This window comes from Arachis hypogaea, chromosome 4 (assembly GCF_003086295.3).
Source record: "Arachis hypogaea cultivar Tifrunner chromosome 4, arahy.Tifrunner.gnm2.J5K5, whole genome shotgun sequence".
NCBI lineage: Eukaryota > Viridiplantae > Streptophyta > Magnoliopsida > Fabales > Fabaceae > Arachis > Arachis hypogaea.
This window is the reverse complement of record NC_092039.1, coordinates 38,353,504-38,425,592: the sequence shown is the minus strand read 5'-3', so window position 1 is coordinate 38,425,592 and position 72,089 is coordinate 38,353,504. Positions and strand designations below refer to the sequence as shown.

Sequence of the window (72,089 nt, the reverse complement as noted above, 5' to 3'; positions counted from 1 at the left end):
CTATTCTTCAGCCTATTGCGTCCACCATTGTTAAAGCCTTGTTGAGGCTTTTGTTGATCCTTCCATGAGAAATTTGGATGATTTCTCCATGATGAGTTATAGGTGTTTCCATAAGGTTCACCCATGTAATTAACCTCTGCCATGGCAGGGTTCTCAGGATCATAAGCTTCTTCAGAAGCTGCCTCTTTAGTACTGTTGGATGCATGTTGCCATCCATTCAGACTTTGAGAGATCATGTTGACTTGCTGAGTCAACACTTTGTTCTGAGCCAATATGGCATTCAGAGCATCAATTTCAAGAACTCCTTTCTTCTGAGGTATCCCATTATTCACAGAATTCCTCTCAGAGGTGTACATGAATTGGTTGTTTGCAACCATGTCAATGAGTTCTTGAGCTTCTGTAGGTGTTTTCTTTAGGTGAATGGATCCACCTGCAGAATGGTCCAATGACATTTTCGAAAATTCAGATAGACCATAATAGAAGATATCTAATATGGTCCATCTGAAAACATGTCAGATGGACATCTTTTGGTCAGCTGCTTGTATCTTTCCCAAGCTTCATAGAGGGATTCACCATCTTTTTGTTTGAAGGTTTAAACATCCACTCTTAGCTTGCTCAGCTTTTGAGGAGGAAAGAATTTATCCAAGAAGGCAGTGACCAGCTTATCCCAGGAGTCCAGGCTATCTTTGGGTTGTGAATCCAACCATATTCTAGCTCTGTCTCTCACAGCAAAAGGGAAAAGCATGAGTCTGTAGACTTCAGGATCAACTCCATTTGTCTTTACAGTCTCACAGATCTGCAAGAACTCAGTTAGAAACTGGTATGGATCTTCAGATGGGAGTCCATAAAACTTGCAGTTTTGTTGCATTAAGGCAACTAGCTGAGGTTTCAGCTCAAAGTTGTTGGCTCCAATGGCAGGAATGGAGATGCTTCTTCCATCAAATTTGGACGTTGGCTTTGTGAAGTCACCAAGCATTCTCCTTGCATTATTATTATTTTCGGCTGCCATCTCCTTCTCTTGTTCGAAAATTTCTGAAAGGTTATTTCTGGATTGTTGTAATTTAGCTTATCTTAATTTTCTCTTCAGAGTCCTTTTAGGTTCTGGATCAATTTCAACAAGAGTGCCTTTATCCTTGTTCCTACTCATATGAAAGAGAGAAGAAAACAAGAAAAGAAAGAGGAATCCTCTATGTCACAGTATAGAGATTCCTTTATGTTAGTAGAAAAAGAAAAGAGAGAAGAAAGTAGAAGAGGGGATTCGGATATTTAGGTGAAGAGAGGTGAAGAGAAGTGTTAGTAATTAATTAATTAAATAGAAAAAGAAAAGAGATGAGAAATTTCAAAAATAATTTTGAAAAAGGGGTTAGTAATTTTCGAAAATTAAAGATAAGATAAGTTTAAAATTAAAATTTAAAACAAAAAGAATTTTTTGAAAAAGGGATGAGATATTTTCGAAAATTAGAGAAGGAAAAGTAGTTAGGTGGTTTTGAAAAAGATAAGAAACAAACAAAAAGTTAGTTAGTTGATTGAAAAAGATATTAAAATCAAATTTTGAAAAGATAAGAAGATAAGAAGTTAGATAAGATATTTTGAAATCAAATTTTTGAAAAAGATAAAATTTTTGAAAAAGATAAGATAAAAGATAAAAAGATTTAATTTTTAAAATTAAAATTACTCACTTCACTAACAAGAAACTTCAAGATAAGATTCTAGAACTTAAAGATTGAACCTTTCTTAACAAGATAGTAACAAACTTCAAATTTTTGAATCAATCACATTAATTATTAGTGAATTTTCGAAAATTTGATATAAAGATAAGAAAAATATTTTTGAAAATAATTTGAAAAAGAATTTTTGAAATTTTTGAAGAATAGAAAAAAATGAAAAAGATATAATTTTTGAAAAAGATTTTGAAAAGATAAGATTTTTAAAATTGAAATTTTGACTTGACTTGTGAGAAACAACTAATTTTAAAAATTTTTGACCAAGTCAACCCAAAATTTCGAAAATTTGGAGGGAAATAAGGAAAATATATTTTTTATTTTTGAAATTTTTAAGATGAGAGAGAAAAACACAATCATGACCCAAAACATGAAAATTTTGGATCAAAACACTTAATGCATGCAAGAACACTATGAATGTCAAGATGAGCACCAAGAACACTTTGAAGATCATGATGAACATCAAGAACATGATTTTGAAAAATTTTTGATGCAAAGAAAACATGCAAGACACCAAACTTAGAAATCTTTAATGCATGGACTCTAACAAACGAATAATGCACATGAAAAACAACAAACAACACAAACAAGAAATCATCAAGATCAAACAAGAAGACTTGTCAAGAACAACTTGAAGATCATGAAGAACACTATGAATGCATGAAATTTTCGAAAATAATGCATAAATTTTAAAAACATGCAATTGACACCAAACTTAAAAATTAACACAAGACTCAAACAAGAATACAAAATATTTTTTATTTTTATGATTTTCTAATTTTTTTTGTATTTTTATTTTAATTTTTTCGAAAAACATGGTTAGAAAAACAAAAAAGCAAAGAAAAATTTTGAAAAGGATTTTTGAAAAGAAAATTACCTAATCTGAGCAACAAGATGAACCGTCAGTTGTCCATACTCGAACAATTCCCCGGCAACGGTGCCAAAAACTTGGTGGACGAAATTGTGATTGCCCTCTTTGTATTTGCATGAGATTTATTTAATGGCTCTTTGTTATGTGTGATCACAACTACGTTCAACTTAACCAGCAAGTGTACTGGGTCATCCAAGTAATACCTTACGTGAGTAAGGGTCGATCCCATAGAGATTGTTGGTATGAAGCAAGCTATGGTCACCTTGTAAATCTCAGTTAGGCAGATTATTGGTTTAAATTTGATTAATGGAATAAATAGAAAATAAAAGGGATAGAAATACTTATGTAAATCAATAGTGGGAATTTCAGATAAGTGTGTGAAGATGTTGTGCTCCTCTCGTATCTCTATTTTCTTATTACATTCATCCAATCCTTCCTACTCCTTTCCATGGCAAGCTGTATGTAGGGCATCACCGTTGTCAATGGCTACATCCCATCCTCTCAGTGAAAACGTTCCTATGCTCTGTCACAGCACGGCTAATCATCTGTCGGTTCTCAATCAGGTTGGAATAGAATCCCTTGATTCTTTTGCGTTTGTCATCACGCCCAGCCTTCAGGAGTTTGAAGCTCGTCACAGTCATTCAATCCTAGAATCCTACTCGGAATACCATAGACAAGGTTTAGACTTTCCGGATCCTCATGAATGCCGCCATCTATCTAGCTTATACCACGAAGATTCTGTTGGGGAATCTAAGAGATATGCGCCCTGCCTAAAGTAGAACGGAAGTGGTTGTCAATCACGCGCGTTCATAGGTGAGATTGATGATGAGTGTCACGGATCATCACATTCATCAAAGTTAAGTATAACGTATATCTTGGAATAAGGATAGAAGAGAATTGAATAGAAAGTAATAATAATTGTATTGAAACTTGAGGTACAGCAGAGCTCCACACCCTTAATCTATGGTGTGCAGAAACTCCACTGTTGAAAATACATAAGTAAAAGGTTCAGGCATGGACGAATGGCCAGCCCCCTCCATGATCAAGTGATCGAATAGTCAAAAGATTAAACTGTCAAAAGATGTCTAATACAGTAGTAACTTATCCTATTTATACTAGACTAGCTACTAGGGTTTACATGAGTAAGTAATTGATGCATAAATCCACTTCCGGGGCCCACTTGGTGTATGCTTGGGCTGAGCTTGATCTATCCACGAGCTGAGGCTTCTCTTGGAGTTGAACTCCAAGTTATAACGTGTTTTGGGCGTTCAACTCCGGATCATGACGTTTTTCTGGCGTTTAACTCCAGACAGCAGCATGTACTTGGCGTTCAACGCCAAGTTACGTCGTCAATTTCCGAATAGAGTATGGACTATTATATATTGCTGGAAAGCTCTGGATGTCTACTTTCCAACGCCGTTGAGAGCGCGCCATTTGGAGTTCTGTAGCTCTAGAAAATCAATTTCGAGTTCAGGGAGTTTAGATTCCAACAGCATCAGCAGTCCTTTTGTCAGCCTTTTTCAGAGTTTTGCTCAAGTCTCTCAATTTCAGCCAGAAATTACCTGAAATCACAGAAAAACACACAAACTCATAGTAAAGTCCAGAAATGTGAATTTAACATAAAAACTAATGAGAACATCCCTAAAAGTACTTGAACTTACTAAAAACTACCTAAGAACAATGCCAAAAAGCGTATAAATTATCCGCTCATCAGAGAGTAGGTAATGAAAGATAATATAATTTCATATCAATGCAAAAGGAATACAATTGTCATAAAAGATTAGCATTAATTTATAAATAACATCACCCAACAATATAAAACAAGTCACTAAACACCAAAATAATGCAAGAAAAAATACAACAGATGAGTAAGAAAATTTAATACCACTGGAAAAATAATAAACTTATAAAAGAAAATAAAAGCATGCACAAAGTTAAAATGCAATGAATTAAAGTATGCAAATGCAAGAAGTAAAAGGGAATAAAAGAGAATAAGGATGAAAAGCTAAAGAAATGAAGAAGAAGAAAGTAAGAAGGGAGGAAGAAAGAAGGAGATAAGAGAGAAGAAAGAAGAAAGAAGAAAGAAATGAAAAACAGGACGCGACGCGCGCGTGCAGGTCATGCGTGCGCGTGAAAACAGAAACAGCCATGTGACGCGTAAGCGCCGTCCACGCGTACCCGTGGATGGCCAAAAAAGAACACTAACGCGTGAGCATCGGTCGCGCGTACGCGTGAGCATTGGTCACGCGTACGCGTGACTACTAGCGTTCTAAACACGCAATCCCAGCACAGTGGCAGCCCAATTCTCTGTTCAATTTACCACAAACGCCGTTTTTCATACCACGCATACGCGTCGTCGACGCTTACGCGTGGATGTTAAAAAAATGCAGGTGACGCGTACGCGTAGCTCATGCATACGCGTGGAGTGGCTTGTGCGTCAGGCACTTTTTCCGCACAGTTTCGGCGTAACTTTCTTTTCATTTTTTATAAAGAGCCAACTTCCATATGACGCGTGCGCGTCATTGATGCTTATGCGTTAGGTTCAATTTATATATATATCAACACCAGAAATTATCAAACAACTAAACCATAAATTAAACAAAATAAACATAACTAAAAATAATAATTTAACTTATTATAAAATAAACAAAAGAGAAAATAGGAAGAATATACCATGGTGTGGTGTCTCCCACCTAGCACTTTTAGTTAAAGTTCTTAAGTTGGACATTTGGTGAGCTCCTTGTTAGGGTGGCTTATACTTGAACTCTTTCTTGAATCCCCATCAATTTTTATGATTCCAATAGCCTCCGAGATCCCAAACTAGGTGCATAAAGCCTTCAAGCAAGTTAAAGCAAGTGACAAGGTCCCAAGAGTGTTGATTGCTAGAATGAATTCCGGGGTCCCAAACCTTGCTTTTACACCCGTCTTCTTGTTGATCATCATTGTTCCAATCGGGTCGTAAGCAACCCAAATTCTTACTAAGGCATCGAAACAGCTTCCTAGACCCATTCAATCTAGCTCTACACCAATCCTTGTACTTCAAATTGGAGCATGTAACCATATTGAACATTGCCTAACAACTCCTACCACTAACCATCTTCCTCTTACTCTTAAAGCCACAAAGAGCTCTAAGTTGACCATCCGTCTCAAGTGAACCATATTCAAGTGGGAAAGTAAAGGTTAAGGATAAGAATTTTACCTACTTGAATGTTGTATTGGATGGTAATGGCTTTGGGAGAGGTGTTTCTAATGATCTTGCATGCTCTACTCCCTTGTGCTCTTATTTGAATTCTTCCACCTCTTTGCAAGCTTTTTCAACTTCAACCGCTCCCTTATCAAGTTCTTCTAATTCTTCCCCATCACTCAAGTCATAAGTTGGAGGTTGAGAAAAGTCTACCTCATTATCTCCTTTAAATTCACTCAGAGAAGGTTCTTCAAACTCAAGAGGTTTACTTGCAGATGTAAGTTCATCACTAGGAGGAGGTGATGTGGGATCTTCATCACCAATGGGACTTGTTTCTTATTCTATTCCATCCAATTCCTCATGGAGAACATGACTTGGAGGTTGTGCACTATCCTCCTCAACATCAATTTCAAGCTTCTCGGAGGAATACTCTATCACTCTAGATTCCCATGGAGGTTCAGCATCTCTTAAGTCTTCAACCACTTCTTCCTCTTCAACGATTATAGCTTCCTCCAATTGTTCCAATACAAAATCCCACTCCTTGTTCTCTACCGAAGTTTCTAATCTCTCCTTCATGCTACACTCTTCTATTGATTCTCCACAATTGGCAATGGAAGTTCTTTGAGTGCAGGAGTAACGGGAGGCCAAAGTTTTTACTACCTCGGTCAAGGTAGCCACAAGTTATAGTGTCATCCTTGGAGTTTCACGTTGCTCTTGAAGTAATAAGGTGAGAGAATCATCCATTGGGATTTGGGGTGGATAGGAGGGTTCATTATTTGGGAGAAAGGCTTCATGATGGGAGGGTGGTTTATCTTGATAAGGATATGGAGATGGTTCATTTTGATAGGGATATGGAGGTGGTGTATATTGAGGTGGTGGTTCTAAGTATGGCTTTTAAGGCTCATATGGCTCTTGGTAAGGTGGGTAAGGATTAGGGTCATATGGGGGTGTTTGGTAACATGGGGCTTGTGAGTACGGTGGTTCAAAACTATGTTGTGGAGGGGATTCATAGGTATATTATGGTTGGTATTGATTGTCACGAAGAGGTCTACCATAACCATTGTCTTGGTATGCATCATGGAACGGTTGTTGATAGTACATTAGAGGTGGTTGTTGCCAAGAGGGTTGATCAAATCCTTATGGCTCCGTCCATCTTTGATTGTCCCATCCTTGATGCAAGTCTTCGTTGTAATCTCCCCTTTCTACAACATGATTGTAACCAAACTCATAGCCAAAGGGGTGAGAATTCATGGTAGCAAATAAAAACAAAAACTAATGAAAATAAGCAACAAAGTCCTAAAACTAACAATTAAACCTTAATAAAATAAGTGCATTGTAAGTATAGTTCTAAACCGACAATTAAACCTCAATCAAATTTAAATTGTTTGTCACTTAAGCAAATCCAATAAAATTAACCGAAGTATTTAAACCTCGGGTCGTCCCTCAAGAAATTGTAGGGAAGTGTAATTTATTATTGGTTATGAGATTGTATCTTTTTGGGTTTTTGAGTTTAATAAACAAGGAATGTAAATAACAAAAAAAATAAATTAGTAACTAAGAAAGCTCTTAGTAAGGATTCATGATTAGAAGTTATATCCTCATTATCATTTTCAATTGTGATGGTAAATGCGAGTTGCCTTCACTTAGTTAACATCTAACCAATGGAGGAAGATCAAGTGCATACAAATAACTTGAGTTCACAAGTCCTAGTTAACTCAAAGTGCGAGACTAACTTTGGTGAAGATCAAGCTAACAGGCAATCTTCAATTACCAATTAACATATGAGTTTTGATAACTCAAGAGTATATAATTGATTAATCCAAGTTAAGAACAAAACAATCTAATTTAAAACCCAACCAAGAATTTTTATCAAACACTTGGAAGGCATAAAATAAAAGCATACAAAACCAATAAGGAAAATAAATCTAAATAACCAATTGCAAGCATCAATGACTAATAATTAAAGAGAGCAACAATAAACATAGGAAACACAAATTGCATTAGAAGAAATCAAATGTAACAATAGCTCATAAAGATGAAAATGGCAAAAAAGGGAAATAATAAGGGAGGAAGATGAACTAAAGTGCTTGAACAAATAAAAGTAAGAGAAAACTAAATTAAAATAAAATTGAACTTGAACCTAAGGAGAAATTGAAAAGAGAAACTCTAATCTTCATTTTCGGGCTTAAAACTGGGCCAAAAATAGCCCAAAAATCGCCCCCAGCGAGTTCTGATGCAGCACGTGACGCTTTGTAATGCGTACGCATCACTGCGGAAATTCCTGGTCACGCGTACGTGTCGCCCACGCGTACGCGTCGCTTGTCTGCCACACCAGTCACACATACGCGGCATACCATGCGTGTGCATCACCTAACTGCAAGGCAACTGTGGCAAATTGCATATCATTTTGAAGCTCCAGATGTTAGCTTTTCAACGCAACTGGAACCGCCTCATTCGAACATCTGTAGCTCAAGTTATGATCGATTTAGTACAAAGAGGACAGGATTGACTGCTTAGCAATTCCTTCAATTTCTTGTATTCCTTCCACTTTTGCATGCTTCCTTTCCATCCTCTAAGCCTTCCCTGCCCTATAAACCCTGAAAAAACTTAACACACATATCACGGCATTGAATGGTAATAAGAGAGGATTAAAATTAGCAAATTTAAGCCCAAAGAAGCATGTTTTCAATCATTGCACAAAATTCGGAAGGAAAATGTAAAACATGCGAATTTTATGAATAAGTGTGAGAATCATGGATAAAATCCACTCAATTCAATACAAAATAAACCGTAAAATAGTGGTTTATCAATCTCCCACACTTAAACATTAGCATGTCCTCATGTTAAGCTCATGAGAATCAGAAGAGTGAAGAGGAATGGTAAGATTTATTAAATGCAACTTATCTATATGAATGCAACTACATGCAAAAATAATTCTACCTACTTGGTTAAAAGTAAATCAAATTCTCCAAGAACAAATATAAATGGGTTCCACTAATTCAAACCATAAAATAAAGTACAAATAGACTTGTAAGAAGAAAGCTCGTGAAAGCCGGAAAAAAGAATCGAGCATCGAACCCTCACTAGAAATGTATACACTCTAATCACTCTAGTGATTGAGGATCCAGTCTCTCGGTTCTCTACTAATCTTGCTTTCTAAGACTTGCTTTTCTTCAACCAATCAACACAAATTTAATGCACACAAATACACATATCAAGAGGTCTTTTCAAGGGTTGTAATGGAGTTAGGGTCAAGGTAGGATTGTATTTGGTTAAGTAGACTAAAATCTGAATCCTTGATTAACCTAAACTTTCCACCTAACTTAAGACAATCCATGTAATCAGAATATAAAATCTAACTACCATTTAACTATGTTTTCGACATATTCATGCATCCCAATTTTGAGTACAGCACATATGCATTGCTATCATCATTTACTTTGGGACATTTTTGTCCCCTTTTATTCTTTGCTCTTTTTCTTTTCCCTTTTTTTCCTCAATGCATATGATTAAAGTATTGAATGCATGAACATGTCCTCAACATTCTTTTCACATTTTCACAAAAAAGTCTAACATACTCAATTCCCAAACCAAATACTACCAAACCTAATTTTCCCACACTTAAATCATAAACACTCTCACTAGTCTAAGCTAACCAAGGATTCAAATTAAGGACACTATTTTTTTCGCTTAGAGTTAATGATGTGCTAAAGTAACGAACAAATGGGTAAAATAGGCTCAATATTGGTTTCCAAAGGATAATAAAAGGTTAAGGCCATATGGGTATATGAGCTTAGTGAAATAAGGGCCTCAATCATATAAGTGCATGCATACATCAAACTGGAAATATAGAATTTACCAAGACAAAGATCACAATTTTAGAGAGAATAACACACACATAAACAAAGTATTGGTTGATAAAATGTAACCAATCAATTTGGCTCAAAGAGCCCACTAGTTTTGTGTGTTCTAGCTCTAAAACTATGTTCTAAAAATAAATTTCTTCAAGCAAGTTTAACACAAAAATTTTAATTCAAATTAGTGAAATACTCTAAAATAGTGTCTTGAAAAAGAATTTATCACTTCAACCAAGTAGTGGTAAAATATGCACGAAATCCAACAAACATGCAATCAAACATGCAAATGCAATAATGAACTAAAAAAAGAAAATTAGACATTGGTGTTGGAAAGAGAAATAGTTACCCACGGAAGTCGGTATCGACTTTCCCACACTTAAAGATTGCACCGTCCTCGGTGCATGCTAAGATGTGCAAGTGGACGGGTGACTATAACTGATGCTTTTCTCCAAAGACTGTGCCGATGGACGTGTCTGTTGCCCCATTGAAAAGCTTTTCCTTTCCCTTCTTGGTGGCCATCCTTAAAGAAGAGAAAAAGGAGGAAAAGTGACCCATAAACAAAGATAAGAAAACAAATAAAATATGGGTAGGTTAATAGAAAATAATGAGGGTCTCAACTACATGGTAGCTACAACATGTGAGTGAGAAAACAATATAGGCGAATGACATATCAATAGTGCAAAAATTACAATAATGGGGAGAGAGAGTGGGTAATGAAAGATAATATAACTTCATATCAATGCAAAAGGAATATAATTGTCATAAAAGATTAGCATTAATTTATAAATAACATCACCCAACAATATAAAACAAGTCACTAAAAACCAAAATAATGCAAGAAAAAATACAACAAATGAGTAAGAAAATTTAACACCAATGAAAAAATAATAAACTTGTTAAAGGAAATAATAGCATGCTCAAAGTTAAAATGCAATGAACTAAAGTATGCAAATGCAAGAAGTAAAAGGGAATAAAAGAGAATAAGGATGAGAAGCTAAAGAAATGAAGAAGAAGAAAGTAAGAAAGGAGGAAGAAAGAAAGAGATAGGAGAGAAGAAAGAAGAAATGAATGAAAAACAAGACACGACGCGCGCGCATAGGTCACGCGTGCGCGTGAAAACAGAAACAGCCATGTGACGTGTAAGCATCGTCCACGCGTACCTGTGGATGGCCAAAAATGAAAACTAACACGTGAGCATCAATCACGCGTACGCGTGACTACTCACGTGCTAAACGCACGATCCTAGCACGGTAGCAGCCCAACTCTCTGTTCAATTCACCAAAAATGTCATTTTTCATACCACACGTACGCGTCGTCGATGCTTAAGCGTGGATGTTTAAAAAATGCATGTGATGCGTACGGGTGGGTCACGCGTACGCGTTAGGCACTTTTCCCGCACAGTTCTAGCATAACTTTATGTTCATTTTTAATAAAGAGCCAACTTCCATATGACGTGTGCGCGTCATTGATGCTTACGCGTCAGGTTCAATTTATATATATATATATATATATATATATATATATATATATATATATTATTAAGCATAAATTAAACAAAATAAACACAACTAAAAATAATAATTTAACTTATTACTAATATAAACAAAAAAGAAAATAGGAAGAATATACCATGGTGGGGTGTCTCCCACCTAGCACTTTTAGTTAAAGTTCTTAAGTTGGACATTTGGTGAGCTCCTTGTTAGGGTGGCTTATGCTTGAACTCTTTCTTGAATCCCTATCAATGTTTGTGATTCCAATAGCCTCCGGGATCCCAAACTAGGCGCATAAAGCCTTCAAGTAAGTTAAAGCAAGTGATAAGGTCCCAAGAGTGTTGATTGCTAGAATGAATTTTGGGGTCCCAAACCTTGCTTTTATACCCGTCTTCTTGTTGATCATCATTGTTCCAACTGGGTTGTAAGCAACCCAAATTCCCACTAAGACATCCAAACAGCTTCCTAAACCAATTTAATCGAGCTCTACACCAATTCTTACACTTCAAATTGGAGCATGTAACCATATTGGACCTTGCCTAATAACTCCTACCACTAACCATCTCCCTCTTACTCTTAAAGCCACAAAGAGGTCTAAGTTGACCATCCGTCTCAAGTGAACCATATTCAAGTGGGAAAGTAAAGGTTAATGATAAGAATTTTGCCCACTTGAATGTTGTATTGGATGGTAATGCCTTTGGGAGAGGTGTTTCTAATAATCTTGCATGCTCCACTCCCTTGTGCTCTTCTTTGAATTCTTCCACCTCTTTGCAAGCTTCTTCAACTTTAACCGCTCCCTTATCAAGTTCTTCTATTTCTTTCCCGTCACTCAAGTCATAATTTGGAGGTTGAGAAAAGTCTACCTTAGCATCTCTTTCAGATTCACTCGGAGAAGGTTCTTCAAACTCAAGGGGTTCACTTGCAAATGCAAGTTCATCACTACGAGGATGTGATGTGCATGGGATCTTCATCATCAATGAGACTTGTTTCTTATTCTATTCCATCCAATTCCTCATGGAGAACATGCCTTGGAGGTTGTGCATTATCCTCCTCAATATAAATTTCAAGCTTCTCGGAGGAATACTCTACCACTCTAGATTCCCATGGAGGTTCAGCATCTCCTAAGTCTTCAACCACTTCTTCCTTTTCAATGATTATAGCTTCCTCCAGTTGTTCCAATACAAAATCCAACTCCTTGTTCTCCACCGGATTTTCTAATCTCTCCTTCATGCTACACTCTTCTATTGATTCTCCACAATTGGCAATGGAAGTTCTTTCAGTGCAGGAGTAACAGGAGGCCAAAGTGTTTACTACCTCGATCAAGGTAGCCACAAATTATAGTGTCATCCTTTGAGTTTCACATTACTCTTGAAGTAATAAGGTGAGAGAATCATCTATTGGGGCTTGGGGTGGATAGGAGGATTCATTATTTGGGAGAAATGGTTCATGATGGGAAGGTGGTTTATCTTGATAAGGATATGGAGATGGTTCATTTTGATAGGGATATGGAGGTGGTGTATATTGAGGTGGTGGTTCTTGGGAGTAATTGTGTTGGAATGGGGGTGGTTCTAAGTATGGCTTGTAAGGCTCATAAGGATCTTGGTAAGGTGGGTAAGGATTAGGGTCATATGGGGGTATTTGGTAACATGGGGCTTGTGAGCATGGTGGTTTAAAACGATGTTGTGGATGGGGTTCATAAGTATATTATAGTGGGTATTGAATGTCACGAAGAGGTCCACTATAACCATCGTCTTGGTATGTATCATGGAACGGTTGTTGATAGTACATTGGAGGTGGTTGTTGCCAAGAGGGTTGATCAAATCCTTATGGTTCCTCCAATCTTTGATTGTCCCATCCTTGATGCAAGCCTTCATTGTAATCTCCACTTCCTACAATATGATTGTAACCAAACTCATAGCCAAAGGGGTGAAAATTCATGGTAACAAATAAAAACAAAAACTAATGAAAATAAGAAACAAAGTCCTTAAACTAACAATTAAACCTTAATAAAATAAGCGCGTTGTAGGTATAGTTTTAAACCGACAATTAAACCAAATCAAATTTAAATTGTTTGTCACTTAAGCAAACCCAATAAAATTAACCGAAGTATTTAAATCTCGGGTCATCTCTCAAGGAATTACAGGGAAGTGTAGTTTATTATTGGTTATGAGATTGTATCTTTTTGGGTTTTTGAGTTTAATAAACAAGGAATGTAAATAAGAAGAAAATAAATTAGTAACTAAGAAAGCTCTTAGCAAGGATTGATAATTAGAAGTTCTATTCTCATTATCATTGTCAGTTGTGATGATAAATGCGAGTTGCCTTCACTTAGTTAACCTCTAACCAATGGAGGAAGGTCAAGTGCATACAATTAACTTGAGTTCACAAGTCCTAGTCAACTCAAAGTGCGAGACTAACTTTGGTGAAGTTCAAGCTAACCGGCAATCTTCAATTACCAATCAACAGATGAGTTTTGATAACTCAAGAGTCTCTAATTGATTAATCCAAGTTTAGAACATAACAATCTAATTTAAAACCCAACCAAGCATTTTATCAAATACTTGGAAGGCATAAAATAAAAGCATACAAAACTAACAAGGAAAATAAATCTAAACAACCAATTGCAAGCATCAATGACTAACAATTAAAGAGAACAACAATAAACATAGGAAACACAAATTGCATTAGAAGAAATCAAATGTAACAATAGCTCATAAAGATGAAAATGGCAAAAAAGGGAAATAATAAGGGAGGAAGATGAACTAAAGTTCTTGAACAAATAAAAGTAAGAGAACACTAAATTAAAGTAAAATTGAACTTGAACGTAAGGAGAAATTGAAAAGAGAAACTCTAATATTCATTTTCAGGCTTGAAACTGGGCCAAAAACAGCCCAAAAATCACTCCCAGCGAGTTCTAATGCAACACGTGACGCTTTGTCACACGTACGCATCGCCCACACGTACGCATCGCTGTGGAAATTCCTGGTAACACATCCGCGTCACCCACGCGTACGTGTCGCTTGTCTGCCGCACCAATCACACGTACACGTAATACCATGCGTGCGGGTCACCTAACTACAAGGAAACTGTGACAAATTGCATATCATTTTGAAGCTCCGTATGTTAGCTTTCTAACGCAACTAGAACTGCCTTATTCGAACCTCTATAGCTCAAGTTATGATTGATTTAGTACGAAGAGGTCAGGATTGACAGCTTAGCAATTCCTTCAATTTCTTGTATTCCTTCCACTTTTGCATGCTTCCTTTCCATCCTCTAAGCCATCCCTGCCCTATAAACCCTGAAAACACTTAACACACATATCACGGCATCGAATGGTAATAAGAGAGGATTAAAATTAGCAAATTTAAGGGCAAAGAAGCATGTTTTCAATCATAGCACAAAATTAGGAAGGAAAATGTAGAACATGCGAATTCTATGAATAAGTCTGAGAATAAGGGATTAAATCCACTCAAATCAGTACAAAATAAACCGTAAAATAGCGGTTTATCACTCCCCCCGAGGAACTTATCAGCATAACTTCTCCACGTTCCTTTGCAAAATGGGATTGGACCTACTAGGGCCCTTCCCCCAAGCACCTGGACAAGTGAAGTACCTAATAGTGGGAGTGGACTACTTTACGAAGTGGATCAAAGTAGAACCATTAGCCACTATCTCAACCCAGAGAAGTCGGAAGTTCCTTTACAAGAATATCATTACAAGGTATGGAGTTTCCCATTCCATCACCATTGATAATGGAACTCAGTTCACCGACTCTACAATCAGAAACTTGGTAGCCAGCATGAAGATCAAGCATCAGTTCACCTCAGTAGATCACCCACAAGCAAATGGGCAAGATGAGGCAGCCAACAAAGTTTTACTGGCTGGGTTGAAGAAAAGACTACAAGACATAAAGAGAGCCTGGGTTGAAGAACTCCTTCAAGTACTATGGGCATATCGGACTACACCTCAGTCTGCCACGGGAGAAACACACTTCCGACTTGCTTATGGCGTAGAAGCCATGATACCATTCGAAATCAACGAGCAAAGTCTAATGGTGAGATTCTACGATAAGGTTGGCAACATCCAAGCACACAAAGAAGAGCTTGGACTACTCCCTGAAGTCCGAGAACAAGCCCATATTAGGGAAGCTGCGCTAAAGCAAAGGATGACAAAAAGATACAACAAGAAAGTCATTTGAAGAAGCTTCACCTCAAACGACTTGGTCCTGATCAGGAATGACATCGGCGTCAACAAGTCGGGGGAAGAAAAACTCGCCGCTAACTAGAGAGGACCATATAAGATAAGTGAAGTCATAGGAAAGAGGTACTACAAGGTATCCGACTTGAGCGGTACCGAGCTCCCAAGGTCGTGGCATGCTTGCAACATGAAGAGGTATTATAGCTAGAAGCGGACTCCACTCCCTTATGTACTCTTTTTCCCGCCTTCATGGTTTTTTCCCAAAAAGGATTTTCCTGAAGGGGGTTTTAACGAGGCATCATAGTGGGGGCTAAGGGTTAATAAGTCTTACAATCCCTTAGTAGCTAAGATCAAAAGTTACCTCCATCAATAAATAAAGATTTTATTCTGTCTCCTTATAATTCCATTATTACTGTTATTATTCTACAAAACATACTAATTTAAGCTTGAGAAAATGTGAAAAATCCTATGCCCGACCTAAGTGGTCAGCAGGATAAAACGATGAGGCACAAGTCGGTGTAAAGAGGTTACAATGACGATCATGACAGCTCAGTAACGTTACGACTTACTAGTCGGAAAACCCGAGAAGAATCAAAATACATCGCAAAAATAACCTAAGTCACGAAATCAATTCATTAAGAAAAAATTGAATATGTGAGGAACACAAAAGAGATAAGAAAAATCCCTCAAAAACAAAGGTTGTTTCAACTTTTACAGTAACTTAGACAAAAATAGCCTGCCTACTAAAAAGTTTTTTCTTTTTCAAAACGGATTTTTCATAAAAACCTTATAAAAAATCACAACAAAGCATGCACATGCAAAATATTTCTTTAAAACCCTTATCCAAAAAGGGCGAATCACGCAAAGCAACTTTTTTGTTAACGACCATAAAAAGGTCGAAGAAAAGTCAGGAACAACCACAACAATAAACATATAAAAAATAAATTATTCAAAGAGGGGCCCACAAGTCAGGCCCCAAATAGCTAAAATTAATTGGAAGGAAGGTTGAAGTCACCAAGAGGCTGAGAGTTTAGGTCTGCGCAAGAAGTCGAAGGGGTCGGAGCGGTCTCTTCGGTAGTTGAATTCGGAGCTTCTGAAGAACTCGGCAGGAATCCCTCCTGTTGCTCCTCACGAGGAGGAGACTCAACAATCTTTTGCCCACGAGTATTCAGCTCGGAGTCCGTCTCAGGGCGGGGAGGGGAGACAATAGCTCCATCAACGATGATCTTCTCAGGATGGAGAGGTGTAAGATCCAGGTCAGGAGCGATAACTCCGACCTGTTCCTTAAACACCCTCCAAGCCTCCTCCGAACTCTCAATAATTGAATCTTCCAGCTTCTGATAGGCCTCCCGATTTGACTCCAGCTACCGCTGAAGATTAATATTCTCAGAGAAGACCCTAATGTAATTCTGCTCTGCCTTTTCCTTCAGCCCCTTCGCCATGGCACACTGACCCATTAGCTTCTTCTCCCTCTCCTGAAGCTGGGCCAGCTCATCCTTCATCCAGGCAACCTCCCCCTGGAGTCGCTTCTCTTCCTCTCGATATAAGACAATCATCCCCTAAAGTTCCTCTACAGTCCTTTGGGAAGAACCCAAAGAACTCAAAGGAGTTTTGTCCAGGATATCAAGAAGAGCAGTGCAGGCTCCAGCAGTCCGAACGCGCCCCTTCCCCTCCCCCTCCCCCCCCCCCCCCGAACTATAATTTGAAGACGATTTTTAAGGGAAGCATCATCCATAGCGATTTGGTTATGAGAAAAGTTGTGCTTCCGAACGAACTTCGGACTATCAAAATTGGTCTCCCTAGAAGGAGTAGAGCCAGTCTCCGAGGTCTTATATAACACCTAATTACCCTAAGCTTTACCTCTAGCCGTAAAACAAAGGTTAAGCTTACGACAGTTCTAAGGCTTATACATATATATATAGAAGGAAGTAATATATTCTAGAAGTCTGATGAAGGATTAAACTCAAAAATAAAATTACAAAAGCGCAGAAACGATCACACGAAGCTAACGCAAAAGGTACAAGGTATATGTATAAGAGAATAAAACATATATAAATATAAGAATATAATAATCATAGAGAACTAGCCGCAGCTTGCGGAGTTTAAGCCGACTAGTTATAAATAGACAGATATAGAGTTTTAGAATTAAAAATAGCTTATACAACCTATCTCTCAAATAAGCCTCTAAGGCCATAAAGATAAATATACAAAAGATGAGAGTATACTACGACAAAAGTAAAACAGAAGCATTCAAAGAAAGAACCATACTTTGCTCTGTCATCATATCCGCAATTTCACCCAGGTGAATTACGACCTGCATCTAAAAACAACAATAAAGTATAGAATGAGAACCAGAGGTTCTCAATATGGTAACAGTGCCAGTGATGTAAGATGTAAGGCTCTGGGACGCCGAAGGCAATCCTAGAACTTCACATCACATACTGATATTCAAGCTTAGAACAAAATTAATAAATATATATAAAGAACTTAAACCATAAACCAGGGTTGTCTAAACCTAGGAGAATTCTAACTAAAACTGTTCACACCGCTGTATCCCACAGCCGTCACCAACCTAACCTCTGTGCGATCCCATCGCCACCGCCTACCTAACCTCCTTAGCACCAGACAATCACAATATAAATACAAGTAAGTAAAACACAAGTGAAAGCATGTAGAGCAAGTAGTTCAAGTAAGCAAATAGGCATGTTATTCATTTAGGCATACAATTACAAGTCGGCAAAGCATACAAGCAAATAGAAAATGCACATGATGGATGTCTATCCTATTGGCTCGTGATATCACTTGTCGGTCCATAAATGCCAACCCGACACATCCTTTCGGATGTCACTTTTCTGTCGCAACCACGAATATAGTGTCGGGCACACTCTATTGACCCACGGATATAGTGCCGGGCACACGCTATTCACCCACAGATATAGTGCCGGGCACACTTGCATGCATAACCCAAGGATATAGTGTCTGGCACACTCTCATTATTCAACAAAATCATCATTCCTCTTTGAGTCTTCAACTCATCATAACCATCCTCAATTCATCACTTCCATTTTGAGCACATTAGTTCATCAATTTTCCAATTCATTGTCAACAATCACCATATGCACCTCTCTTCCTTCCCTCTCAACTAACTCATCCACAATGCACCAGAAACCTAAACTTCTGTTTGCTAACTTTTCAAAGGAAAACCCAACTTAAACCCCTAGGACCTTTCCCATATTTCAATGCTCTAAAATAAGCCCAAGAGTCATAAAATGGTGTTATAGAAGATTACAACCTTGTTGGGAAGGTGAAAGAGTTGAAAGCAAAGTTTAAATTTATGAAACAGGGCGTGTACGTCCGCACGTCCAGGAAGATTTTGAAAATGTGCATACGCATAGGGGTGTGTGTACGCACAAGTACTAAAATTTATAAAGTCTGTTCACTCACACAAGCTGTGCGAGCGCCCCTAACAGACGTTCCTTCCTGACTTATGCGTGTGCATAGGGCTGTGCGTCCGCACAGGTCGTAATTCTGCATTGATGTGCGCGCGCATAACCTATGCTAGTGTTGCTACCATAGCTCTTTCCCTTGCCTATACGTACGCACAGGTCTATGCGTCCGCACAGAATAACATTTTCGCAGGGTTGTGCGTGCACAAAAGGCTGTGCGTGCACACATACCAAAAATCCTAAAATTCTGCAACTTTACAGAATTTCAGATTTTTAACACCAACGTTGAATGATCATAACTTCCTCTAGAAAATTCCAAATTTTGCAAACTTTATATCAAATCGAAGGATTTTCAATAATCTTCAATTATAAACCAAATTTAACAAATTTTGAAAACCGAGGCTAAAGTTATAATCAGACAAAGTTCACCAAAAATCCTCTTTCACCCAAAACCTCAAATCCTCAAAGTTAACCATCTCTCAATTCAAAACCAAACCAAACCATGTCCAACCATCATAAACCACTACTACATACACCATCTTACTATTTTATATCATCCTCCTCAATTTCACACCTAAAGTACTAAGCCATTACATCATATCTCCCTACCAATCCAAAATTTCCAAATTCAATCATAAATCCACACTCATAATCATCATCAACCAACAACAACCTCAACAACCAAAACAAATCTCAACATTCATCATCAACTCCCAAAATCACTAAAATACCAACAATCATAATCAATTCATATAATCATTATTATTATTATTCCAATCCCTTCTACACAACACCACTACCACATTAATATCCATCATTATTCGTCCACAATAACAACAACATTCCTCAAAAACAATAATTCACACATTCATTAATAATCAATATTTTTAACAACATCAACAATAATTCTTATCCGTATTCATCACACATCTTGCTCCAACACATACATTTCTCTCAATCTCATCATCAAACATATATCACAAACATCAACATATTCAATCCTATTTTAGGGTCAATTAGCCTAAGTGTCCAGAAACATTACATATTACATAAAGGAAACCGAAACCATACCTTGGTCGATTCCCAATATGATCAAATACCAAACTTGATTCCAATCAAGCTTCCACCAAGCTCCAAACCATCAAAGTCACACTAAAAGCCACCACCAACTCCAAAAACAACCTTCATACATACAACATAACCATACATCAACAACTAAAGCTCATATTATACCAAATGACAAGGATAAAGAGATTCCTTACCTTATCCAACGAAATTAGGGGTAAAATTCATCAATTGTCTACTACCAGAGATCACCTAAACAACCAAAATCACAAAATCTACTCAAAACCATAACTCCAAAAATGCAGAAATATAGGGCACAAAACTGGGAAGTGAGATACGGTTTCTTACCATATTTCTTTAGACAGAAATGTAGAGCTCAACAAGAGCTTCACGTGGCCGCAAACGGCTCATCAATTGGAGCTCCAGATCAAAAGTTATGGCTCCCGGAAGATAGAGGTGAATAGTGCACTCTCTCTTCTTCCTATCCTCTCTAAAAACCGCCGCCCTCTCTCTCTTAGGCTGGAAAATAAGCTCAAAGCTCATTAAATGAACTTATATATGTTGGACCTTGGGTCCGGTTCAACCCGTTAGCGTTTTTTGTCCGTTTGATCTACTTTGGGGCCAAAACCTTTAAGATTAGTGTCCGGTTTTCAATTCTAAAATTATTTTTGTCCTTTCAAAACAACAAATCAATTTTCTAAATATTATTTTCCAAAATATACGGTACTAGACAGTCTAGAGCCGGTACTACCAGCTTAAGCGCCAGTACGCATTTTTACAAAAATCTTTTCAAAAAGGTACATTTTCCAACTTAGAAAAATTCACTGAAATCAAATTTCATATTTTTATTTTCAAATTAAAACTTCTAAATTTTGAATCTATTCCGGGCACTAAAATTATTTTATTAAAACGATTTTACGTGAAAATGCGGGTTCTTACATCTTACGTTTCTTTTTCTCAGGTTCAGAAAGCGGTCGGACTGGGGGGATAGGAGGAGGAAGAGGAGAAGTAGAAGCAGAGGTTACCATAATCAGGCAAGAGGAGGTCCCCGAATCATGAGGAGGAGGAGGAGGACCGCCAGTAGCCTTCGCAGCATCAGCTCGGGCCCGAGCCTTCCTCTTGGCCTCTTGGACCTTTTGATAGGCAGCACTGGATCCACCCTTCACCATTTCTGAAAGGAAGAAATAAATAAGCAACCAGTTTACAAATCGGAAAACATCACAAGTCGGAACCTTCAGAAACAACTATAAAAAATAAAAGCTACCTAGTTGGGTCCGCACAAAACTCGAAAAACCCAGAAGAAACTTCTTTGTATCCAGATTAGAGGCTCTCCCTCAAGCTTCTCGGAAAAACCCCACTATGGCCTCCTCAACCTCGTTCAAGTCATCCAGGCCATACTTCTCAACAAGGGAGGCCTCCAACCAATAAAGAGGAAATCGGGGACAATTGTTCTCATCAAGAGAAAAGGGATGCTGACCCTCTATAGCTTGGACTTTGAAGAAAAAGTTTTTTAAGTCGTGGAAGGATTCGTCAAAAATAGAAAAGACTTTCCGACCCTGAATGGCCCGGAAAAACACCCATTGTTGCTTATTATTAAGAGCAATAAATGGCTTTGTCAGGTGAAAAAAATAAAAAAAATATCTTCAAAGAAGTCGGGAAGTCTAGCTCCTGGCTGACAAATTGGTAGATTTTCATGAAACTCCAAGAGTTGGGATGGAGCTAGGTAGGAGCAACTCGGCAGTGAGACAATACCCCCATCTTAAAATCAAAAAAAGGCAATGAAACCCCCAGGCAGGTAAAAAGGCAATCATACATAAAGAAAAAGTGAGGGTCAGAATCAGCAACCCTCCCGCAACAAACACAGTCTTTAGAACCTGGGGCTACCAACTCGTATTTTGGCTCGTCAACTTCGAAACTACAAATCCTATGATGGGTGCAAACGTCGGTAATGAAATCGGTGTCTACTAAAGGCTTCTCTTCCAGTACAATATCATTTACCCATCTCGAAAGGGACTCAAGGATATGGGAAAACATTTTTCCAACAAAAAGAATTAGGTATAAAGGCGATAAAACCTACAAAGAAAAATAAAAAATCATCAAAAAAGGGTTCCCAAAGACAAAGCAGCCTTCCTCTAAAGAAGCAAAATAAAGAAAAGAACCACTAGACCGGCAAACAGACTTGTGAAGATACTAACACCTCACATTACAAACGAGAAAATAGCAAAGGTGTGAAAACCTCCTTAAACATACAAAACGCACAGAGACAAAGCACAATATAAATGATAGAAGAAGATAAAGAAGAGACTAACCTTTATCTACAGACTTAAGAGGGAGTAGTCACGACAACAACAAAGCACCCCGAGGAGGAAGGCTAAAGGATTTTTCTTTTGAAATAAGAAAGAACAAGAAGTGCATGCAAGAAAGCTTCGAAGATGAAAGAAAACAGAGAAAAGAGAGGGAAAAGTATTTGTAACACGACAGGGACATGATGGTAAAACAATGTGATCATTAAAGAAGCGCGCTGTTACCAATGTAACTGCTCTCACGTGTAAATGCGAAACCCCCGAATGGACGCGACGTTTGATTAGACACGACGGTTGAAGAAACTTAAAATCACGTCGGTTCCCAACTTGGACAAACCCGAGTTCAATTAATACTCGAATCCAACTCATGAGCAAAGAGATCGGACTCGAGTAGGGATAATGTTCATACCCTGGCCCAATACTATGGTCCAGGTCCAGATAATAAGCCAAAAAAGGCCCAATCCAAAGATTGGCTTTCACCACCCACCCGACCTCTTCCAAAGAGGTCGGGCTCAACATAGACGCCTCCCCAAAGAGGTCGGGCTCGACATGAGCTGGCAATTAACACTTATTCAAAAAAGTAACTGCCCTTAAAATCTCTCAACCCACTTCTAGGAGTAATATCTCAACAACCCTAAGATAAAAGGACGGTTATCCACCTTCAGAAGTGGAACTACTCCAACGATGGTTTTTGGATCACCATTATATATACCTTGACACCCCTCAGGTATCTCTAAGTTCCAATACTCTTTAAACTTGCCAAATCCCTTGCTAACTTAGGCATCGGAGTGTCTTTGCAGGTACCACTGATGCGTGAGCATCTTTCTTATTTTTTCCTAGTGAATTTGCATCTAATTTGTTGAGTTTAATCAAGAATTAATTATATTTTAGCCACTATGGATGCTATTTTGAGTTTTGTGAAATATTGTTTATTTTAGATAGCATTCGACTGGATTTGATGGAGTTTCTGCAGCTCAAGGTTCAAAGGAGATGGCAGCGAGGAGCGACGCATACGCGTGACTGACACGTACGCGTGATTTGGAGCTTTCCATGGCAACGCGTGTGCGTGACTGACGCATATGCGTGATTTGAAAATTTGCTCAGCGACATGTACACGTGACCAACGCGTTCACGTGACTGCGAAGAAGACCAGCGACGCGTATGCGTGACATGTGCCACGTGCAGAAAAACACAGAAAAACGCTGGGGGCGATTTCTAGGCTATTTTGACCCAGTTTCCAGCCCAGAAGACACAGATTAGAAGCTGTAGAATGGACAAATCAAGTGGTCCCCACCCATCAGCTGAAGACTTGTTAATTAATTCGAATTTAAATTCAAAATCTTATTTTTTTAGGAAAAGATATTATTTTAGTTTTAGATAGATTTTAAATTAATTAGGATTAATTATAAAAGGAAGGCCAACAGGGTTATTCCAACACAACATTATTCCACTCCAATTTACAATCCTAGTTTTCTTCTCTGAACCATGACCAACTAATCCTTCATTGTTAAGGTTAGGAGCTCTGTCTATTTGTATGGATTGATTCATTTGCTCTTTCTAATTTAATTCATGTTTTGATTTATATTTCAATAATTGTTTTCGTTCTTTATTTTATGAATTTGGGTGGAAGGGAAGTATGACCCATGTTCTAATTGAGTTCTTGTAAAACTTGGAAAAGCTATTTGCTTGAACAATAGCTTGAAAATATATTATCCTGAATTTCTAATTGTTTGTATTTAACGGGATACGTGACATATAATCCCCTTAATTTTGGATAATTAGGATTCTTGTGGCATATAAACTGAAATTTAATCATCACCTTCTAGTTGGAATTAATTGACCAAGGAATTAGCAGTTAATAAATTTTAGAGGAGACTAGGAAGGTCTAAGGAATTAAAGTCTAGTCACATATAGTTTGCCAAGAATTAAATCTTGCATGATTAAAATAGTTAGTAAGAAAAATCAATCCGGAAAATAGATAACTCTGAAGCCTTAACTGTTTTCTCCATATTTTATTCCCAACTCATTGCTGCTTGCTTTCTGAAATTCTTAATTTACTATTTAATGCTCTTTGAAAACAAAAATACTCTTTTCTGTTTGTCTAACTAAGCCAATCACTTAACCATTGTTGCTTAGTCCATCAATCCTCGTGGGATCGACCCTTACTCACGTAAGGTATTACTTGGTATGACCCGGTGCACTTGCTGGTTAGTTTGTGGGTTGTAAAATACCACACCAAGTTTTTGGCGCCGTTGCCGGGGATTGATATTGATTAACAACTATCAGTTGTTTGATTGCTTAAATTAGGCGTTTTAATTTTAATTTTATTTTAATTTTATTTTATTATTTTCGAAAAAAATATTTTAAATAAATAAATAGCACTAATATTTTTCTTAATTTCTGAAATTAAGTTTGGTATTACCTAGCTATTTTTTTCTATTTATTTATTTATTTACCTCACTGGGAATTCTCTGCACTCTGACGTAGAGATTCCCATCCTTTCTTGTTTTCTATTTGTTTATGCACAGAAACAGAGACAAAGAACATCTCTTAGACTTTGATCCTGAACCTGAAAGAACTTTCAGACGACGTTTACAACAAGCAAGACTTTACAAGGCTGCAGAATCCACTATGGATCCTAATGATGCTGATAATGCCAATGTAGCAAATCCGAATGGGAATGAGCAACAAAGGAGAGTACTTGCCTCTTTCTCTGCTCCTACAGTAGATCTTTATGGAAAAAGCATTGTGGTGCCTCCTATAGCTGCAAACAACTTTGAGTTAAAGCCACAACTGGTCACCCAAGTACAACAAAACTGCCAGTATCATGGTCTTCCCCACGAAGATCCAAATCAATTTATTTCTAATTTTCTGCAAATCTGTGATATTGTAAAGACGAATGGAGTAAACCCAGAGGTGTACAAACTCATGCTCTTCCCGTTTGCCCTGAGGGATGGAGGAAAGCTATGGCTAGATTCCCGACCCAAGGAGAGTTTGGATACTTGGGACAAGGTTGTTACTGAGTTTTTTTACTAAATTTTTCCCACCAAAGAAGCTGACTAAGCTTAGGGTGGAGGTTCAGACCTTCAGATAAAAGGATGGTAAAACTCTGTATGAAGCTTGGGAGAGATACAAGCTACTGACTAGGCAACACCCTCCGGACATGTTCTCCAAATGGACACAACTAGACATCTTTTATGAAGGTTTGGGGAAAATGTCCAAGATGTGCTTAGACAATTCTGTAAGAGGTTCATTACACAAGAAGAAAACACCAGAGGAGACTATTGAACTGATTGAATTGGTTGCAAGCAACCAATATTTATACTCATCTAACAAGAATCCTGTGAACTCTAAAACCCTTCAGAAGATAGGCGTGTTGGAAGTAGAAACTCTTAATGCTATTCTTGCTCAGAACAAGCTTATGTCTTGGCAAATAAATCTACTTACTCAACACATGGGTGGCATGCAAGTCTCAGCTATCAACACCCAAAATCCACCTCAAGAGATCTCCTATGAAATGGCAGGAAATTTAGTACAAAATGACAGCTATGATTATGCTCAATCCTCCTCTGAACAAGTCAATTACATGGGGAGTGGTTCTAGAAATCCCAATAATGACCCCTATTCTCAGACATACAATCAAGGATGGAGGAATCACCCAAATTTTGGATGGAGGGATCAACCTCAGAGACCTCAGAACTTTAACAATAGTTCTCAGGGCGGTTTCCAACAGAACAATGATTTGGAAGCAATATTGACAGGTTTTAGATAGGAAACCAGAGCATCCATCAAGAATCTGGAGATTTAAATGGGTCAATTAGCCACAAAAGTTAATGAGATTGATCAGAGGACTACTAATAGCCTTCCGGGTAACACAATTCCAAATCCAAGAGAGGAATGCAAGGCTATCACCGTGATAAGTGGACAAGTGGCAAGTACGGAAGCACAAGTTATGCAGGAAACCAGAGCCTCCATTAGAAACTTAGAGGTGCTAGTGGGCCAACTGAGTAAGCAATTACTTGAGAAGTCTGCAAGTACATTTCAAGGTGATACAGTGGTGAACCCAGGAGAAGATTGCAAGGTTATTCAATTGAGAAGTGGTAAAGTAGCTGGCTCTGAGACCAAGGCCAATGAAGAGCTAGTTGAAAAGGAAGCTCCAGAGGAGAAGAAGGGAGAATTGGAGCACACCCCTCCAAAGCGTGCAGACAACCCATTCCCAGACTCTCTTGACACTTATCCTACTTTGCGAAAGGCTCCTGAGTACAAGCTTAAAATGCCATATCCTCAGAGACTTCAAAAGGAGACTAAGGACAAATAGTTTTCAAAGTTCTTGGAAGTCTTCAGAAAGTTGCAAATCAATATTCCTTTTGCTAAGATTTTGGAACAAATGCCTCTCTATGCCAAGTTCTTTAAGGAACTATTGTCAAAGAAGAAGCCTTTAAAGGGAGATGAAACAGTGGTCCTGACTAAAGAATGCAGTGCCATCATTCAAAATAACTTACCAAAGAAGATACCATATCCAGGGAGCTTTCAAATTCCATGCACCATTGGAAGCACAACCTTTGAGAAAGCGTTATGTGATCTGGGAGCAAGCATCAATTTAATGCCCTTGTCTGTGATGAAGAAGCTGCAAATCCAAGAGGTACAACCCACAAAGATAGCATTATAGATGGCAGACAAATCTATGAAGCCTGCATACGGATTAGTGGAGAATATCTTGGTCAAAGTGGGTAAGTTCTTCCCCCCAGCAGACTTTGTGATTCTTGACACGGGAGAGGATGAGAATGCCTCTATAATTCTGGGAAGACCATTTCTAGCCACTGGAAGAGCTCTGATTGATGTAGAAGTGGGCAAATTAGTGCTTAGAGTGCATGATGAGCAACTAGTCTTCCATGTTTTCAAAGATGTACATTCAGTAGGTGAAGAAGAGAGATGCATGCAGGCTGAGCTTATTGATCCAAACCTTCAAAAATCCCCTGATGATACACAATAGAATCTGCAGCTCAAACCTCCCTTGGCAACAATCAATAAAATTTTTCCTGACATCAAACCTAAGTTTGGTGTTGGGAATGCACCATCTACCAAGAAGAAGGTTCCCAAAAAGAAGAAAGTACCCAGAGGATAGAGAAACAAAAAGATCCCCACTGAAGGTTTCTCCCGATGAATGAAGGTGGTGTTGAACAGCAATCCAGCATGGGTTTATACAATGATCAGAATTCTCTCTCTGGAGCATATTGAGCTACGTTATGGAGAGACAGGAAAGAAGTTCAAAGTAAGGGGTGAAGAGCTGAGCCCCTATGATCCTCCTCCTTAGAGGAGCTGACCATCAAGCTAGTGACGTTAAAGAAGCGCTTGTCGGGAGGCAACCCGATAAATTCGTATCTGTAGCTATTTTTCATAGTAGTATTTTTTTCTTTTTTATTTTTTCTTTTTTATTTTTATTGAGTTTACTATTTCTCTGATCATGCAGCTATATTATTCCAGGAACCGAATACCTCAAGCTAAAAAAAAAGAAGAAGAGGGCACACAACGTGCAAGCGTCGCTGACGTATACGCGTCAGATGAGTGTGCGTGAAAAATAAATTTGAACAGAGAGTTGCGCGAGAGTGGCGCAAGAATGATGCCTCTAGCACAGACAAACCCACACGTGCACGTCGTTTGTGATTTTCACCATTCACGCAGGCGCGTCAACGACGCGTACGCGAGACCTGCAATATCGACGTAAAAGAGTGTTTGGGAAGAGAGTTATGCTGGCTTGGGGCAGGAAGTATGATAGACGCACAAATTTTGTCACGCAGACACATCTCTGACGTGCGCGCATCATTTGACCAAACGGTCATCCACGCGTTCGTGTGCATGACGCGAATGCGTCGTTTGCCAATATTGGTTCCCTAGCCACGCGAACAGAGAGATGCGCGTGCATGAGGCTGGCTTCGCATGAATCGCACAAAACCAAGGGCACACGGATGCGTGCCTGACGCTTACGCGTCATTAAGAAATTTCCACGACCCACGCGTACGCGTGCACGCGTACGCGTCGCCTTCGCCGCACAACTACACTTGTTCGCCGCACAGTTTTCACTTTTCTTTCTCTCTCTCCCAATCCTAACTCTCTCTTGTTCTTTTATCTTTATATTCTTATTTCCTCTCACTATTTATTTTTATTTTCAGTTCTTCTTTGCTTGAGGATAAGCAAACCTTTAAGTTTGGTGTTGACGCTTCACTTATGGGTTTTCTGGCACAAAAGGGAGGTGAATCATCTTCACGGAGGAGCACAACCTGAAGAATAAAGCGACCACTAGGATAACTAAGGTGGTTGAGTTCCTTTCATTATATATTCCTTCCCACTTTTACTATGTTATGTTCCGGTTTCATGCTATTTTTCCTGTTTTTTGCATGACCCTTTATTAGTTAGATTCCTAGGTTCTAGTTTAGTTTTCTCTTAATTGCTTTAATTCTAAAAAGATATCTCATGTATTACTCACTGAGCTTGAATTCAAATAAAAAAATACAGAAGTGATGTATTGCATGAGAAATTGAGTTTAATTTTAAGAGTAGTCCTATTTACTTAAATGTGGTGGTATTTTCTGTGACTCTGAATGCATGACATGAACAATGCATATTTAAATTTGAATCAAAGAATGTTGATGTACAAGGAACAGGAATTTAGAAAATTATTATGATTTCTCTGAATATAATGAAAGTTTAATCCTTGAAGCAAAAGAAACAGTAAAAGAAAAATAAATAAATAAATAAATAAAAGCAAGGTCCAAGGCTCTGAGCATCAATGATTAGGGAGGTCAGACATGATTAAAAGCTCAAAGAGTTGTTTTCCTAGTCACATGCTTGTGGTGTTCTTGTGTCAAGTAATCCTTGAGACAAAATATTTAAAGTCGAGATCAATTGCAGAGTACGCCAAAGGCTTTGAGCACCACTGTCTGGGAGTGACTCTATATATATATATATATATATATATTTAAGAATAAAAAAGAGAGTTCCCCAGTTAAGTGCTTGTGGTGTTTCTGTGTCAAGTAAAGCTTGAGACAAAACATTTAAAGTCACAGCTAGGCTCAAGGTGCAAAGCACCAAAGAAAAGTTGCTGTGTTCAAGGATTAAATTGAGCTACAAAAAATCAGAGAATTCATAATATTATCTGGATTTTAATTTCGAATGACAATGACATCCTTCTGATTCAAAGGAGAGTGAGATGCCAAAACTATTCAGGATTGCAGTTGTAAACCCCACTATAAGAAGAGACATGAGCTTAATCGAATTCTCATTCTCATGCAAATTCACATCCTAAAGCCTATGTTAGTTATGGTTGCTTGAGGACAAGCAACAATTCAAGTTTGGTGTTGTGATGCGTGAGCATCTTTCCTATCTTTTCCTAGTGAATTTGCATCTAATTTGTTGAGTTTAATCAAGAATTAATTATATTTTAGCCACTATGGATGTTATTTTGAGTTTTGTGTAATATTGTTTCTTTTAGGTAGCATTCGAGTGAATTTGATGGAGTTTCTGCAGCTCAAGATTCAAAGGAGATGGCAGCGAGGAGCGATGCGTACGCGTGACTGACACGTACGCGTGATTTGGAGCTTTCCATGGCGACGCGTGCGCGTCAGCAATGCGTACGCATGACCGACGCTTCCGCGTGACTTGCGAAGAAGACCAGCGACGCGTACGCATGACTGACGCGTACACGTGACATGTGCCACGTGCAGAAAAACGCTTGGGGCGATTTCTGGGCTGTTTTGACCCAGTTTCCAGCCCAGAAAACACATTAGAAGCTGCATAATGGACAAATCAAGTGGTCCCCACCCATCAGCTGAAGACTTGTTAATTAATTCGAATTTAAATTCAAAATCTTATTTTTTTAGGAAAATATATTATTTTAGTTTTAGATAGATTTTAAATTAATTAGGATTAATTATAAAAGGAAGGCTAACAGGGTTATTCCAACACAACATTATTCCATTCCAATTTACAATCCTAGTTTTCTTCTCTGAACCATGACCAACTAATCCTTCATTGTTAAGGTTAGGAGCTCTGTCTATTTGTATGGATTGATTCGTTTGCTCTTTCTAATTTAATTCATGTTTTGATTTATATTTCAATAATTGTTTTCGTTCTTTATTTTATGAATTTGGGTAGAACGGAAGTATGACCCATGTTCTAATTGAGTTCTTGTAAAACTTGGAAAAGCTCTTTGCTTGAACAACAGCTTGAAAACATATTATCCTGAATTTCTAATTGTTTGTATTTAACGGGATACATGACATATAATCCCCTTAATTTTGGATAATTAGGATCCTTGTGGCATATAAACTGAAATTTGATCATCACCTTCTAATTGGAATTAATTGACCAAGGAATTGGCAGTTAATGAATTTTAGAGGAGACTAGGAAGGTCTAAGGAATTAGGGTCTAGTCACATATAGTTTGCCATGAATTAAATCTTGCATGATTAAAATAGTTAGTAAGAAAAATCAATCTGAAAAATAGATAACTCTGAAGCCTTAACTGTTTTCTCCATATTTTATTCTCAACTCATTGCTGCTTGCTTTCTAAAATTCTTAATTTACTATTTAATGCTCTTTGAATACCAAAACACTCTTTTCTGTTTGTCTAACTAAGCCTATCACTTAACCATTGTTGCTTAGTCCATCAATCCTTGTGGGATCGACCCTTACTCACGTAAGGTATTACTTGGTACGATCCGGTGCACTTGCCGGTTAGTTTGTGGGTTTTAAAATAACACACCCAACCACCCCCCATTCTAAAAAATACACAACTCGGACGGTGGCTCCCGACGTCAAACAAGTCGGAGCTTACCTTCCTTTGACGTTTGGGCCTATCCTACTAGCCCAATTCACCTATCTCAGGTTATCCACGTAACAAGATCATTACACCCAATTTCTTTTTAATTAGATTTCTACCGTGACAAAAATATATATTTCGTACCCAAATTGAAGATTTCCTAATTTTTTTAGGAATTCCTAATTTTTCTCACTTCTATTTTTCATAAAGACAAAACTAACCTTCTAAATTTTCTAACATAACACACTTTGCAAATTTACTATTTTCAGTCCTCCTCCTTTTTTCTTAGCTTCTTTTTCAACAATGGCGAAGGCAAAGACAGAGTCCGAGTTATTAAACACGTGTGCATACTTGTGGCCACGAACTGCCATCTCGGGTATATGGAGAAGGATGAGATATGACGGCATGACTCCTTCAAACCTTTCGAGGAGATTTGTTCAATCGCCTTCACAAAAGCGCGTCGACTTCCTCCTCCTTACCGAATACCTCTTCTACGCGAACAAGCCTTCTCGCTCCATGCTCGTCAAGGCCATCAAGATCCTCCGCCACCACTACCTCAAGGGCAATCCCGTCCCCTTCTAAGCTGTCAGCGAGCAGACTCTCAACTTCCAAAATTCATCTAATTTCTCTCTCAGATTCCAATTATATTGATCTAATTTTTGCGAAAAATGATCCCAATTCCAAAGACATTCTCCCGTCTTCTTCTTCTTTCATCTATGGATTTCAATTTTCTTCTACAAAGATGTATTTTTTATTTTATTTTTATTTATAAATAAAATAAGATGCAAATTTTTCAATTTAGCCGTTTTATGTTTATTGTCATTTTTGTTTCAAACAAAAATTAGATTTTTGTTAGTAGCAGTGGTGGAAAATGAATCTGATATCTTGCATGCAAAAATGGATGTCAATTGGTGGGTTCATCTTATCAGAGGCTATGCTACAATTATGCAAATCAATTTGAATTTCTTTGTTTGATTGATTATGCGTTTTACGGCTCTAAGAAATTTGATGCACTTTGAATTATAAAGTGAGTATTGTTTGATAAATGATGCATTTTGTTGTGCTTCTCAAATGAAATTAAAGGAAAAATAAGGTAGTTGATTTTGATCCATGAGTATTCACAAGGTATAAGAAGCAAACAGAAGAAAAAAATAAGTTAGAGAGAGGTGAGAAGAGTTAAAACTCTAGTGAGTGCTTTGTAATTTTATATAGAGTAAATAGTAGGTATAATGGTAAATTTACTTATTCTTAATGTTTTTGGTAACGATTGTTATTAAGAGGGACTTAATTAAAAAAATATTAGTGCAGGGACTAAATTGAAAGAAAAAAAATGTAAGGACTTAATTCAAAATTTGACGAAACTATAGGAACCAACAAAGGGACCAACAAAGTAATTAAACTTAAAAATAACTACTTATTACATTGATTGTGTGAATAGTTATCCAAAAAACGGATGTGATAACACGATTATATAAAACGCTTTGCACTGTCAGTGCATCAAAATTAAACTCTTATAAATATTAAAAAGATAAATTTTAAAATATTTTTCATTTAAAAATTAAGAGAATAATTAAGTTAACGATTTAGGATATTTCTTTATTTTTTTGAAAATTAAAAACTATGAAAATAATAACCGTTGACAAAAATAATTATGAAAGATACAAATGATAAATAAGCATCTAAAAGATAATAAGATGAGTTAATACTCAATTTGATCCTTAAATTTGCACGCATTAGTTTGTGAAGTTTTAATTGCCTCTCTTTAGTCCCCAAATTTTATAAACATGATCCACATTAGTTCGTAGATAATTTACGACACAAAAATGTTAATAAAGTACTGACATAGACAACCAAATGTCACGCTAGAACTTGTAAAACGACACCGTTTAATTTTGGCGCTCAAATAGTCCAAAATGACGCCGGATTACTTGTTTTGAAAGGAAAAGTTTCAATAAGTATCATTTACAATATTTTTTGGGCTATTTGAGAACTAAAACAAAAATGACATCGTTTTACAGAGTCTAACGAAACATCTGGCTATTGACGTTAGTGTTTTGTTAACATTCGTACGTCGAAAATTATCCCAAGGAATAACATGAGTCACATTCGCAAAGTTTAGAAACTAAATAGAAGCAAATGAAATTTTAGAGACTAAATTGAGACTCGCGTGCAAGTTAAGGGACTAAAATGAGTATTATCTCATAATCAGATATTAGATATTTATTTTCAAACAATTTAAAATAATAAATTTTGATATAATTTGTCAATGAGTTATAACTCAAATGGTATGGTCTCTTTATATTCATTTAAGATGTCGCAGATTCGAGTTTTCCTATCTTTGATTAAAAAAAATTGATGTAATTTTGTACAAATATTATTATAAAGAATTTAATTTTGATGCACTCTCAACCTAAAAAACGTTTAGAATACATCATGTAATATAACAAAAATATATAAATAATAATTAGTATTTTAACATTATAAATAATAAATAATTAATCATAATAAAAATTACATTAAAAATGATTAAAAATATTTATTGTTAAAATTTGTGCACATACACATATTAAAAAAAAATATAGATCTACATGGACATAAAACTCTAGACTTATGTATCCAATCAATTTCAAGAGTATTCGACATGGATACGACATGGATACATCAAAGTTTCATATGTGTCCATGTTTCTTAGCTTTCGGGATAAAATATTTTATCTAATTGTTCAATTATATCTATTTTTTATGATTATTTATGTTATTAATATAAAAAATAAATATTTTTTTTACATGAAGTTACATGATTAATATATGCTATTTAAATTATTTTATATTGAGAATATATTAAAATTAAATTCTATTATAAAAATAAAATATTTTAATCTTTAAAATTTAGTAATTTTTATGTCAAATAGGCTTTTTTTTAATTTTTTTGAATAATCAAAAAATTTTTAAAAAATAAAAGATAACTAGAGATCAAGTTTCTCTCTATTATTTTATATGTATCTTTTAAATAATTATCCAAATATTTCACAAAAATTTGAATCAAATGCACAAATTTTTTTGATAAATTCAAAAGTCATTTGTCATTAATAAATATATATGATCCCTGTTTTTGTTATTTTTGAAGTTTTATTTATTTTGTACATAATTTTTTAGATAACTAAAATGATAATAAATAAGTTTTTTATTTTATAATTAATTTTAAAATAATTTATATAATTTGTAAAATAAAAAATTATATTATAAAAGATTTTATAGTATAATGTAGTGCTATAATATAGTATAATAAAAACTAATTCTAATAATGTATATATATAGTATTTACTTAAGTAGAATTTTTTGATAAAGTATAGAAAAGAGAATCAATTTTTTTGTCTATTTAATTTTGATAAATTATATCTAAATAAAAAATAATGTATAAATACTACAAAAAATAAAATTCTACTTCAAAAATATTTTTTTTTACCAAATAAAATTCTACAATCATTTATGTAAGTTAAAAAAAAATAAAATTAGAATAAATTAGAATAAATTTAAATATTTATAATAATTCTTCTTAATATCATTGAATATCAATTGACTTCACAACTTATAATTTAATTTCTATAATTAACAAATTTTAAGAAAGATATAATATATAGATTATTTGATTTATAACATAAAACATATCAAAATAGAATAATATTTTTATAAATATAGTTAATGACAAAAAAAAGAATAATAGGATAATTTTTCTCATAAAATAATTTAATAGTGATATTAAATTTATTAATTAAAAGATAATGCTAATGAAAATTATTGGTCATATTTATTATTAATATTAATTAATTAAAAATACTATTAACGGAGGCTGTTGATCAAATTTATTATTAATATTAATTAAAAGATAATATTAGTAGAAATTCTTGAATGAATAGAGAAAAATTACAACATAGAGAAAAAAATTTATGTGACAATAGAGTAATAAATGAAATGTTACCTTTTAGTTGTAGTAAAATTTGCTTATCAACTTTTATATAAATAAAATAATAAGATAAATAGGTAGATAGATAGATTTGATAATTTACCACCAAAATGGTATTGAAAAGTTCATTTGTTGAATAATCTTAAAAAATACAAATAACAAATAAATTTTTGAAAAATTAAAAAACGTAATAAAAATTATTAGATATTAAAAATATATATTCTCAGAAAAAGAGTTTCAAAAATCATATTTTTATGACATCTTGTGCAAGTTTATTATTAAAAAAAAGTATTTTTATTATTAAAATAATTTGATAATGTTACGTGAAGTGAAACTTTCTTTTCAAGATTAATTGAGTTTTTTTTTATTTCAAAATAAATAGTCTAAATATATTTTTACATTGGATTTTTATGTCTACATTCTAAATAGTTATTCAAAGATTTTTACGAAAATTTGGATCAAATAAAAAAATTGTTTGCTAAATAAAAAATCCTTTACCCCTTATAAAAAATAAAAATAATATTTAACTTGGTTCTTCAATTTACACACGAGTTTTAATTTAGTTTTTAATATTTTAATTATTTTTATTTAGTCTCTAAATTTTGTAAATGTAATTTATGTTAGTCTTAGTCATAGAATAATTTTCAATTCACAAACGTTAATAAAATGCTAATATGAACAACCAAATGTAACGTTGGACTTTGTAAAAAATGTGGTTTTTGTTTATGCACTCAAATAGCCAAAAAAATATTATAAGTGATATTTATTGAATTTTTTTTTTAAAAACAAGTGATTTGAGTTATTTATGAATTATTTAAATATCAAAATTAAAATGGTATTATTTTACAAGTTTTAATTTGATTGTCTATATCAACATTTCATTAATGTTATTGTACAAAAGATTGTTTTAGAGACCAATGTTACATCTGTAAAATTTAAGAATTAAAAAATAATTAAATTGAAGTTGGAGTATAAATTCAAGGACTAATTAAGTATTAATTTTTTTTTTCGGAGGAAAACAACTGTGATTGCCGATTACTCATTAGCCCTCCTTCTGGGTTACAAAACATACAAATCAAATGACCATATTATCCTTTGGGGTTTGAGGAAGGGGTTTAAAAGACCTATTTCGACTTCTCTTGTCTACTCCGTTTGCTGCTACTATGAACTCTGCGTAGCAAAGACCACACAGTGACTGACTGAGGGTTTCGTTAAGAAGCTTCCAGAACAATGGAAGGCCAATCCTACGCCCGCATGCCGCGCGTGAAGATCCGCGAGCTGAGGGACGACTACGCGCGCTTCGAGCTCCGCGACACCGACGCCTCCATCGCCAATGCGCTCCGGCGCGTGATGATCGCCGAGGTCCCAACCATCGCCATCGACCTCGTCGAAATCGAGGTGAACTCGTCCGTACTCAACGACGAGTTCATCGCTCACCGACTCGGACTGATCCCTCTCACAAGCGACCGGGCGATGAGCATGCGCTTCTCACGTGACTGCGACGCGTGCGACGGCGACGGCCAGTGCGAGTTTTGCTCCGTCGAGTTCCACCTTATGGCTGTTTGCAGGAACGATGAGACGCAAGATGTTACGAGCTCCGATCTCATCAGCTCTGACCACACCGTTGTTCCTGTTGATTATTCTGAATCTGCTGCCTCCATTGATGCTTCTGATGGCATAAGCGGCAATAAGAAGTATTCTTATTCCTCCCTTTCTTTCTTTTCTAACGAATGCAGTTAGGGCACTTGTTAAGGATATTAGATATTAGATGTGGAAAATTTTAACAGAAAAAAAATTATTAAATCCTCAATGTGTTTGATGCATTGGAAGAATACAAATTTATGCCTATATTCCCTTTAAAGGCACAAATGTGTATTTTCGTTTTCAAGTAGGGGTTGTTTTCTTTTCTTTTTTTTTTTTCTTTTAGGCAAGGTGATTTTTATTTTACTCATTTCTTGAAAAAATTGAAGGAACTTTTTGGTAATTGTTTTTAATTGATCCTTTTGTTTTTTTTTTCTAAAATTATTTTGCGTGGAAATTGTTTTTTTGGTGACACTGCAAGTGTGAATTTCAGTGGTGTAAAAATTTTGATATATAGATTAATTCTTGTGTAACTGAAGTCCCTAGTTATTTGAATTGTGATGATATCTGTTTTACCGAAGGCAATAATTAAGCTAGTTTCATCGCTTACGTTCATACCTGAGATCAACTGGATGGTGTTTATAAATAAGTGAATGAATTGAAATAACATGGCTATCTTGGTCTTGGATGTGTAATTTTAGGTGGTTTGAGGTTTTTTATTTTTGTTTGTTAAATTCAGGGGAGGGATTACAATTGTGAAGTTGCGGAAAGGTCAAGAGGTGAAGCTGAGGGCAATTGCTAGGAAGGGGATTGGCAAAGATCATGCGAAGTGGTCACCGGCTGCAACTGTTACTTTCATGTATGAGCCGGAGATTCACATAAATGAGGATTTGATGGAGAGCTTGACACTTGAGGAGAAAAAAGAATGGGTTGAAAGTAGTCCTACCCCTGTTTTTGAGATTGATCAAGTAACACAACAGGTTGGTCACTTTTCACTGATATCATTAGTAATGCTAGAATTGCTGTTATCAATTTATCTTACTTATGTGCTCTGTGATTCTTGATTTTTCCTAAAAGTGCTGGTTTGAGGCTTATATTAGACTCTGGTATTTTATTATATAGTTTGTGATTATATGCTTATCCTTAATATTGTAAGCTGCATCTTTGAACAATAAAATGCATCTGCATCTTTTATGTTAAAGTAGGAAAGAACAATGAATTAGAATTAGAATATTAGATGTACTACTTGCTTTCACAATGGGATCAATGATTGGCACTTGTAACTTGATGGTCTGATAGATTGATTACATGATGCTTCTTGTGAGGAAACATTAATTGCTAATGGTCTTAGGAATTCTTCTTCCATTATTTTACAGAATCAAATTGTAATGTAGGCCTACAGAGTCACATAGTGAAGGCACATTCTACAACTTAGAGACAACTCAAGTCTTATATTTTGGTGAAGCTAGCTACCACCTTGAAAAAAGTGTTTCTCCCTTTATTTTGGATTAAAGTGGTGTTTGAATATACAGTGTCTTGTCTGCATTCATCCCTTTGCCTTTCTGTTTTGGAATCAAACGGACGTTTCTCTAGGGAGCTTTTTATACTTAAACTTTTATGGCTATGCCAAAAGCAAATCTGGATTTTGACCAATGAAAAGTAATCAACTTTGTATGACATCATTCTAAGTTGTACTTCCAAGGAAGATTTTGCATGTAAAATAACAAGTGTATGAATTATGAAAGTAACAAGGAGATTGCTAAAAACATTGTGAAGGATTTGCTGCATCAGGGCCAGTCAGTTTCTAAGCAAGCAATTGCATAATGAACCATAGGTTTCAAAAACAATATATAAAATGCTAATGTTGGGATTAAGTGATTAAGGAACCCATGATTGTAATTGTGCCATCTTACTGATTGAATCAAGCACAAAATGCTGTGTCTTTGAACTGTTAATATATGGCTCTTCATACTGATTTGTAAGTTCAGTTTGATTTTTATGGTGAATCCTTCCTTCTCATTCAACATATCATAAAATACCAAACTTTTCACTGCTATGATACAATTGTATCAAGGTGTTTATTGTAACCAAGCTTCTAGTATTTATCAGGTTATGGTGGTTGATGCCGAGGCATACACCTATGATGATGAGGTCATCAAGAAAGCTGAAGCAATGGGGAAGCCCGGCCTTGTAGAAATCAATGCAAAACAGGATAGCTTTATATTCACTGTGGAAACTACTGGAGCCATAAAAGCTTCTCAGTTGTTGCTAAATGCCATTGAAATCCTGAAACAGAAGCTGGATGCTGTACGGCTATCTGAGGACACAGTTGAGGCTGATGATCAGTTTGGTGAGCTGGGTGCACATATGCGAGGAGGTTGATCAAAATTATTGTTAGATAGCATGGCAAAGTTTTTATTGTTGAATATGTTGGTACATTGTATTAACCAAGGATGCTGATTATCTCACCTTTTGTCATGTGGAGATAGAGAACTTTCAACTTTGTGTAACTTTGCAAACAGTGGTTAGCTTATGGTAACATTTTTTAGAGCTATTGCATTCTAGCAAAGTACAACTAATTAGTTTCTTCACAATAAGTGATGAAGTATTTTCACATAATTTCACTTGCAATATAACCTATAAATCTTCTTATTCATAAAATTTATATTTTGTTTTTAAGTCTCAGAATGATAACTAATTTGAAATATATTAAATTTTTGGAAAAACAATGTGTGAAACAGCGGGAAAGTATGCAGATTCTAAGGTGTTTTCCCTGCGAAAGGTCAAGGAAATGGCTTAAATAAAGCAAAGCGATAGATAAAGCATGATAACTTGGTTCCGAGTTCTGACTAGCACAGCGGAGACTTAATATGACATTGATTTTAAACTATCCAGGCTACTACAAAAGAAACATTTGGTATGATATGATGATATACATTTTGCCAAAACTTGTGGGAACCTGCTTAGATGATTTATGATATTATGAACAACTGATCACTAACAAATGGTGAATAATTTACCAGCTCTTTCTGAAGTATCTTAAACAATATTACTACTTGTATGCTAACGGACCAGATCTAGATACTGCAAACCTAGGGAGTGGACTTGGCCCAGTACTCCCAGAAGTTGACCCTTCAACAGATTTGACTCTATTACGGCTAGCGCCATAATCCAAAGGACCAGAGCGACGAGCGTTCCTCTGCCGGTTTTCCATGCTCCTTAAGTTGCTGGTATCAATCTCATAGATGTGTTCTTGGCTATGTGATGATGACCCTTTGAAATATCCGGATGAGTCATTGGTGTAATGCTGAGGTGTGGAGTCCCCGCGAGGCTGCCTTAAGACAGGAGAAGCATGAGCTAGTATGATGGCAGGTGAATGACGGGGAGATGAATTCAGTATTGCCAATGGGGTTGATGGAGTATCTGCGTAGTATTGGCTGTATATTGAGCGGAGAATGGAGTAAGGAACGTGAGTTTCCAATGAGCTTCTTGGAAGGTATGGTGAGATCTCGCAGAGTTGGTCTAGGAAGATAAGCTGTGCTACAAGATGAGATCTGCACATAACCCAATATGTAAAAATAAAAATAACACCAAAAAGAAAAAGATCTTAGTAAACTACAAAATGAGAACGTTCCAGGCAAATATAGCAATGATGTAGAGCTTATAGTAGTCATTTGACGTGCTGCTACATTAAATAATACCATATCCCTAAAGGTAAAAATTTGATATATTTACCTATGTGTTTCGCTCCAATAATCCAGTATGATCTCAGCAGAGAGCTTCACAAATAACTGCAGCGTGGACTTGATGCTTGCTTCAGCTGACACATGACCTGTTAGTTCAGGATCCATTCCCTCACTAGCATGCACATTTGATAATGACGACCTGTGCTGATGTTCCCGTTCCAATCTCACAAACTCGCTTCCGGCAATCACCGCCGAAATACATCTGCTCAGTTGTAAGGGGTTAGAGCCAGATAAAAGATACCGAAATAAGTATGCGTAGTACATTGATCTCCAACCCCGCCCCCAAGAGAAGAAGAGGGAGGGAAGTAGGAAGAGAGGGGGGGGGGGGGGGGAGGAGAGAGAGACAACAATAACATGTAGGCTTGTTGTATGTCAATCCAATTCCAACAGCATTGGGTCAGATTACGGCTATGCAAATACAAGCTCCAAATAATTACAAAAATTAAGCACGATAATAACATATAGCTTGGATAATTATTCATACTGACCTGGCTAAACAGTGGATATTGTTAGTAAAACCCTCTGTGTCAACATTGAATGCGGTAGTGGACCAAATATTTGACGTCATAAATGTTGCAAATAAGTATGGTAACAAGCTCCATGACCCATCACTTGCACCGCCAACTTCCTCTAAAATTGATCTCACCCAAATAGAATCATGATCATTGACCACATCTGCAATATTTGCCACTGATCTTATTCTCTTGATTTCTTCCTTTTCTGGTACTTCATCAGGCAGATGCTTAACCACCCCAGCTAAAAGTGAATGTATCAGGGGAGCACCTTCTTCAAGTACAGCACCAGAAGCCTCAGATAGTAGCCGATCAAAAGCCAGGGCTAGGCCAGCCTGAACACAAAAACCAATCAAAGTTTCCAGATCAACTATTTGCCTCATGGAAGCTTCTCTTTCAAATCTATCACCAGCATGCAGGCTGGTAGCAACTGACTCGAGGACGTCACGGTTAGATCGCAATGATGTGTCAATACAATTTAAAAGTGCAGCTGTGTGTTCTTTTAGCATCCTGTCTAGCCTGTCTACCCCATAGCCACCAAAAATACGAACAAATGCCTGCAGTTCCCTGAGATCAGTGACTGAATCTGCGAAATATCCACCAACAGGCCTTGTACTCTTGAAGCATTTATGGATTGGAACAAACAAGATACCAGCACCAGATATGTCCTTGATTATGTTTTCAATATACCAATTGCATACAGATTCAGTGGCTGATCCTGTGTGTTGGTCTGTTGGCTTCTCAAACAAGTGCAAAGAAGAAACTGGCCCTGAAAAGGATTCTGAAAGCAAAACTTCACGAATACCCTGAGTGATGTCCATGCTGATGTGCTGCTCTGCAAGATGCACTATGCTAACATGCCTCTGAATCAGTGATTCCAGAACAGAAGGCCGTTGCAGATCATTATCTGTTTTTAAAACACTAAGTAATCTTCTCCTGAAGTTGCCAAGAATGCATTCTCTCATGTACTGCAAAAGAAGCATGAGTAAGAAAATAAGAACAGAAGGAATGTACTGGTTTGGAAACAGTACAACAAACAAAGTGGGAGTGAATGTGTAATGGCTTGGGTTTAATGTGTTGATCCATTACTTGAATGCAATCAATATTGGCTGTGGACCTTTAAAAATGAGAACAATACTTCCAATGGTATAGACAGCATTGCCTCCTGTTGTTGAGAAAACCAATGGCTCAGGATTTCACATGTACAAACATCTGGACAACAGAACATGGATGTGAGCTACTCCCTTGATTTCCTTATCAGGGTCTATTTCATGCGCTTCACTCTCTGAAGTGTATATCCCTTAGAAGAGCCATATCGAACCAGTGTCCAATAATTATCATCAGTGATTAATCCATGCATATTATCGTTATTGTTATTGTTATTGTTATTGTTATTGTTATTGTTATTATCACAATTAGACAGTTTTAAATGCAAGATTTCATACTGTACTTCTACACGTAACTAGAGGAATGTTGATGTCATTCAAATTTTGTTTTGAACAAAATATTTCTGGAACATGATTCTCTCGAATAGAGGAAGGAAAAAAGAGGAGAGAAGGGGGGGGGGGGGGAGGGATGGGGGAAAATAATTCCTTGACTCTCATTCCCACGAGTAACCTTAACCAGATTAAATTGTATAGTTACCAAGTGAGACCTTTTCATTCACAATCAGCAATTCTACTCGGTTAAAGAATCTTTTTAATAGTTATATGTTTCAAGATCAAACATTATTTCTTTACTATTCTATTCTATTATCTGTATGCTGTCTGAACCAATATCCTTACCAAGCTTTTCCAATGCTTCGATATCTTCATATTGAAACAACCAAGCATCTATGTCACTGTGGCTACTTCAGTTTATCTGTATAGGAGCTCTAAAAGGCTAGAAATATTCCCAAAAGTAGTAGTTCCATCATAGATTTCTTACCAACCAACATTTATGCAACTTATAGCATTACCTAGATTGTTCTACATATATAAGTAAATCTCAGAAGGGAAAGAAGAGAAACAAAACAAGGATCCATTCTAACCTCTCTCAGAACGAAGACATGGTTTAAAACACATATAGGCTCCATGTCATTTAAGACTGAGCACAAATTAGTCAACCTCTGCATTGCAGCTTCTAACCTGTCAATAGAAAAATCAGCGACATTAAAAATCTATATGTTGCTATACATAATACGTTTGGAAATGGTTTACAGTGTCATACATTTTGATAGAACTATTATTTTCAGGTAGGCTTTCATGTCCAGGTAACGGAAAGCCAGCTGCTCCTTTTGGAGATTTAAATGATGGAATAGAAACTCTTGATGCTTGATTCAGATAAGAAGCTGCTTGCTCTGGCAGAAGCTGAAATGGATCTGACAGTCAGTTTTCTTAAATGGAGTTAACTAGTCAAACAAAATTGTTTACCTGATTCTCTAGTGCACCAAATCCTCCTTCAGAGTCAAGAATATTTATTAGTCCTTCCAATCCTCCCATGATGGATTCAATCAAAGATTCAACGTAAAGAACTGCATCCCTTCCAATTTTCGTAACCTGCTTGCAGACAAAAATACAGTGATCACATTTATTTGATATTTCCCAGCTTTGTCAAGGAAGCTTACATGATAAAGTTTCAATTTTTGACCTATATGCTTTGTACTTTTGAGACCAGCATTGTTAGAAGTTTGGATTTGCAATCACATAGAATGCACAGCAACCACACAGATTCAAACAGAACCAGAGTTATTCATTACCTTGAAGTAAGATTAACAATAAGCCATATTTTATAAATGCAACAATTGTATGAACTATCAACCATTACAGACATGTGAAACACCCACTCCTAAAAGATCATTAGGTGCCATTGACTCTCTATTTTTTGCAATAAAGCAATTCTTCATTTTTATTACAACAACAAACCCTTATCACACTAGATGGGGTCAGCTACATGCCTACATGGATCAAACAACGCCATTGTGTCTTATCATAGATCATGTTTATAATGAAAAATTTTAGATAGATCCCCTTTGACCACCTCCTATATGGTCTTTTTTAGGTCTTCCTCTACCTTTCACCACTAGTCTATCTGCTATTTGATCTACCCTTCTAATTGGATGCTATGTCGATCTTCTTCCCGTATGTCCAACCACTTAAGACGAGATTCTACCATCTTTTCAAATTGGACAAAGGCAGTCACAAATTGTACATTAATGGTAATTTGTTAGGGACTTGGTTATAATGGGGTTTCCAAAGTCCCACATCTAGTATGAGATGTTTGATGTTGTATTTAAGGAAAATAGTTTATCTCCCTTAATAGAGAGCTTTTAAGGTGTGGTTGTTGGCTTCTTTTGGAAGAGTGGTGGGTCTGTCAAACACTCTTGTATCTTTACTATCTTGTTTACAGTTTCATATCAGACACTGATATCAGCTTTGAATCCATTGCAACAGAATTTGTACTTCTCTTAGATGTGACCAGGTTTCTTACATATTAACATAAATGAAATTCTCTATTGTTCCCTCAGTAGTCAATACCTTAATGCAATTCTTTCTTTTGTTATTATTTAAAAAAAAAATGAAAGTTAGAAATATAAATCATAAATATTTGCAGACCACGTCTTCATGTGAGCAAAAATACAGTAGCTAAATATCATACCATAAAAGTGAAACGAAGTACAACTCCATTGCAACTTGCAGTTAATGATTTCAACGTTTTGGTCAATACTAAACAACTACAGTAGAAGAATGTCAGGGAGACTTTGGTTTTACCTCTTCTGGAACAATAGGAGATGCACACTCTGGAAAACTACTAGCAATGCCAAGCCAAGCACAGCAATGTTGAGGCCGTCCTTCGGGACCAAACATAGTATTTCTAAAAACCTTTCATAGGAAAATACTTTGGGTTTTAAAATGAAAGAAATGATATATAACATCAAGTTGCAGAAATAAGTTATGTGGGAGGCAGAGTGGGGACACTCACAGCAGTTAGATGCTGGTGGTAGAAATAGAGCTTCCTAAGACTACCGTGCTTTGAAAGTAGGGATTCCAATTCATCTACACATCTGCATCAAAAGAAAACCAGATATCATCCTGATTTGTTTTAGCTTTTGTTTGTACGTAGAGAATAGCGGTGCAAAGAAAATCAAAACCAGGATAAAAACCTGGACCAATTATAAGCAGCATTCCCCTCAGACAATAAGCCTTCTTTGCCAGTGGAAACTGTAGCTTTCTCCAAGTGCCTAATGTTTATAGAAGAACGTGATGAGGTGACTATCAATAAAATTGATAGCCAATCCTTTCGAAAATCCTGAAAGAATGGGTACATGTCAGAAAACTATAAAATTATTAATAACTATAACAGCATAAAGGACTCGGAAAACTATAAACTATGATTCTGGCACCTAAGAGCAAAGGTGAACTGACAATCTTTGTATGAATCAGCCCTCACTAGCATGATTTCAGAACTTAGCTTTCTTTGTCATAACAGTGACTTGATTTATTATAAGCAAAATGACATGTAAAATTATTGAATGGAAGTCACAACTGTGGATTAAGGCATATCAAAGCTTATGAAAGAAGGCATATATCCTACGTATAAGATTATTATAAAATGGTCCACAAGGATTTCTAACATACCGATAGATCACAAGTTATAGCAGATATATTTTCACCCTGTGGTTTTGGTAAGTTTTCAAGGTGGTGGACAATCTGCTGAAAAAGTCCTTTCAAGCTGGCATCTAAATCAAGTGCTACCATTCCAGGGGTCCCCAGCAAAAAACGGATTCTTCCCGCACATGATGAAAGATATGACAGTGAGTAACCACGAATTGCTGCAATAAGGGGGAAATTCCAAAAAAGATTAAGGCAAAAGTTACACGGAAAGTTAAAGGAGAAAGCAACACTAGCAGTAGTAACTAAGAGTTGCATATAGAACATACAAAGTATCAATTATAATACAAAAATACAATTTAATATATTAAAGAAAATCATGGATCATTCGTTAGAAAACAGCTTGTCAAGGAATTTTTTACACCATTTAATATCTGATTCCTAAGTCAAAGCTTCCATACCAGAGACATATCCCAACTTCTACCATTCAGAACTGACAACTCTAGACTAACAGCGAAGTCTCCATGAAAAGAATAACTGCATTTTTCCTTTACAATTTTAAACATGCAACAACACACCCTATAGTTGTCACCAATATGGGAGTTCTCTTTTCTTTTACTGCTAGAACCAGATAATAACAAAAGAAAAACTTTTGCCAAAGAGAAAAGGTGAGATCCCACACTATGGAACAGCCACCATTTCAGATTCATTATGAAAGCTATGATAAAACATGGAGGCTACATGCCTACGACTTGACAGTGTGTAGATTTAGTGGATTTGACAACCCTGGTTAGAGGCTTAAAGCAGAATGCAGACATTTTTAAGGGTATCAATAACATTGGAATGTGAGTGCACATAGTACGGAATAATATTCTTTCACAACAATGCAAAACACTTGTTAGATATTATATTCCCTGAACATAGGAGAAGTTAGTAAACATAAAATCAATCTAACCTGCAATGTATTTGCGTACCAAGCAACATAAATGGTCCATTCCATCTAACAGAAATCCAATGGTTGGGTCATTTGGGTCCTGTAACATGACCATGAAACTTTGAAGGCAAGACAATCATCTAATCAATAGATTCGAACAATACACTGAAAGAAAAATAAAAACAAGTAGTAAAGAATAAAAAAACTTTTCACCCAATTACAATCCATCCAGCAAACAAATCCACCGAAGTAGAGTATTTTCTATTTTCTCCTTCTCCATTACATGTAGTCCTTGTTCTTCTTCCTCTCACCACTGTAAACTCTATCTTCCTTGGTAGGTTGTTTGCAAGAGGCCAGTAGTTAGGCAGAAAAGACCATAAAGGAAATAAAGAACAAATGCTTACTATGTCCACTGGTACCACCCGAGTAGTTTTAGATTTTGAAGAAGCAATCCCTACATGTTGGAAATACCATATCACTTCACACTGTGCTAAAGCCAATGCTGAAAACACCATCTGCATGAAAGATTACATCCTCTCATAAACAAGTCATCTTAAATAGCTGTAGAAAAATGAAAATATAACAAAATACACAACTGATTTCAAAGTTATAGAAAGAACATGGTACAGGGCTGAAATTTCCAGGAATGAGACAAAATATAATATGCCATCATGAGGCCACCAAACATCTTAAGAATGTAAGACAAATGTCAGATACACTCGTCAATCTGTATACATGTCAAATATGTTAATAGAAAGAACCTGAATGTTAGGGGCCAATAGACTGGGCTGATCAGTAAAAAACAGCACCATTCTTCCAATTTCTTGTTTCAGTAAAATTCTCCTTTCACGATGTATGGCATCACAGGAATATATTGCTTGTTCATGAACTTCGCTGAAAAATTCATTTATTTTTGTGTTTAACACTGTTAACCGTTATTATGCCATACACATTAAAATAAAATGAAGACAAACAAATAAATATGAAGAATATGAAAGTATGGAAAAAAATGTGTGCACACATCAGATTTGCAGAAGTGCTTTCTTGTAGTAATGCCAACTTTCTTTTGGAAAAGTAGTTTACACTTTATTCCTTAACATGACACAGTCACCTCTTGTATACACATTTTAGTTGAAAATGCCACTTATTTTTCCAACAAGTATTTCGTAATTTGTTGAGCACTTGAACCTAATAATTGACGTTTGTCTTTAGATTTATCAGACCTCACCTAGGGGTGTTAGTATCAAATCAAAGTATACTCACTATATTAATTAATACACTTCTTAAATTTTTTAACATGTCACAACATACCAACTAAAACACATTGCATGTGAATGATTTACATGTCCAACAATACATCAAGAGTAGTGATCAATATATCAATCTTTTGAACAATTTAATACATTACATCTTTCTAGAAAGATAGTTTTCATTGTCATTTGTTCTCTAAGAGATCACAGATATCTTACTACTGCAATTACATCCAAAAGATTTTTAGAAATAGATTTAAACAAAAACAAAAAACAAAAGAAAAGAAAACTTTTAGACAACTACATTCTTTCTTCTGCTTTCGTTTTCTTTGTCCTGTTGTTTCTTGGAAAGCTACAGTGTCTGCTTTAATTATAAATTAAGGCAAGCCAGAAGCATGTGCATTATATACCACAAGTAACAACAAAGTATGCACTCCATTCCCTCTGAATATCAAACGGCAATATTACATGCAAATGAATTTGTCAAACACGATAAAGAGGCTGATAAAACCACTAAACCCAAAATAAAGCAACCGAAATATAAAATCTGATAATCCCAACCCTTTATAAAATCACCCCGAGAACTCATAAATGGTACACTTCCCCAAATTTTTAAGCACATTATTTTCTCAATGGGATTCAGGATTTAGAAGTACTACAAATTTAAATAGTTCCCCGATTATGTTAGAATTTAAGATATTTACACAGGTATTTTGAATATACCTTATCATTTTCTCAACCTGCTTTGCAACATTATACTCCAAATCAGCCTCTTTTTGCTTTGTACGTCCAGATTTTGCCATCTTCTTAGATTCTAATATTCGAGGCAGAACATATAACTGGTAATCCTCGTGCAAGAGTATGTACTGTATGTTGATTATTACAAATTGTCAGTTACAGCAGTTAAAAGAAAATATTTGAAAGCCAATATGTCAAATTTACCTCATCCCTGAATAATGTGAGCACTAGGTTCTCCTTCAAAACAACCTGAAATGCCATGAGCAACCAGAAATTAAGAAGTAAACTTGGCATAACTCCAATAATTCAAGTGTAAAATATTGTTTTAGCTATAATGACGTTTTATTTGAATAACTTGGATGAAAGAACATCAAACTTTTTTTTTTGAAAAAAGGGTAAACTCAGAAGCTCGCATTAAACTAATTGGTAAAGTGCATTAGACCTCCATCTTAACATACACTGTCGGACACATCTCTAAGTTAGTTGTATAAGCATGGAACATACCAAAGCAATATCAATGCTAGTGACACGAAGCAGCTCATCAGGACATACAAGATACCCAAGTAATACCCATTCTCGATATGCAGTTACATTTGCAAGATCTTGTGCCCTCTGCATGTTGAATGATAAAAGAACACAGTTTTGTTATAGAAATAATTATCTTTTAAGAATAAAGTATCAATATGTTTTGAAAATTTAACATTACCATGGGATGGGCAGAATTTGTGAGAATGTCTGGATATCGGGGATGATATGGACTTAAAAACCCCTCATTTCTAAGTTTCCTTGTGTCTGTCGATAGAAAAATAATAGGGCCTACAGCCTCTAGTACCTGAGAAATGATATCAAAATTGTCAATGGCAGTATATTAACAGTTTTCCAAATGCAATCACATGTATTCATCCATAAAGGAAACCAACAAAAACAAATTCTTCATACAAAAATAATACGATGTGTATACATAAAACAGTGCTAAGATGTTTAATCTTCCTATTGAATTTGAGGACATTTTGCATTCTTTTGAAAATGTTACGAGTAACAGGCGATGTAGACTCATCATGGATGAAAATCATAGTGGATATGGAAGACTATAAGTAAGCAATGGAAAGTTCCTACATCAATGGTTTTTAACAGACTCAGTTACACAAAATAACAAAGAAAGGAAAAATATAAAAAAATAAAATAAAATAAAATTTAGGTCTTCTTGTAATCCTATCCCAATTAGAAATTTTCAGTACACACAAAAGAAAGCGACTAACCTCTCCAATACGGGGGCTCACAAAATTTAGGTCTTCTTGTAATCCTTTCAGTGGGGGATCATAAGAGTCAATGAATTGAACCAAGCTGTAGAGAAATAAACATAAGAAATGAATAAATTAACATTTATTTCCTTCAAAATACGTGTAAAGAAAAAACATGATTTAAAGAATCATGAAAGAATTGCATAATAAAGCTAGTGTAGTCCACTTTTATGATCCTTAACTAATTTTGTCTCAGATCTTACTTTTCCCAATTAAGTCCATCAATCATCACCTCCCGACAATGACACCCCCACCCATTTCCCAAAACTGACTAGTATAGGAGTAATGCCCTTTCTAGAAATGCCGAACCATCTTTACCCTTTTCCATATGTAATGCATAATTACATGTGTAAGGCCTGTCTGCTTTTTTTTTTGTGAAGTTTTTTCCCATGTCTCAACCAAAAACAAAAGAATTCTTCTCAGAAAATAGATATACAATTAAAAAAGGTTATGTTTGTGTATGCCCTCTTTTTTTTGTAAAATACGAACTATAATAACATAAAGAGAGAGAATATCAGGATAAAGACGGATATGAGATCCTTTCCAGAAACATGAACTAAGAAAAAAAAGTTATCAATAAAGCAAAGCTTTCTATCTCTTAGCATATTTAAGAGAGAAATTCCCCCTGAATGTGCATATACATGCACACCTATAAATTGCAAATTTTACCAGAAACCGATGATAATATATGAAAATGTAATCAAAATATCTTACCGATGATAAAAATCACAATCCCGCTCATTTCTTGACATTGCATGTAGCATGTTATACGTCTGTAGCAACATCTTCCTTGGAATCTGTTATGAAAGCATTAGTGTAGATATAATTTCACCGATGTATAATTGGGAAAAGGAAGAGAGAGGGGGGGGGGGTAGGTTTCAATAACGATATAGCTTTTTCGTTCATGACTGAAAAGAAAACCTGCCTTCTCGGAAAAAAGGTTGACCCGCACGAAGGAACAGAAGAGATCCATAAATGCATGTAGTATAAGAGAATTCTGGTGGGGCTGCAAAAATGATGCAGTAATTATGCTATTAGTTTATTTCAAATGCTAAGAATTCTATCATACACTACGACTATACACTAAAGTACCATCTCCACATGAACGGGTAAAAATTGAATGGTTTTGTAGGAAAAAGTTTGATGTCATTGCATATAACATTATGTGTGTACGGGAAAACTAGTTTCAAAATCCATTCAACATCAGAGCAACTCATGTTGAAGGAAAGAAACAATATTCAGACTTACCAACAAAGTAATTACTGTACTACTCAGGTCCAATATAAGCCGCAGAGCTTGTTCACGGAACACCATCAAGTCAAGAAGTAGCTGTTACACACACAATGCTTGCTGAGTTAGTTCAGGGAACATACAGTTGAACTGGAAATCTAAACGATATGGCAAAGGTGAGCAAGTTTTAGTCCACATAAAATTACTCCAACGGATCATTTATTGGTCACAATCACAAATCATAACGATGGTGGAACCTATAAATCTTATTAGAATTGAATGGGCCTAACTCACCTCAAAAACTAGCACAAGAGGTGAAAGACATCTCACACTTATAAACACTCTAGAGACCACATCCCTTGAGAGACGTGGGACTTGTAACAAATCTATCTCATTGAAGTCTAATTAAAGGTTATAGACTTAGGTATAAGCTTCATCTTTCACTTTTACTCTCTCCCAACCTTTCCTCCGACACAACTTTTAAAAAAATGAAGAGAAAGAAAAAGCTACAACGAATAACCAATGTTCAAAGTCCTATTCACTCGTGCAAATTAGTAGAGTAAAAAAAGATATTGACAAGTCGAATTTGGCAAGTCTTAACAAACCTCAATCAAGTCAAGCTAGTCAGGTAAGAATTAAGATGAGGGCATGCAATGGAATGTTTAAGCCTTTAATCGACAATTATTCATGTAATAACTTGTCAGATATGAAAGGGGGAACCAAATGGGAAAAAAAAAAGGAAAGAAAATCACACCTGCACCCAAGGTTCCAAGCTTTGTAGATGAAGTTCTGCATGATCTTGCATTGAATCCCAAGCAATCTTATCTATCTGCAGCCATTTCTTCTCAAATGAGGAAATCCCATGGGGGTTTTGATCAATACACAAAATTCAAAGCACAGCATACATCACTTCTTACACGTTCAAGTTGCAATTTGCTGAAGTGTTCAGGAAATTTCTTAGAGAGCATCACACAGATTCTAGGATGGTTGGGGAATACACCAGCTTTCCAAAACCCATCTGAAAATACATGATTGATGGGATCCGGATAATCCAAAAGCTGGTTCAACCTATACATTTTAGCCATAAGACCTTCGGCAACTTCGGTGAGTTGAACCACCCACTGCATGTTAAGACCCTTATGGGACTGGGACGGCATGGTGGTCTGGGACTGCGCATCATTGTAGAAATTCTTGGAGCTGGTAGATGACAATGGAGAATTGATTTCGGTACCCAGATAGTCAGTCCATCTAGAAGGACCATCCCACTCCCTCGATCTTGCAGCGGTAGGCGATAACGAAGAATCCTGATTCGAAAACTTTTGCCTTGACCTTGCCATGAACCAATAGTCACCACTACACACAAACTTTTCTGCACATCAAGCGTTCCAGAATCAAATCCATACAAAATCACCACCACTAACCAAAGCTTCTCTCACTTCACAATTCCACAATATTCCAAAATAATTGTCAAGAAAAAAAATAATAAAATGGGGCCTCTTAAGAAAAATTCTCAATCTAAAACAACAACTTCAAAATTCCCTGGAAATTCTAAAGTCCACACCTATTATTTTCCCAAAACAAAAATAAACAAATAAATATATAACACCACAAAAATAATTAAAGAATGAGCTTAGAAGCCAGCAGGATCACACCAAACACAATTCTTGAGGCAGCTAAATTAGAAAGTTCAAAGCATCAAACTTCTTTTTTTTTTTTAGTTTATAAGCAAAACAATTTACTAAGAAAAAAAACCTAATCCCATTTCTGACCATAGTTTCTCGATTCCTTTGACTGAACGAACTGTAACATTGATCAGCAGAAGAGGTGCTAGAAACAGTAAACTAACTCACAAATTAAATGAACCAGAGTTTTTCAGAGCAAAAGCAGTAAGGCAAGCACAACCGAACAAAAAAAAAAAAAAGCAGAAGCATTTTGCTTTAGAAGGAGCCAAAATCAATTGAGAGAGAGTGAGTGAAAAGACTTTCCCCTTTCCACATTTTTCCCGAAAAATAAGAGAGAAAGAGACAGATGAGAAAACTTACAGTGAGAGAAGATGATTGAGTTGTTGGAAGAGGTGCGAAATCAGATCTGAGATTGGAATGAAAATGAATGATTCATTATGAGAATGAGAATGAGAATGGTGGAAGTAGTAATGCAAAAGTGTGGGAGCTGCTTCTGCATTTTTTTCAGCGCTGATATGATATTATTGCTAGTTTTAGAAGCTTGCTGCTTCCCTTCACTCTAATAAATATTTTTATATTTATTCGTCTTATTATTGAAATATATAAAATTATTTAATAAATTTTCACTATTATATTTTAATTTTATCAAATTAAAAATATTTTCACATGACTAACATTTTTTCTTTTGATTTACAAAATTCTCGAGAACAATTTTATTCAATAATATTATTTTGATTTCAAATGTTTTTTATTTTGATATTCGTATAAAAATATAATAATCATTAATTAATTATTTTTAAATTAATAAAATAAATTAAATATACGTTAATTGTTAAGAAAATATTTACATTAGAAAAATATTAACCATAAAGAATATACACGAAACATTGATTTTTTTAAAATCAACTCTTCTTTAAACCGGACTTTATTTTGACTATCTCTTTCAACACATTTCTTTAATCCTTTCTTATCAAATTTGGATACAAAACTACAAATAAGAGATCTAAATTTTGATACTTACTAAATTTTAAGTCATTCCTGAAAATTCGTCGTCTATAAAAATTTTGGTAAATATTTTTAACGAAATCATTATATATTTATATATTAAAGACAAATCAGAGAGTGTCTTTACTCTTTAATCTTTATTTCTTTCACCAAAGTCTTTCGTTTTCAAATAGTTCTTTAGGCTATTTCTTTGCTTATACTTCGTACCTCTCTGTACACGAGGTGCGTCTACGTCTTCGCTTTTTCTGTCTTCTTCGTGTGTGATGACTCTTCCATACATGAGTCACACCAAGCAGCTATTGTGAATCTTCTTCATGTCTTTGTTAGTTGTTACTCTATCTAAAGATGAGTAATCTTTTTTTAAGTGGATTAAAAGGATCAAAGTTTGTTAGAGTAATAAAAACTAAAAATTAAATTTTAAAGTTATTTTTTATACCTATAATTTTTCTTCTTAATTATTTTATATTTTAGGTGTATAATTTGAAAAAATATAATTAATAATATTACATTGATTTACTAAATTAACACTTATTTGTAGAAAATAATATTTTAGAAAAAAAAAAAGCTTATCTGAGGAAAGAAGAGACATGTAATTTAAGAATTTAACTAACAAATAATCTAAAGACACTTGTTAAAATTAATAAAAGTTAAAAAAAATTTACCAAGTAGTGCATGTTAAAAGTTACAAAAGAATATTAAACTGTGACAGTATATGTAAAATATTTTGGTAATTAAGTCTAATGAACACATTTTGAATCCAACAAAAAAAATCACACGCGTTTATTACATGGTTTTTTTTATTTTTGTACTTCTTTAGTACAGAAATTTTGTTACAGAGTATAGAATAAAATTTTATTATAAAACACATAAATTTTTACACACACAATATCAAAAATTTTACATATAACACATAAATTTTTATATATAATATAAAAATTTATTGATATAATACACAAATTTTTTTATATTACATATTAACTTTTTTATATTATACACTAAAATATTTATGATGTATATTAAAATTTATATGTTTAGTATTTTTACTAAATATGTATAAGTAAAGAAAAAGAGAATAATAATCATGACGAAGGAAAATGAAAAAAAAATTAAATAAGAGAAAAAGACGGTCTTGACAACAACAAAAAATATGACAAAAAAAAATAAATAATGATTTAATTAAAGACTTAGTTTTAAAAATGTGCCTAATTTTATCCGAATATTAGCTATATTTAAATTTATTAAGATCTATGAGACATTTCTATAAATTTTGTTTATTTAAATTACGTTTGGATTAATTTTTATTAAATTACAGAACATAAACATTAGATTTTATTTATTCAAAAAATATTTAGCTAATATATATCCTAAAATCGTATATTAAGACTACCAATTGAAATTTTTTTATAAAAAATATACAAACTTAGTTTTTCAATGTATTTATTTTGTACTTATTAAAATAACAAATGCAAGTATTTTTACTAATAATAATTTTTTAGAACATATGTTACCCAAATAAGAAAAAAGTAGTTGAGATTCGTAAACAATATCATTGGTTAATAGTTGAAGCATACCCTTTTGTGGGTCATGAAGATATTATTAGATATGTAAATATCTTATGCGTATGTATATAAATCAAGAACAGTTTAAAGCAAAGAACGTTTAAATGAAGGTTAGAAAGACCCTATCATTTTATAGGGCCTATAATTAGATTGCATATATAGACATCATAAATATATCACCACTTATCAATAAAGCCATCATGGTTAAGAAAAGAAAGTAATAACCACGCCATCTAGTAACATCCACTGTACGAGGTATGTATATATAAGATCACGGATCATGGTACTGTTGTATCAATTTAAATTTAGATTTCATTTATGTACGTGGTTGGTGGATAACAAAAAAAAGTATTTAAATATTAATTATATATTTCTATTTTAATAAAGATATTGGATTCAGTTGTCTATTACTTTAGAAATTCTACAGATACAAATATTTAATTACAGGATACTAATAATATAGAAAATCTTATACCTCCAATGTATAACAAAAAAAAAACATAGATAGATAATAAAATTAATAAACAATGTGAATAATATAATAAAAAAATCAAAATTATAAATTAAATTATTAATTAATTATTTTTAATTTTAAATTTTAAAATTTAATAAGTAAGAATTAGCAGTTACACCTAATTTAAATTTAATCTCTTTCTTTCATTTGTCATTTTCGGGTCTATATAGGCATTTCAAGTGCCGCTTCAATTTCTTCTCTTCGATCTGACGCCATACAGCCTCCAGCCGACGTTTCATCCGTTCACTGACGCCGTCCAAACAATTCCGTTGCGTGTCAACTGTGCACCCCGCAACCCCGTCTTTACTGTTGCAGTTCACCACCACTGTTGACAACAACGACAACCACCTCGATGCTAACACATTGTTCAAAGCCATGCAGAATCTTTCTTTCGTTCTCGCCTCCCACAAATTTGACCGCAAGATTTTATGGTGGTTCTCGCTTTTTCCTTTCCTTTTTCCTCCACCATCTTCGTCATAAACCACCGTACAGTATGGATCTAAAAGGCTACGTTTACACCAACATACTGGACGTGCAGTGAGAAGGTATGCAACAGAAGTTTTATATACGCATGTGCATGTTTATTTTTCATGCAAATGAGATGTTTATTATTCTTAGTGTAAATGGAATGCTTGTTATTCATATATAAATGAGATGTTTGTTTTTAATGTAAATTGGATGTTTGACGTCAAAAGATGGTGACAGTAGGAAGGAGATTTAAATTAGAAGGAAGTGTAATTAAAGTTAAAAGGAAGGAGATAGTTAAAATTTTCAAGAACAATGCTAGAAAACCAAAAGGGTATTAGCAAAAAACCAGCCAAATAATTTTGGGTGAATCTAAAATCTCTACGAGTTAATATATATGGATATTTCTTCTGCTAAGTATTAGAATGTTTCTTTTTCATACTAAATAGATGTTTTTTTATATATTTTTTGAATTTTTTTTGTATTACAAAGGTGAATGTCTCTATTTCTTTAAGAATTTCATAATTTTTTTTAAATTTTATAGATATTTAATTATTTTTGCTAAAATATAACTGGATATTTCTTTTGTTAAGTATTAGGATGTTTTTTTTTCATATTAAATAAATATTTTTTTATATTTCTATAATTGTTCAAGAACTCCTTTTGACTAAGATCAAGTGTGTAACATACACCCATAGGCCCAATGAATGTGCTTCTTCCTTGGGCCTCTATCATACACCCCCACCCACCGAATACTTCACTCCAGTCTGTAGTAGTAGTAGTAGCTGAAGCTGAAGAAGAAGTAATGGCGTATTCAACGAAGAAGAGTTTGCTACTGTACAACGTATATAGAACCTTAACCTACACTCTCTCGCCGCTGATTCGGCTCCACTTGAGGTGATGCATTTCCCGAGGCCTCGACCACCGTTGTCGGTGGCTGGAGCGACTCGGTCGCCCTTCCTTACCACGGCGACCGAGACTTCTGGTGTGGTTTCACGCTGTGTTATTAGGAGAAAGAATGGTGGCGATTCTAATGATCAGAGAGTGTGTTCGGAAAATGCCGAACGTGAACGTGTTGATGACAATTACTACTATGTCTGTATTGTAAGATAAACTCTAATCCGAATTGCGTTATTTGCATGCTTTGTTAGTTGTTTATGTGTGCGAAACTTCGAGAGGCGGAGAGGGCCGATGAGAGAGAGAGTCTGTGTATGTATATGTGATTGTTGGAGGTGGGTAGGTTAATGTGAGAGAGAAGAGGAAGGTTTTTATAGATTTATTTAGGTTTATTTAATCAATTTTAAATTTTTTAAAATTTTGAATTTAAAAAATTTAAAATTAATTAATATAATTTTATTTAATTTTTGGCTGATAACCTTTTGGTTTTATATATTTTTTCATAGTAAAATTAAAAAAAAAAATTTAAAACTTGATTTGAGGTAATTTTTTTTTAATTTTTCAATGGACTAAAAAATTTAGTCCATTGTTCACGTTATTCAAATTTTTTATTGTCTACTTGAGCAGAATTCATATAACAATCATTAAGGATAATAATAACGTTCTAGTCTTAATTTTATGCCACCAATATGCAAAGGGTAGAGGTGTTATTAGTTATTGAAAATATCTATGCATACTAAAATTTAATATATAAGTTATACATATCAATTTATATATTTTTCAACTAAATGATCATCTATTAGAATAACTAAATTTACAATAGAAGGATAATTAAATTTATTTAGTATAATAAATTTTCTTTTATGTCAAACAAATATCAATATATTGAAAAAGAAATTTTTAAATTTGAATTTGAACGTCTATAGACTTATTTGGATGAAATTTTATGGAAAAAAACTTTTTTAAGTGATATTTTTTTAAAAGATCTTTTAGAAAAGTAAAAGTAATTTTATGTTTAAATATCTCATATAAAAATATTTTTTATTTAATAATTATGTTTAAATATAATAATATAAAAATACTTTTTATTTATTTATTATGTTAAAAATATATTTTTTAAATAAAAAATATCTTTTAAAAAAATAGAAATTATAGCTCTAAGAAAAGATATTTTTATTTTTTTAGTATTTTTATTTTTACTATTAAAATTTGTTTAAACGCACTAAAAGATAAAAATGAAATTCTTTTTTATTAAAATATTTTTTTAACAATTAATAATACCCAAACAAGCTCTATAAAGATTACATACATTCTAAAAGAATTAAAATATTATAAATAAAAAATGTTAGGAGCCAACACTTTTAATATAAAAAATGAGAATTGATTAGTTTAATAAAAAAATATATATTTATCACCTACTATTTTCATTATTAATATAGCCAAATATCAGAAACCTAGAAAATGAAGATGTAGAAAGTATATAAAATATTTTATAAATAACGATGCATAAATTTACCATCTATCCATTTCATTATTCTTCTTCCATCTAACTGATCCTTGGGACCCCATACACCAAAGTGATTGTATATGGAAAATTAATGGTAAGGTATAGTGGGTGAAGGTGATGGCATTCATAGAAGAATAATGATGATGTAGGGCCAGATAACATGTGTATTTTTAATACAAGAGATATGTTAATATAATTAACAACAGTTATGTTGTGTGCACATTTTTTATAATAGACATTCTTTTGATATTAGTATTTTGTAACAATTATATATATTTTTTGTTAATTAAAAAATAATATAATATAATTAATTAATAACAATTATATTTTTAGACAAGTATTAGAACACTATATTCGCTGGATATATGAACAGAATTATTAAATCTTGAATCATTGGATACTGCCTACTAAGACTATATGTGTACTAATTAGTGGGATATATGCAAAAGAAAACGTTGATACTTTGAAGCCAAGTGCTGTATCTTTGAAGCATTTATTTTCCCTCAGCGATTAACATACGTAGCTTACAAATTAAGCTATCATCATTTCATATCTCAATCTAAACTTTTGTTTTTTTTTTCCCTTTCCAATAGTGTCTAGATGTCAAATATGTATGTTTAGTATTTTTCTTTTCACTTATTGAAAGATGGTTTGAAAGCCTTAATCTACTGAGGTGTAAGCAGCATTTTCGTAGAAGTCGGGTAGGATGTGGATTGAATTTCAACTCTATCCGACTAATCCGCATCCTATATATGTATATATTATATACTTATATCAAAATATATTTCAAGTAAATGTTAAATCAAAGTTTTCTCATTAAATACAAAAGATTCTTAATTTTTTAGCCACTAATTGATAATTTAATACGCTTATATATATATATATATATATATATATATATATATATATATATATAAAAGTCAATTCTATTTTAAAATATCATCAAGTTATATAATAATGTTGCATTTTTTTGTAGTCCGCAAATATGGTTGAAATATTCTCAATTCACAGATAGGAATAGGATTAGATCCAAACCATATCCTACCTGCCCATTATCACCCCTACTTTTTTGTGGTTTATGTTGTTTAAATTTATATAACAAAGATAAAATAATCTATGTATGGATATACCATAAAGTTTAACTATATATGGGTAATGTTGCATGTAATTAACTTTTTTCCAAGGCTATATAGAAAGATCAACTCTATAAACTTGCTCATAAATAGTAGTTATTCTTTAAAAGTTGTTATTAGTTCAGATAGTAACCAATTGAGAGGAAATGTTGGGTCTGAAAGCTTCAACACCTAATTGTGTTTATAATAATCTACTACTTATAACGGTTTTAATTATTCCTATAATTTATTACATCACCATAAGAAAGAAGGATGGCAGTTGGCCAATTATGAGGAACCAGTACAGAGTTTTTAATAGATTCATAATCATGGAAAAGTAAAACCTATCAGAGGAAGAGCAGTTAATAGCAGTTGTTGAAATAAGATGCACTTGTTTTATATGGATTTCTATTCGTATTATTCTTCTTCTTGTAGTAGCGTTTTAGTTTGGTTAAGACAGTTGGTCAGTGTCAAAGTAAGAGTGATCATAATAACAAAATGGTTTATAATCCCTTTCTCTAGTGAATATAGTCTGAAGTGTTTGGAAGAAAAATGGGTTAAGTAATGACTAAAGAGATGAATACCAAAAAACAAAACTGAAGAGTTAATGAGAGAAAAATTTTGTTAGCAAGTAAGTGAGAGCACATGACATTTATAATTTTATAAACTTATATATTTAAAATATGAACTAATTTCACAGCGAATGCTAATATATTTCGGAAAAAATAAAGTGCAGTGCTCTTTGAAATAATTTGCTATAAAGATAAAAAGAATCAAAAAATAAAATAAATTACATCCTGAATACTAAATCTAAACATTGATATAAAATATAATAAATAAAAAATTAAAATTTGTTTAATTAACAAAGAGTACAATATTTCTTACTTAAACAAGGATCATTTAAAGATGAACTTAATTTCACATATATAAAAATGAGAATTTATCCAAATTAAAAGCTTGCTAAGGAATAAAAAACTTCAGGATTTTAATATTTCATATATGTAAAATAAATTCATTCGTATACAGATAAATAATCAGTGCATACTTTGGATTTATATACTAAATAAAAATGGATCATAGAAGATTCAGACACCACTTGCTATTCATGTTTTTTAGTTGGAGATTAATAAGATTAAAAGCTATACCAACAAAGGAGAGATTAGAGAGGAAGCAATTATTTGTGTGGAGCAATGCCAAGTACACTATTTCCAGTTTGCTAGGAAGAAGAATGGTTGAAAGATTGTAATTAAAATTCTAATAATTAGGAAAACTAATTATACACAAGTTAAGAATACATGCAGGAAAAAAAGTGTGTTAGGCTTGTGATATAAAATGTGGTGGAATGATTTTTTTTTTTTTTTTTTTTTTGCAGGATAAGTTTCCATGCAATTTCAACAAAATTCTTCATGGCTGCATGGCACATGGATTTCATGAAGTCAATACTCAAATAAGCAGCAGCAACCCGAGACTTTTCCATTCATGGCAAGAGCATTCTTCTCGCTGGCCGAGTGTGAATCAACAAAAGGGACATTTGCAGGCTTTGATTCATGATACTAAAGTTGATTGTCAAAATTGTAGTGTTTTCGCCGTTTTAAGGTATCATACCAGGGAGCAGAGGCACAGATGGCTCGGGTTTTTTTGTTTTGTCCACCAATATAGCCTGGGTAGTTAATACCATACCAGCAACTGAAACTGCACTTTGAAGAGCGCATCTGACAACTCGACAAGGATCTATCACTCCTGCATTTAGAAGATCTTCATATGTGCCTGTCATTGCATTATATCCAGCTCGCCAATCAAGTGTTCTCGTCTTCTGGACAACAATGTCTCCATCAACTCCAGCATTGGCTGCAATTGATTTGGCAGGTTCAAGCATTGCCTGCAATGCATTGTGTGAAACTGCTTACATATATCTAAAGGCATTCAACACAAGTTCATAAACAAATTGCCTCACAAAATTAATCCCACGCCTCGATGAACTAATGAAAGTACAGGGGAAACAAATATGGAATGCACCAGATTTTTATTTTTTTATTTATTTCTTTTGAAAAGAAGAATGGTTTCAAATAATATGTAATATCTAAGAATAACAAGGTCAAGAGTGCGAGCAATCACATAGAGAGGTTGACAGAAGACCTGACACACAACCTCAACCTCCAGGGAAAACATAATCAAAGTTAAATTCTCCCTGCCAAGTTCACTATTAGAATTGAAATTTCAAGCCCAAGTACCAAGTATTGATAGTAATGAGGGAGGTAGCTGATAAGATATCAAAGTCATGATGTGAACTTAACAAGGACAGTATACAGATGAGCAAGTTTCTCTATTAATACGTTTTGGACCATCTTCAAAACAAATAAAGTGATAATGAGAGACTTTTGGCATGGATGAAAACAATCAAAATGAGGCTGGAGTATTTGGAATTTATTGAGACCTCTCAGCCTCAACAACATATTGTAGGGTTAATTATACAGATTCACAAATTGTATGAAGGAGCACAAGTACGAGAGCTAGGAAACTAATAAACATAACCATACCTTAGCCACAATATCAGCACCAATTCGCTCATCTAGATCTTCCATGGAGTTCCTTATTCTTGGTATCAAGTCCAATAGGTGGACATATGCGGCACCCCCTCCAGGAATAATTCCCTCATGTATAGCAGCAAATGTTGCACTCTTCGCGTCCTCAATCCTAAGTTTTTTCTCCTCTAGTTCTACCTCAGTGTGCGCACCTACCTGCACAATTGATACAAAACAAATGTCAACATAAAATGTTATTTGATATTGGACGTCACAAAAATTGTTTTTATAGTAGAAGAAGCAAATTTGTAAGAGAGAAGGTAAGTATAAAAAAATGATATATTATTAAGAATAAATCATATTCATTACAGAAAATTTCTTTTATAGGACCTCTTTAGTAAGGAGGTCATGAATTGATCAGAGTACAGACAACTCAATACATGTTTATTGGAGTAGGTACCTTTACAATAGCTACACCGCCAGAGAGTTTTGCAATTCTCTCTGAGAGCTTTCTCGACAGGTTCGCGTTATCTGTTTTAACAAGATCCTTCTTTATCTGTGAAATTCTAGCCTTAATTTCAGCCTTTGTGGCAGGATCAGCAATTATAGTTGTCGAATTACTGGTTATTGTCACTTTCAGTGCAGTGCCAAGCTGATCTGATGTTGCACCTTCAAGTGTGAGACCCAAGTCTCCACAAAGAAAATCACCACCTGTGATTTTAATGTAAACATGATGTCAAACAAGCAGAGCAGAGAAAGTGGGTACATTAATGAAGGAAATGGGAACAAAGTATCCGGGCAAATTTAAGGGGAAAAAAAAGAAAACTTCAAATTATGCTCATACAGTCAAGATATCATGAAGAGCTCCTAAATAGTGACACCCCATAGAAGATATACAATTCAAGTCATAAGATCAGGACTGATTTTTACTAAAGAAAAACAAAGACTAACAAAGAGTTTGCTGTTTATAGAATATGCATAACACTAATGTAAAGGAAGTTTCCAAAGATATTAATTGAGATTATTATATGCTGTAGGAACTCACCTGTCATAAGTGCAATATCCTGTAACAAAGCTTTCTTTGCATCTCCAAATCCTGGACATTTTACAACTGCAACTCTTAGTAATCCTTGCATTTTGTTCACTGTTAACGTTTCCAACACTGGCCTTGAGACATCCTCTGCAATAATTAAGAGTGGGGCACTCAACTGCATAGCCTTTTCCAGCAAAGGAACAATTTCGTTGACAGCCAAAATCTTTTGGTCAGTTACCAAAACTTTAGCATTGTCAAACTCAACAATGGACTTCTCCTGATTGGTAATGAAGTGAGGAGACATGTAACCCTTATCAATCTGCACAGAAGGAACCGAGAACAAATATAACAAGGGAAAAGACAATGATAGTGATCATTCACATCTGAATGACAGGAACACTAATGCTTGTTATTGTTGACTTTTATTCTAATGCATGATACCTTCATCCCTTCTTCAATTATCAGAGAGGTCTCAAATGATGATGACGACTCGATGGAGATCACCCCATCAGAGCCAATCTTTTCTATAGCTTCAGCAATCAAATTTCCCACATACTCATCATTTCCAGCAGAAATTGAAGCTACAGCTGCAAGAGGGACAAAAAATTCCTTCAATATTTTCATCTTGAGAACACCCATTGCTTTGGAAAACTCAAAAAATAGAAGAAGAAACTACCTTTAATATGAGCCCTTCCTTCAATAGGAACACTTTTCTGCTTCAAGAACTTGACCAAATCTTTTACAGTCTTGTCCATTCCCTTCTTCAAAGAAATAGGATTAGCCCCAAATGCAACTGCTAATAGTCCAGATTTAATCATGGCTCGAGCCAAAATAATTGCGGTGCTAGTCCCATCACCAGCCAAATCATTCATTTTGCTAGCAACCTACAAGCATTAAGGAAGGAAACAAGCAATACATCTCAAGTTATTTTGGTCTCAAATTTATTCTATTTAATCCAACGAAAAACCTAACAAATGATCAACCTCTTGAATTAGCATGGCACCTGCATTCTCAATTGTATCAGAAAGCTCTATGGACCGAGCAATTGTAACGCCATCATTAATCACTTTAAGGTTTCCAGATTCCGAGAGAATAACATTACGTCCTGCACGGTAAGGAGCAAGATGAACAAACTTGTTAACTAGAATCACATAAGCAGCATGTACAATGAGCAGTCAATAAACAGTGAATAAAAATATCAAAATACATATACAATCCTTTTCCAGGACTAAAAGGATGCAAATGGAACCAATTTTCAGTTCCATTATAACTTAATTAGCTGCAATTCATATTCTTACTGTTGGTACATACACATGTATATTTTGAAAATAATATATACTTTGAATTATTTCAAATTTCAAACAGCCAGTATTTAATACTTTCTAAGCTCTGCCATAAAAAATATTGGAACATTCTTGACATATATCAGTTCTCTCAATACATGCTACTACTAAATGTGAAAATTTTATAAAATATCAGTTCTATGGAAACTTGGTTCGTAAATCAGTGCTTTCTGGATGGAACATAATTGAGTATTGGTATAATATACTAGTCATTGAGCATTCAAAACATTGAAATTCATGATGAAATAAATTTGAAAGATGCACCTTTGGGTCCTACAGTAATAGACACAGCATCAGCAAGCTTATCGATTCCTACTTGCAATGCTTCCCTACACTCTTTACCAATCGATATCCTCTTCGGCCCTGCGCTCACTACAAACTGCGGTTTTCTTCTCCCAACACCAATCGCCATTCGGTTCGAACAAAGAAGAAGATTCTGCTGCTGCAACAAGTTGAAAAAAACAATTTTGAACTCAGAAAATCTGAGACAACAAAGGAGGGAAGGGAGTTAAGGAGAACAATCGTAAGGAAGACTTACGGAAAAGAAAGCGTTTTGATTTGGAGGGAAGAGCCATGGACGAGCCATTGAAACTCCAACTTTCATCACTGCCTAGCGGATGTGAAAATCAAACATTCAAGTCTTCAAGAGCTTCTGCATTTTTATATGACTGCACGCATAATATTCACATATCCTAAGTAATTATTTATATCAGGATTGTGGATAAAAAGTCAGGTTCAACAGGGATAAAAAGCCCACCTATGAGGTGGTTTTTACCATATATCCGATTTCTTAGGTTAAAATGGACTGCTTATGTTTGCCTAAATAAGTAATTATTTATGTGAATCTTTTTAACTATTTTTATTTTTTCTCTCAAAAGATAGATCTTATCAAATTTTTAAAATAAAAAAGATTATCCATATAAAATTACTTTAATAAAAGTGGCTTACTATAAATATATTGACATCCCTTAAATATATTCACGATTTATTAAAAGTTTGTCTAAAATCTTTGCTAATTTAAGAAAGTAAATCCTAATATGATATAAATTTTAGTATATTGTTTTATAAATTTTATAATATCTTATTTTTAATTTTTTATATTGCACTTCAATTTAGAATAATGAGTGAATACCCAATCCGACTCCTGACAATTATCTTGAAGGAACAACGACTCTCAACAAAAAAATTTCTTTCCGGCCCTGATCTTTATTTTTATGGAGCTGATTAGCCCATATGTCAATAATAAAAAAATATTGAAATTATTGACATATGGGCTAATCAGCCCCTTAAAAGTAAAGATCGGAAAAATCGAAAAGAAAAAGGTATTTTTGTTGAGGACCTTCGTTGTTTTTCGAGGTAATTATCAGGGATCGTTTAAAGTTTCTCTCAAAAATTAATTAAACTTTGATTTCGTGTTATTATTTCTTTATTATTCAAAAGAACTTTTTAGGAATAAATAAGTTAAAACAGGTGAAAAATAGATTTTATAGACATTTTTTTTGTAAAAACTAAAAACAGTCAAACAAGACTTTAAAATAATTTTTTTGAATTATACAAATATACTCATATTCAATCCAACTTGAAAAAATGTAAATATATCCAATTTGATGAATATAGTACAGATCGAATAGAATTATAGGTTATATCCGATCGATACGATCGTTGTCCATCCCTACTGAAGGTTGTGGTAGGCTTAGAGAAGGGGGGTTGAATCTATGCCTTCCTTTTACGTTGCTGTTGTTACCCTTTTGAAACACCTTTGCTATTTTGATTCTGTTTGATCTGAGCAGCGGAAATTTATGAGACAATTTATTTTTGTCTCATGAAAATCATAAAACAGAACACAGCAGAGAAGAGAAAAGCTAACACCAGCAAGTATCCTGGTTCGATTGCCTTGTGCTATGCAACCTACATCCAGTCTCCTCCACAACTATGGAAGAATTTCACTATAGTTAACAGTATTACATACACCAATAATACAGGATTGTCCCAATCCTTTCACACTCAAGTTCTAACCTAACTTGACATTGGCATGCTAATACCTAACTATACCTCTTAGTGCTAACCCAACTAAGAAAGAGATACCTTACAGGTACAAGATACAAGACGCTTAACCAACCTAAAGAAATCAGAAAACAACTCTAGGCTTTTCTCTAAAGTGTATCTCTCAGCCTTTTTCAACTCTTGGCTTTTTCTCAAGCTTTCTCACAATGCCTTTTCTCTCAAGAAATTACAGAAAGATAAGCTTAGAAAAGTACATTACAATCAGTAAAACATGAAGGAGATTGACTTCATCAACAGCCTCTAAGCTAAGTGAAAAACCAGCTTTGCAAACCTCTGAATTTGTTCTTCAGTGTTGGCCGAATGCTTCTTTGATAGAGAGCATTATCCAAGTAGAGGAACTTCACAAGGAATACTTCACAAAACTCAACTTCTCAAACTCTGGTTTTCTCTCCTTAGTTTTGAATGAACAGAAAAACTTCTTTTTAACTCCTTGCATGTTGCTGGGTCCTTCTTCCAAGGTCAACATCTTGAGCCTTGAGCTTCACCAACCACAGATTTACTTTTTTTTCTTAATCCTCAGAGTAGAAACTTTCCCTCTGACTTCCTCATCTTGACCGAAAGCCACAAAGCAGTAACCATAGAAATCTTCTCATGGTAAACTTGATCTTAGCCATAGAATAGCTACTTGGTCCCCAAGTATCACTTGTGACCGTAGATGTGAAACAGAATAGGGCAGAGAACCACTTTCCCTTGAATGCCATTTTCGGATATAGCAGAGAGTTGGGAAGAAGAGAAGAAGATTTGATGCAAGCAAAATAAGATGGATTACCTTTAACCTAAGCTTGATTTGGTTTGAATTTTCTGATTAAATTTTTGTGTGTCAAGCTTTAACTTTTCTCTCTTTTGCTTCTTTGGTGTTTAGTTTGGTGAAGAAGCTCTTTCTCTTTCTTACTTTTCTGAAGGTTTGATTTGACTTGATTTGAGAGGAGGGGAACGTTGCTTTGGTTGGAGCAACATGGAGGGAATTTGCTTGCTGAATTATCAAACCGGACTTGGGTTGGATCTTTTCAATTTTTGGCCCGTTGGTTCCTTTCCTTTGCTTCTTGAAGAATTTTGCTTGAGATGGATGACTTGGGCTTGGTTTATTTTCATTTCTCATTTAGCCCACCAGCAGATTTCTTTTTGTTTAACATTGGGCTGCTTTAAACAAATTTTTGGCCTGCAGCATGTTTATAAATAATTAGTAATATGCAATTAGTTTAATCAACACTAATTATTTATTTTTTCAAAAATAATGTTTGTCATCATTAATTAAGTTAGTTAATTTCTTAACTCAACAATCTCCCCCTTGATGACAAACATGATTTAAACAATAATCAAAACAAGGAAATGAAGTAAGGTTTAGAAACTCCCTTTGATTTTTGTCATTTGCTTTTGTGTTGCTCCCCCTGGATTTATGCTTTCCTCTTTGTTCCTATTTATGCATTGTACTTAAAGAAAGCACAATAAAGAGCTATGCACATTTATCTTGTCTAAGAGATATCAAATGAGCAACATCACATAATCAACCCAACATTAATCTAATATCAGCAGCAAAGGGATCAAATTCTAGTGCTATTACTCCCCCTTTTGTCATCAAGGGTGGAAAATAAACAAGATCAACAAAAAACATCAATACAAATCCTGCAAGAAAAGGTTAGATCATAGTTCAAAGATCTAACTAAACCAACAAAAGTGCAACAGTATTTAGAGTTATTACAGTCATCCAAAATAGAAACAGTTCAACAGTTGCAAAATAAATAGAATTCATGAGACAAAAAGAGAGCAACAATAGCAGTTTTCATGAGACAAATCTTAGGCATCAAAATTATCCCCCTCCGAAGCAGCGTCCTCTTCAACATCTGTGGCAATGTCTTCATCATTATTAAGGTTATCAATGAAGGTCATGAGCACAGCCACCCTATCTCTTGATTTCTTCAGGAAGTTCTCATGCTTGCTAGCTAGCTTCCGTTGTTCCTTGCTTATGGCAATTAAGTGATTTGATTGGGAAACAAACTCTTGAGCAACATCTTTGACCACATTCAGCAGAGCAGATTTCTTCCCAGTGAAAATGGAAGTACCCTCAGTGGAAGGAGGAGGAGAGTCATCTGGTATATACTCTTCATCATCATCATCTAAAACCACTCTCTCAGATCTAGTTGGCCCTTTTTGCTGTTTCACTGAACCACCCTCTTTTAGGTATGAATGTGTGTTTTCATAATCCTCATTTGACAAGTCAACACCAAAATTTTCAAATATGCAAGTTAAAAACATGCCATAAGGTAGTGCTTTATCTTTCACACTTCTAACAGAATCAAACATGTATCTAGCCATCAAATAGACAAAAGAGATTTCTGTTTTAGTGATTAGGGCATACAAAACAAGTGTGTTTGTGTAAGAAACCCTTTGATATGAACCATTTTGAGGAATTAAAATGTGGTTGATAATATGATGCAACTGAGCACGTTCATATCCTAGGGCTTTGTGAGTGGGTGTGATGCCATCAATTAAAGAAACATGTTCACAAATGTGAGCAAGAGCATCATGGTAAGAGATACCAACACCTTCATCCCACTTCACAGATGTATAAGCACATGGCCCTACATCAGTGTACTTCAAGGAGTCACTGATTGTCTCATTATTCAAGATAATGTCTCGGCCCTTAACATAAGAATGCACACTTCCTTCATGGTAAGTCATGTTTGCATAAAATTCTTTGACTAACTTAGGATATACTGGTTTTTTGATTTTGAAAAGGTGGTTTCAGTCTAAAAATTCCAGATTTTCAACAAAAGGGAATCCTTTCTTTTTCAAATCAGGTAAATCAGCAAGAAAAGAGGGACATAGATGACGGTACTAAATAACTCCCTCATAAAAGTCATGGTTCATGGCAGATTTGAAACGATGAGGGTTATAATCTGAGTGAGATGTCATGAAGTGTGATTTGTGAGCAAAGGGATCAATGTCTGGTTCGCTAACAGATTTGAGAGGGTGATGAGGGTTACCTCTTTGTGAACGCACAGGAATAGACCTTGACTTAGGTTTTGTAGGCTCAGGAACAGGTTCTTCAACAGCAGGACGCTTATCCTTGGATGAACTAGGTTTTGTGGAACTTGGTTTGGATGGCGTTGCCTTCGAAGGTGGCGTCAGTTTGGCAGGAGCAGGATATCTTGGAGTGTTCTTGGTCCGAGCCATGGGGTCACAGCGAGGAGGAGAGGTAGGGGGAGAAGGTGAGGGAGTGAAGGCGGTGTCTTGAGAACGGGTTGATGGTCTAGGAAAACCTGGAAGTTTATGGATTTTCTCACGAGGTGCTCTTTTGGCAATGACTTTCTTCCCCATTTTGGTTAAATTGATGCTTTTGATGGAAGAGAGATAGTGGTGTGAGAGGGAAGAAATCGAAGGGTTGAGGAGAAGTTATGGAGGGAAGAGAGGGAGTGTTGGTAACCGTACCCAAAAGCAAATTTCCAAAACCATGCAACTGCATCACCAATTGAAAAGACTTGAAAAGACATGACCTCATAAAAGAAAGATTTGATTTGATTTAAAAATTAATTTTAAATTTTGAAAAGCAATCAGAATTAAATTGAAACTCCTTTTGGACCAAAGTCAAAAATTAAGTTAGCAAAAAAACCTTTTCGGGCCACAAAAAAACTTTTAATGAAAACTTAAACACACAAGTAAGAATATAAGCAAGCAAGAATGTAACATTCAAATTGGGCCCAGATGTGGTTTGAATTAATGGAACATATAGGACTACCCAGATCTGAATTGAGGTTGGCCCAGATTGATTTTTTTTTCACTTACAATAAGCCCAGAACACGCTGTCTTGAAGGAAACATTCATCATCTGCCCAGAATTGTCTCATACTTGTTTATAAGACAAAAATCTCCAGCAAATACATCAGCACTTTTCAAACAGAAAATCATAGCTCAAAATGCCTAGACAAGTCCTAAGCATGCAGAATCTATCCTTAGCTAATGATTTTGTAAAAATATCTGCTAATTGCTCTTCAGATTTAACAAATTGAATGCTAATATCCCCTTTTTGGACATGTTCTCTTATTGAGTGAAATTTTACTTCAATATGCTTAGTCCTAGAGTGCAAAACTGGATGTTTAGAAATATTGATGGCACTCAAATTATCACACATTAAGGGAATATTTTCAGCATTTAATTTGTAATCAGCAAGCTGTGTTTTTAACCATAAAAGCTGAGAACAGCAAGAAGAAGCAGCTATATACTCAGCCTCTGCAGTGGATAAGGCCACTGTTGGTTGCTTCTTACTTGACCAAACATTTAAGGACTTTCCCAGGAAGCAGCATAAACCAGAAGTGCTCTTTCTATCAACTCTATCACCAGCAAAATCTGTATCACAATAACCAACTGCAGAAAAATCATCAATCTTAGGATACCAAAGACCAAAATTGGATGTGCCATGAACATATCTAATGATCCTTTTAACTGCAGAAAGATGTGACTCTTTAGGTTTAGATTAAAACCTAGAACACAATCTAACACTTTGCACAATATCGGGTCTAGAGGAAGTTAGGTACATAAGAGAACCGATCATCCCTCTATACCTAGTCACATCAACATCTTTCTCATTTTCTCCCTTATCTAATTTAGAACTAGGATGCATGGGAGTTCCTATGGGTTTGGCATTTTCCATACCAAATTTCTTAACTAATTCCTTGGCATACTTTTCTTGATGAATGAAAATACCATTTTCAGTTTGTTTAATTTACAGCCCAAGGAAAAAATTAAGTTCACCCATCATACTCATGTCAAATTCGCTTGTCATGAGTTTTCCAAATTCAGAACAAAGGGATTCATTGGCTGATCCAAAAATAATGTCATTAACATATATTTGTACTAGAATAAAAGAATCATTAGAGTTCTTGATGAATAGAGTTGTGTCAGTGGTGCCTCTTTGAAAACCATTTTTCAAAAGGAAAGAGCTAAGTCTCTCATACCAAGCTCTAGGAGCTTGTCTTAAACCATAGAGAGCTTTAGATAGTTTAAAAACATGATTAGAATGCTCTTTATTTTCAAAACCAGGATGCTGCTCCACATACACTTCTCTATCTATCACTCCATTCAAAAATGCACATTTCACATCCATTTGGTATAATTTAAAACCACAATATGCAGCATAAGCTAAAAGAAGTCTTATGGCTTCCATTCGGGCAACAGGGGCAAAGGATTCATCAAAGTCTATTCCTTCTTCTTGGTCATATCCTTGTGCCACTAGCCTTGCCTTGTTTCTTGCAATGCTACCATCTTCTCCCAACTTGTTCCGAAATATCCACTTGGTGCCAGTCACTTTCTTTCCACTTGGCCTTGGAACCAAAGTCCACACTTGGTTCTTTTCAAACTCAAGAAGTTCATCCTCCATAGCTTTAACCCAAGAGGGGTCATTTAGTGCTTCCTTGACGTTTTGAGGCTCTATTTGTGAAAGAAGGGCAATGTTTGATCCTTCATTTGCCTTCCTAGTGGAAGACCTTGTTTGCACTCCATGAGAGACGTCCCCAATGACAAATTCCTCGGGATAATTCTTCAAGAATATCCACTCACGAGGTCTGGTGGACTTGGAGGCAGATTCAGTCACCAAAGG

At 35.0% G+C, this 72,089-nt stretch overlaps 4 protein-coding genes and 1 non-coding gene across 9 annotated transcripts; 3 read left to right on the top strand and 2 right to left on the bottom strand.

Moving 5' to 3' along the window:
• The first annotated feature begins 509 nt into the window (after positions 1–509).
• On the top strand, positions 510–613 carry LOC112798409 (small nucleolar RNA R71). Its single transcript, XR_003200021.1, has one exon. It is a non-coding gene; the product is annotated as a small nucleolar RNA R71 (small nucleolar RNA).
• Positions 614–14,922: 14,309 nt separating this feature from the next.
• On the top strand, positions 14,923–15,321 carry LOC140184111 (uncharacterized). The gene has a single exon (XM_072234397.1). The coding sequence runs from the start codon at positions 14,923–14,925 to the stop codon at positions 15,319–15,321; it is 399 nt and encodes a 132-aa protein (XP_072090498.1).
• A 20,532-nt stretch (positions 15,322–35,853) lies between these two features.
• LOC112796695 (DNA-directed RNA polymerases II, IV and V subunit 3) lies at positions 35,854–39,155 on the top strand. Its single transcript, XM_025839272.3, has 3 exons — positions 35,854–36,607; positions 37,234–37,474; positions 38,604–39,155. Exons 1-3 carry the CDS (start codon positions 36,144–36,146, stop codon positions 38,874–38,876), a joined length of 978 nt encoding a protein of 325 aa, XP_025695057.1. The 5' UTR covers positions 35,854–36,143; the 3' UTR covers positions 38,877–39,155.
• Positions 39,156–39,337: 182 nt separating this feature from the next.
• LOC112796694 (protein NAP1) lies at positions 39,338–53,040 on the bottom strand. Of its 2 annotated transcripts, none has more exons than XM_025839270.2 (24): positions 52,837–53,040; positions 51,712–52,163; positions 51,549–51,623; positions 50,813–50,893; positions 50,490–50,570; positions 50,279–50,361; positions 49,523–49,607; positions 48,970–49,095; positions 48,768–48,875; positions 48,468–48,512; positions 48,249–48,391; positions 47,037–47,169; positions 46,680–46,790; positions 46,297–46,375; positions 45,369–45,562; positions 44,894–45,039; positions 44,713–44,794; positions 44,502–44,612; positions 43,164–43,289; positions 42,961–43,100; positions 42,782–42,878; positions 40,729–41,720; positions 40,230–40,442; positions 39,338–40,048 (listed from the first exon to the last, which is right to left on the bottom strand). In XM_025839270.2, the coding sequence occupies exons 2-24, from the start codon at positions 52,129–52,131 to the stop codon at positions 39,547–39,549; spliced, it is 4,173 nt and encodes a 1,390-aa protein (XP_025695055.1). In that variant the 5' UTR covers positions 52,132–52,163; positions 52,837–53,040; the 3' UTR covers positions 39,338–39,546. The 2 variants fall into 2 exon arrangements, with proteins under 2 accessions (XP_025695055.1, XP_072091618.1); XM_072235517.1 differs by having other exon boundaries at positions 51,712–52,229; positions 52,837–53,026.
• Positions 53,041–60,694: 7,654 nt separating this feature from the next.
• Positions 60,695–65,150, bottom strand: LOC112796693 (chaperonin 60 subunit alpha 2, chloroplastic). 4 transcript variants are annotated; one of them, XM_025839268.2, is made up of 9 exons: positions 64,972–65,150; positions 64,698–64,875; positions 64,074–64,195; positions 63,767–63,974; positions 63,532–63,677; positions 63,103–63,409; positions 62,518–62,768; positions 62,073–62,273; positions 60,695–61,414 (listed from the first exon to the last, which is right to left on the bottom strand). In XM_025839268.2, the coding sequence occupies exons 1-9, from the start codon at positions 65,035–65,037 to the stop codon at positions 61,127–61,129; spliced, it is 1,767 nt and encodes a 588-aa protein (XP_025695053.1). In that variant the 5' UTR covers positions 65,038–65,150; the 3' UTR covers positions 60,695–61,126. The 4 variants fall into 4 exon arrangements, with proteins under 4 accessions (XP_025695053.1, XP_025695054.1, XP_072091616.1 ...); XM_025839269.2 differs by having other exon boundaries at positions 64,094–64,195; positions 64,972–65,145; XM_072235515.1 differs by having other exon boundaries at positions 64,698–64,872; positions 64,972–65,120.
• Between the last annotated feature and the right edge of the window lie 6,939 nt (positions 65,151–72,089).

What these genes read in the sequence shown, in the direction of transcription:
- LOC140184111 (XM_072234397.1), top strand. Translation starts at nt 14,923, where the DNA reads ATGAAGATCAAGCATCAGTTCACCTCAGTAGATCACCCACAAGCAAAT.
- LOC112796695 (XM_025839272.3), top strand. Translation starts at nt 36,144, where the DNA reads ATGGAAGGCCAATCCTACGCCCGCATGCCGCGCGTGAAGATCCGCGAG. An exon ending in GGCATAAGCGGCAATAAGAA is followed by an intron (nt 36,608 to 37,233) that starts GTATTCTTATTC and finishes TGTTAAATTCAG; the next exon opens with GGGAGGGATTACAATTGTGA. An exon ending in TTGATCAAGTAACACAACAG is followed by an intron (nt 37,475 to 38,603) that starts GTTGGTCACTTT and finishes AGTATTTATCAG; the next exon opens with GTTATGGTGGTTGATGCCGA.
- LOC112796694 (XM_025839270.2), bottom strand. Translation starts at nt 52,131, where the DNA reads ATGGCAAGGTCAAGGCAAAAGTTTTCGAATCAGGATTCTTCGTTATCG. An exon ending in GTACAGTAATTACTTTGTTG is followed by an intron (nt 50,571 to 50,812) that starts GTAAGTCTGAAT and finishes TCATTTTTGCAG; the next exon opens with CCCCACCAGAATTCTCTTAT. An exon ending in CAAATTCTGCCCATCCCATG is followed by an intron (nt 48,876 to 48,969) that starts GTAATGTTAAAT and finishes TTCAACATGCAG; the next exon opens with AGGGCACAAGATCTTGCAAA.
- LOC112796693 (XM_025839268.2), bottom strand. Translation starts at nt 65,037, where the DNA reads ATGAAAGTTGGAGTTTCAATGGCTCGTCCATGGCTCTTCCCTCCAAAT. An exon ending in TATTACTGTAGGACCCAAAG is followed by an intron (nt 64,196 to 64,697) that starts GTGCATCTTTCA and finishes CTTACCGTGCAG; the next exon opens with GACGTAATGTTATTCTCTCG. An exon ending in GCGGTGTAGCTATTGTAAAG is followed by an intron (nt 62,274 to 62,517) that starts GTACCTACTCCA and finishes TCAATTGTGCAG; the next exon opens with GTAGGTGCGCACACTGAGGT.